Source organism: Balaenoptera musculus, chromosome 5 (assembly GCF_009873245.2).
Source record: "Balaenoptera musculus isolate JJ_BM4_2016_0621 chromosome 5, mBalMus1.pri.v3, whole genome shotgun sequence".
Lineage (NCBI taxonomy): Eukaryota > Metazoa > Chordata > Mammalia > Artiodactyla > Balaenopteridae > Balaenoptera > Balaenoptera musculus.
The window spans coordinates 53,259,959-53,320,906 of record NC_045789.1 but is presented as its reverse complement, the minus strand read 5'-3'; the positions used below and the strand labels follow the sequence as shown (position 1 = coordinate 53,320,906).

The following is a 60,948-nucleotide window of genomic DNA, read 5'->3' as shown; positions in this document are numbered from 1 at the left end:
AGTGCTCTGCATTGATGCATGTTTACTACAACGTATCTTTGGTCAAACAGGTCTGCTAACATCTTATATCCTTGGCATAACAATTATTGATGAATTTAAATTTGTAGGCGATAGAGACTGAAAACTAATATAATAATCGTATCTTTCAGGTATACCTTTCAGGTAAATATTTGTTTTTGACAGAAAACTACACCTTTGATTATAAATAGCAATTGTAGATTATGAGCATACTGATTTTTAAATATAATGACTTGACATTTAACTTTAAGATTATCAATTGTACTGTAAATTAAAATTTTCATTAAATTATTTTAAAATTTTCCTATACTTCTTGTTATTTTTTTCTAAAAATTATCTGTTCCCCCTTAACATATTGCTTACATTCTCTGTCCCTGAGAAAAAAATCAATGATTCAATCGATCTCTTGTTTGAAGTCAGTGCTCAGTCTCTTGCACTAAAGGGCACACAAGAATACTTGCTGACTAAAGGCAGGAATGTGGGTATGATTATCTATGTGTTTAATGGAAATTTGTAGACCTTTCATGGTGTGATGTGCCGTCACAATTATTATCAATTCGTGCTCTGACCCCAGTAACACTGGGCAAGCAGAAAGACTTATTTTTATGACAAATGAAATCATTACTCTTATGATATACTAGTCTCCTGTGATGGTTTCCTAATTTGTATGTTCTAGAGGAACTTGTGAATTTTTTTCTCTGTGGTCCCTGCATGTATCAACTTTGGCTTACATTTTGTGTGTTCCCCAGGATTCAGCATATTGTCAGTCAGCATATCACTTAAGGTTAAAAATAAAGAAAAAATTGATATTATTAATAGAATAAACATAAAATTATTAGTGAACCTTTGTCAGGAATGTTTGAGGAAGAGGGTAAAGCCACCTGGGAAAAGACAGAAGAAGAATGGGACATGCCCACCAGTTAATGCTATTGTTGAATTCTAGACTTTATCTCTAGCTTAAGGTAGAGAGGAATGGGAATTTTGAAAACAGGATGAAGATGTTATGTTTTCATTAAGGCCATTGTGGCTAGAATGAACAGAATTGCCCATACAAGCCTTTACCAAACTTAGAAAGATCTATTCTCTCTTTTTCTTCTTTCCTGTTTTAACAAATTTTAGACAAGAAAACAAACAACATTTTGTGACCAAGAATACAGCAGTTGCCACACAGGCCAGCAAGAACCCAATCACATCCAAAGAGTGGTACTGGAACCAGGTGAGGTCGTGGGCAGCTGGCCGCAGGTGCTTGGCTCCTTTGTGGCGCATGACAAACTCGATCCAGAAGACTGCTCGGTCCAGGGGCTTTACAGGCTGATCATGGTGAATCCTTGATAACCTCATAGCATTCTCTTTATAACTGGTAGGCAAAAACAAACAAAAACATAGAAATTATAGAGCTTTTGTTTTCATTAAAAGTAAGTATACGATACATGATATGCGCTATGCAAGCCAAAAGCCATAGGTGTGTTCAGAAAAACATTTTAATTCTTGGCTGTGACATGAACTTTGCTGGTCGCATAGCATGTTAAGAGTTGTGAAAGAGGGGTGTGGAAGAAATATATTCTTAACGGAATGTGGTAAAATGCAAACATATAAAAAAGATGGAATAAGTCAATTGTAAATGTATAGCCTCATTTTTCCAAGAAGGAATTTTGGTATTGTGTGAATTATAGTTTCCAGGACTGTTCAAGACCAAGACTCTGAATAACCCTATTTTGAGAGAAAATACCATTAGAGAGTCCATAAGCATGGCCTCTAATGTCAGACTAACTAATGATGACAGACACAGAAACTGATAGTCAACAGTAGTGAGATATTTTTGCAATGTCTGAGATCTTGACACTGTGATAATTCCTCCATTGCACACACCTGTGCCTTTGTGTTGAAAAAGACAGTGTCTATATATTGGCAGTGTCAATATGGATGAAGATACTAAGGTAATTTTAGAAATGGCAAGGACACGGGTTTTGAGTTTTTAAGGTAAATAGAAATATCTCACTAGCATAAAGCCCATAATCAATGTGGCATCACAAGAGCAATAGTTAACAACTCTAATAGTCTCTCAAACAACAATGGTTATAGGTATGTCTTCAAAAGACATGTTCTGTCTTCACTGGAGATTTCTTGGTGGCTGAGCCAGAATTAGTATGTTTACCTTTGGTTTTGTGTTAGAGATAAAAGTTCCAACCTGGAGACATGAAGATGACAGAAGGTAGAGATGTGAAGAGATGTCCTGGTGCAAGTTGGACATTGTTGGGATCAGAGAAGAAGAAATGTAATCATCATTCACCAGTGAACATGGTACACAACATCCAGCAGCAAGAGGTAATTTACTTGTGTTCTATTTTTGCGCACAGTGAGAAAGAATAGTCATACTCTCTCTTTTTGTTTTTTTTTTTGTTTGTTTTGTTTTTTGTTGTTGTTTTCATACTCTCTTTCAACTGGATTGAAATATAGGTAGGACTAAAAGAGTAGTTATATAAGTTTCTTCCTAATACATTTTAGGCAAACTACAGTGATGATAAGAGACTATCTGTCCAAATCATATTTTTATTCAAGGTTTTCTCCATTTATAGATAGAGATTTAAAATTTGAAATATGCATATACTTGACAGATACACTTGTACATGTGAATACAAATAAAAATACAGTAAGCTTTCCTACAAATGAGATAAGATAAAATATGACTATGCCCATTAAGATGATTACTTAATATTTGTTGTACACTGTTTTATGACTGTTATGTTAAAATATTATGAAATTGCTATGGTTTATGTATTTAAATGTAATCTTCGTGTTCCTTAATTCCTTTAAGGAATAAGAAAATGGAATATAAATACATTATATATATATACTCTACACTAAACACTTTTGTTCCCAGATAATTTCAGACTTAGAATTAAGTTTAGGGTTAAAGTTAAGGTATTTTTAAAATAAGTAATTTCAGGTATTTTCCTGGGAAATTCTAAGAGTATAATTTTTTCACATCAATAGTTTTCAAATCAACAAGAAAATTTAGTAAGCCTTCTATAAAACGAAGTAGAATTTTTAAAAATTACAGAATTTACCTACTCTGATATTTAGTAAAATGAACTAAATTATCAGCAATTAACAACTTGGTAATAGCCTAATAGATTAGACATAAGATCATCATTTATGAGAAACAAAAGATCATAGTAAGCCTCGCTGAAACTCCTAACCTCCCTTTCCAGATCCTGAGGATATCTATAATATTCTGAAATTTATGATTTGAATATGTATCTTAACAAAAATCTTTTGACTGCAATGTGAGTGGGAGGGGAAAATGGACCACCAGGGCTGACTTTTTAGGATGAGTTCAAGGCAGATATTGAGTGTCTTCCCTTTTGGAAATGAATACATTGACCACTTTGTCTAGAAAACCTTGCTGCTAGGGTTTTAACAGATGGTTTTTCACAGACTAGTTCCACTAAAAAAAGCTGCAAAAAATTCCATTTAAGTTTACCTTCTCTCCTACCTCCTAAATTGCAGGTTTCAGTAATGTGAATGGAATATTACAACTATCCTTCAAGTTTTGCCTCTGAATAAAAATAATTGAGTCTGAGATAAACTGGAAACAAATTTTAAAATAAGGTATCTATACAAATGTGGAGCAAATAGTGAAAGCAATATGAAAAACATGACAGCAACTTACACAGTATTGGGGAAAAGAACATAAAAATGACGGACTTAGAATGTAATTAGGCATAATATATAATTCAAAAGAAGAGGAAAGTTTGATTAGAGTAAGAATGTGAGAGTTATGAATAAGAGCTCGAGGATCAGATTATGAAACAAGAGGAGGTAACAAAAGACAAGGTGAGCTATTGAAATTAGTTGTTAAAAATAGCACTTTAAAGGATTAATAAGAAAATTACAAACAGCAAGCAATGTTCATGAAAAAGTGAATTTACTAATTTATGGACTATTTGACGGAATCTCAGTAAATTAAGAAAAGCAAAAAATGATTAGAACAGTTAGAAAATAATAGAGAAAGAAAACAAACTCAAATATTTTAACATAGGGAATATTAAAATCTGATGTCCCTGAAATAAAGTTTAAAAATGGAACTAAAAGACATTTTAATAAACAAAAAAAATTAATTTCTGAAAAGAAAAATTGAATAATTTTCATCCTAGATTAACAGTGCTAAAAGAACACACTATAATCCCAGGAAAATGTAGAAAACAAATGGTAAGGATATACCATGTTTAAGTTTCTGAATTTAAAAAATACTATTTCCAGGCTGAACAAGAAACTCTAAAAAAGTAATACTGATCAGAAAGTCCTCAAAACCCTACAGCAGCATTTAAAGCCAGAAGATCATAAGTAACCCTGCACAGTTCAAAAGGAAAGAAAGTGAGATCTAAGTATGTTATATTCAGATAGGTGTCATTCTCCCATCAAGGCAATGAGCAAATATTGTTAACTGTTATTTCAGGGAGTCCACAACTCTTTGATGAAAGAAAATTCCATATGAAGCATTCAGTTAAGAATGAATTCAAAATATTTTGAAGAATCTCTGATTCAATGGTGAAAATTGAGTCTCTTAAAATATGTGAAAAGATTGAATTACTGTGAGGAAAATAAGTGCCATAAATATTGACAAATTAAAAATTTAAGTAATATATATTAGAGATGAGATAACTTCCAATTTCAACTATTAGTGGCTAAAATTAAAACACATTGTTAAAAATAAACACTATGTATATATATATTAATTCTCAACCTTGGTGAGATCTTTCAGAGAAAAATATTAAGATATAATGATCTGTATCTAAAGTTCATATAGTTTATAAATGTAGCTTACAAATTTATTTTATCTTTAGCTGAATCAGATAAAATTTAAAATTTTGTTTAAAAATACATATATAGTATCAATCAATATTTATAAAATTATTAACTACTCAAACTACCCCTCCCTGTATATATGCATATACTGATTAATGATATACACAGAGTGTCAACAATGATTATTTTTGAATGATCAATATTGGGTGAATTATCACTTCCATTTTTGTACTTACTGAATGGTTATAATATTTAAATAAACATATATATTTATTTATAAAATAAACAGATTATCCAGAAAAATATCTAAGAATTTATGTAATCACCAACATTATTTATTTTGATAAAACATTAATAGAATATTTGAAATCTTAGTTTGTTTTTTCATCTCAGACAATCACTTCAGCAATTTGGGAAATGAAATAATAAAATGGTTTTTAAATGGTCATGTTACAGTTGTTATTTGAAAATACACTAGTTAGAAATGCATGAAACATTGGACATTTTTGAGTATGATGGGTAGCATAATTAATGACAAGCCTTTAAAAGTAGTAGTACTTACGAAGGTTCATTAATGACTGTTCTCAAGGCGTTGAGCAAATCTGCACTTGTCATTGTGTTTATGTTCACCTCCACAGCCGCTCCTTTGGCCTTCATGTGAGCAATGTTGTCAGGCTGATCAGCAAACATGGGAACTCCCACCATAGGCACCCCATGATAGATAGCTTCATAGATCCCATTGGTTCCACCGTGAGTGATAAAACCTTTTGTTTTGGGATGACCTAGTTTGGGGATTGGATGAGAAGCGAGTGAGGATTTCATGATACATAATACATTAACAGAATTTCAGAGAGAGATGGGGAAAAATCTATCGGATAACTCAATGAAGAAGGCAGTGTTTTCTACAAAAGCCAAGAACATGGGGAATTGCTATCTCAGAAAATCGTGATCCCTGAAAAAGGTGGAATTAACTTCCTCTGCGTTGTCTAGAAAGACTTACTGAGGAGGTCATATCAGAACCGAAATTGAAACTTGAAGAGTATTGAGAGTCTTAACTGAAGATTCTCTTTTATGAACCAGAGTAAGCATCAATCTATGAAATTAAGGGCCAATTCTTTAATTATATCTGCTTTAAAACTGCAAGTAAAATGTGGAAATTTAAATATTTAAAATGTTTATTGAATTTACTTGCTGTTAAACAGTTACTTGCCCATCATCCAACTGTACAGCTTTTTTTCTTGGTCTTACCAAGAAGATCATTCTGTGGTATCCAATCATAGAGCCGAGTATTGGCTCCTAACGTGGCCGGTTTCTTTCCTTTGTATCTCCATAAAACCTGTGGAAGACAATGCTTTAATTTTTCAAGTAAAAACACAAAATTAAGGCATTTTAAGGCCATAGAGTTATTTAGAAATCATATAGTCCATCTTAGTTTTTTTTTTTTTTTGACTATTTGAAAGCCTGAGTTGAGGTATTACATGAAGTATACAGAAGTTCATAAAAAGTTCAAACAGATGATGTTCATGTATATCTGTTACAGCAGTTAACTTTAAGTCATAAACAAAAGAATACTGTGAAGAAAGTTTTTCAAGAAAAAGTATACTAAAATCTGAAAACAGCAAATACCACTTGATGTTCTGAAAGGATAAAAATTATAATTTGTAAGTTTTATTAATTTAAGAAACATAGATTGCGTTCTAAATAATTTGTTGGATATGCAAGATATAATATATCATATTTAAATCTATAACCATTATTTTGTTTTCAGATATTTTATAGCTGGTATGAGTGCAGATTACTTTTCTTGCATAAAAATATAATTGAATAGAGAGGGTCATGAGCATAATGTCCTTCCTTATTTCTTTGTATTTTGAGAGGAATTGATAAATGAGAGAAAAGTGCAGTTTGCTTCCCTCCCTGACAAGCTCCAAGGCATGACAGTTGTATTCCCCATGCTTCAGATGGCTCCTGCTTTCTTGGAATCAACTCTGGACCTCAATTCCCAAATGGAGACAAATCCAAACATTTTTCACTTTCATCTTCTGTTTCAGTTATTTGTGAAACTGATCCAGGTTGCATAGTAGTTTATCAAGGAAGATTTTATTCTAAGCAGAGCTGCAGTTCTTTGTGCCTAACAGGCTGAAGATCCAGTGGAGAATCTGATGGTGGAAACCGGCAGCTCTTTTCTAGGGACAGGATAGAGGGGTTTTTTTTCAGGTAGCCTAAAAGGCTGACTCTCTTGTTCCCCAGGCTATGGCTCCAAGGACTCAGGCGCGTCCCAGGCAGGAAACCAGGCATGACTGGAGCAGAGCATCACCACTGTCATCAGTAAAGAGTCTGGGACATTGACATATTGAATGACTTAACATCCCAGCCAGGCGGGTGTGAGGGGTGCACATGTCCTCCAAATTCTGAGTTCTAAGCATCCTGTTCTGCCCTCAATGGCCGGCAGGTGGTGCACAAACCCGCCCTTTCTTAGCCCATCCTCCTTTATGTGATAATTGAGAGGAACATACAAAAGAGGTAGTTTGCAAACATTGAGAGATAAGGTAAAACTGTTTGCCTTTACTTTTTTTGAAAGGGCTTGTACTAATAGTCTATTAAATATAGTATTATTGCTTAAAAGCTTTTGGAAGTGAGATTGTGTGTGAAGAAACAAAATAAATAGGACTAGTTTAGGCAGAATATGAGGGTTAAAAAGCATTAAAACGAACATGAATACTACGTAACTTTACTTGTCATGAGGCCATCCTAGTTCTTAAGTTTCAAATGTAATGTTTTCCAAAAATATAATTAGCTTTAAATTTTTTTTGGCTGCTTTTCGGATGATTTGTTGTCTTTCTGCCCTCCCTCCCTTCCTTCCTCCTTTTTTCTTTCTTTCTTTCTTCCTTCCTTCCTGCCTTCCTTCCTTTCTCTCTCTCTTTTTCTCTCTTTCTCCCTTTTTTGTTTTTGAGGGGGAATGAAATAGAGGATTTGTTTATACTCTATTATTTAATGAAGTATCTTGTTAGGATGCTAACATTTTGTTACATAATTTTTTTTCTTTCTTCTTTTTTCTTTTCTGTATGACGATTTTCAGATTAAATACTAATAGGTGGCAAACTTTAACAGCAAAGTTTAAAAATAAAAATCCAGAGTTTTAACAGGCCTAAATAGTACACTTACAATTATAGAGTTTTATGTACTTTAATATAAAAATATAAAGAGACAGGGTATTTTGTGAATGGAAGTATATAAAGAGTAGAAATCTAGAATTAACAAACCTAAAGTTAATTGAATGTCATAAATTAGAAAATATATACTGTTTGACAATAACATTAGGATCTTTAACTGTTTTAACTGTAGAAAATTTATTTTAGAAAGATTAGGCTTCTATTTCTAAACCAACTATACTTTAATTGAATCCTAATAAAGCCTAGAAATATAAAGTATATTCTTGAACATGATTCTACTCTACTGTATGTGTAATCTCTCTTTTCCTGAACTTTGAAGCTAACACACTTTAGAACTTTTGGGAAAAGTCAGTGCAAGTCATAAGGTTTCAAAGAGTAAAACGTTATTAGAATCTTAACATTTTCATCTCTATTTCATTGAAAATAAGTGACTTCATAAAAAGATGTATTTTCATAGTAATGCGAAGGCTCAGCAGGCAAATGGTAAAATGTGCCCAAAATACATTTTAATGTTTTGAGACATTTTTACTTAAAGGTGGTGCCAGTTCTGCTCGGTGTATGATGAGTTACAACTTCCATCTAGAAAGAGTACTATTAGCCACACACTCTCTCCAGTTGGCAGAGCGGCTGCCCACCATGACTGGAGTTCGTACTAACCTTCTGTGGAATCTGGGCAAGGGCTGAGGCAATGAGATTGGCTTTTTCTTCTGTGAGGTTTTTGACCATTGACCCCAGAGAAAACACCACAATACCATCTTCGCCTGAACTTTGGACAAATTCTTCCATTTCCTGCAGAGATAAAATTCTCTCTCTTACACAAGTGCAGGATCACAGGGGGAAAAAGGCTCTCCTACATTTCTAAATAGGCAGACTCAAGAGAAGTGTCAGGGACATTGTTAGACTGATTCTGTCTTCTGCCACATAGAACCATCTAGTCTCTTTAAGAGGAAATGTATTTCTGAAAACTATGGCTTAAATATATAATGAGTGATTACATATAAAGACATGGAACCAAACCATTATAGAAAATGAATAGGCGATAAGAGGCAGATGTTCTCATGGTATATGGAACTATTACTCCCAAGGCTTAATTTTATGAACCAACAGAGCTGTTTGCAAACTTGTAAAAATATTCCTTGGGAGGAAGCCCAAAGAAGGGTTCTGAATGAGGCTTTAAAAATTTTTAGCATGCCAGTTTACATCCAATAAATTATGAATAACTTGATCTAACTTCCTGTTAGGCGTTCAGAATATTTTTCTCATGTTTATTATTTCCCTGATTAATAGGGTTAAAAAAGATTTTTTAAGAAATGGTATATATAGTAATATATTTGAAAAGATGATAATGCAGTTAAATTCCTGCTACAATCATGATAACACTTATGAGACAGTGTTTTTCTGCCTTCCCACAAGAGTGTTACACTAACTGCATGCCCAAAATTTGAGCCTTAGCACAGATTCTCTGCAAATAAAATTCTCTTGATCATCACTTACAGTTGTGCAAACTAGGCATAGCAAAGTCTGGGATTGGGGTCTTTCACATAATCTATGTAAATGTCACCCTCTAGAGATATGTCATCTCTTTGTAACTATTCATGGTCACCCTGCAATCACTATGTTTCTCAGTTTAAGGCTAGTAAAATTACAAGGGGAAGAACAATGCCATAAATGAAAGTAGACTGCTATTTTTACTTAGTTAATGTTAAGAGAATACCTGATGTCCCAGGAATTGGTATTTTACCATTTTGATTCAACTCCCTAAACAGATAGTGATTGAATAAAAAAACATTACACACACACACACACACACACATATGCAGGCACATATACACACAGGTATATTAAGACTTACACACTTACCTGTTTGATTTGGATTCTTGATTTAACTCTCATTTCTTTTCTATTCTGTGTATCCAGTGACTGGCATAATTCTTTCATCAGAGATATAAGCCAAGATTAGTATTGCCCAAATATCTATATTAATAATTGGGTTTGGGATGGAATAATTTTCCCATCTTGTGAAACACGTCTGAGTCATTTTTGTGAAATTGTCTGCATGTGAAAAGTGGGGTTGGAAGGATAAACATAATAATGTGGCAAGGTATTACCTAATGAGCCATGGGATATGTCCTATCTCTTTCTGTACCTTTATTTATTTTAGATATTGGTTTACTATCTCCAGTGATAACACTCAATAGAGCTTGTCTTCAGCTATACCTTAGTTGGTATGAAAAGCATATTCAGAATCCTGAAGTAAAGTTTTAAACTTCAATATCCATCTTACTCTAAACAGAAATCAAGAACTCTCCTGGGAACACCATTTAACCTGCTATCTTCTACAGAGATTATGTTTGTTTACCCACAACCCAAGCAAATGAATATCTGTCTCTCCACTGCCTATTGATAAAGATAAATACAATATTCTTACTGTATTTACCTATTATTCTCCTTTGTTTCTCAATATTGTTTTCTTCCAATATTTCTGGCAGTCCATATTTATTCTTTGATAACATTGGAATATGGGTATATGATCTTCTTTTTTACTCCAAAAAACCCCCTGATATCATGGTCATAAAGAACCAATTCAGCGTTTGGGTTTCTCAGTTTTATGATTTCTACTTTATGTTGATGACTCCCAATTTATTTCTAATGCTTTCTGCTGGGACTGAAACCTTGTATTAACAGATGATTTCTAGAAATCCCCACCTGAAAACTCTTTAGACTTCTTAAAGTGAATTTGAAATTTAACTCATCATTGCCATCTCAAAAAAGCTTTTTCAACTAACTGTTTCCTGGCTCAGTAAATCTCATTGCTCTCCAAGAGGCCCTGTCTGATTCCATGTCTTCCATCAACACTTCTTCTTACTGACCAAAGCCTGTCAGTAAGAGTCTGCCAAGACTCACGAAAGCATCTTTATCACTCAAATGATCGTAGTAAATGTCCCTATTCATAACTCTATCATGCTTGTTAGGAAGACTACAGCAGTCTTCTTAGTGATTTCCAAGGCTCTAGCTTCCTGTTCTTCAATCCAATATCTATACTATGGACACAATGATATTTTTAACATGTCAGTTGGCAGACTTCATTCTCTGCTTAAATATCAAAGTAAAGTAAAAACAAAGTAATATCATTCATAAAAGACCCCTATGATTTTGAAAATAGATTTGGTGTAGCAAACTGAAGACATCCAGCAGCATAGCTCTCTTATTGACACTGTAAGCTTTAAGGGAAAATCAGGATTTTATCATAAGGTACAAAAAAGCCCTCCACTGTAATAGACCTACCTTAGGTAATGGTTTGGCAGGTTTACAATGCAATCCTCCTACAAACTCAAAATTAGGTAAGTATGGACGAGGAAATTCAAAATCCCAATATGTCCTGATTAGCCAAATTTCCGCTTTCCCCATAGTCTCACATAACGTAGTGGGTCTTCCTGGAGAAAATGAAGAAAGTTGGCTAGAAGTTATTAGCATAAATATTTGCTGGGGAAAAATTGCACCACTAATTTTCTGATGTGCTATTAAGGAAAAAAATAAATCTAGTTTCTCTAGATTACTTATCACGTCTAGATGTTAAAAGGAAAGGGAATTTAAAGTAATAAGGAAGGAGGCAGAAAGGGAGGGAAGGAAGAAAGGAAAGAGGATAGGAAGGAAGAGAGGAAGGTGGGAGGTGGGAAGGAGGGAGAAAGAATGTTTGAGTAGTGAAAGAACAATAATATGTAAAATAAAAATAAAATCAATAAAATCAAATAAAAATAAAATTCTTTTACAAAAATAAGTTCTTTCAGGAAATAAATTCAATCAAAAATTTTAGCCACAACTCCAAGTACTGATGGATTTAATACTCACTGTTTTTCTCCAATTAAAGGACAGATGACAGATTAGCCCCAACATATTAACACCAAATCAATTCTCAGTGGTTTTCTAATTTCCAGTCTGGACTGTATTTCTACCTTTCAGCTTGTTACAATTCCTGGTTCACTCGTATTGTTGAAGAATCCCACCAATATCAGTTTACCTTATCTTGCTGAGTCAAATCTCATCACTAGTGGCAAATAATGATTTGCCATTATTTTCTCAGTGGGAAATCCCTGAGTAATTTATACCTAATACAACCCCCTTTGGAATGTAGAGTACACATGCATGCATTATTAATATCACACACTTATTGTAGTGTTACCTTTAAATGATGTTTTTTGAAAGGAACAGATTCTAAGTATTCATTTTAGGAGATTTGTGGAGAAGAACGAGTATTTGCAAATTACCAAGTCAATCATTCGTATACACAGAAAACGTGTTTTGCATCTAAGTAAAGAAAAATTCAGATGAGAATGTTCCTTTCTTAAGGATTCTATTCAGAATTGGTGATCATGTATACCCCAGGTTGGATAGCTTCTTTTTAGAATCATTACTACTTTGTAGTGCTTGGATATATGTCTGAAGTTATATAGGCAATGATTTAATTTGATAATAAGGAAGCAATTTCCAAGGACACTGAGCTTGAAATTGCCAGAGACTGGATGAGAACAGTGCCTCACAGTTTCCCACCAATATGTTATTGTTCTTTAGATGTCTTGTTCCATGCGTGTGACATCCTGCCTTGATTACTAAGTCCTTAGGTGAAATTATTGTGTAAACCTGTAGACCACATTTTAAGAAAGACCTAGCTTAAAGTAGTCACTAAAGTTCTATATTTGAAACAGTTATGCGCAGTATGAAATACAAAGCCAATCAAATGTGAGGAGAACAAAACCGAGCAAAAGTATGCAAAAGTTGTTAAATACTTTCATAAAACATTCTAAATGTTATGCTGAGGACTTGTAAAACAAAAATATGGAATTAAACTTTACCACCAATCTTTTTCCTATAGTTATATTATTACACAAAATGAGTTATGAACACAGTGGAAAATTATATAAATAATTGATAAATGGCCATTAAATTTGATTTACCATGTAAATATTGTTATTGTTTGCATCTATTACTTTAATCCTACATGGTGAGTCTACTGAGATGCCTTTCAATTTCAAAGAATTCTTAGAGGTAGCCTGAATGTATGGTAAAAGGCTTAATGTAGGTGAGTTGGATGGAGGGAATTCAGCAGAGGGCAGTTACCAATCTCTCGGTGGTAAGTCATGCAAGCCACAGATATCAATCTAGAAATAACTTTTCTAGGCTCCTTAGCTTATTCATTTCTTTCAAAGGCATGTGAGAAAACTAATATGCATAATTTCTGTATCACTTTTTAAAAATTAATACTTTACTTTTTTAGAGCAATTTTTGGATCACAGCAAAACTGAGGGGAAAGTGGAGATACCTCCCACGTACCCTTGTCTTCACACATGCATAGACTCCCTCAGTATCAACATCCCCCAACAGAATCGTACGTTTGTTGCAATTGATGAACCCACACTGAAACATTATAATCATCCAAAGTCTGTGGTTTACATTATAATTAACTCCTAGTATTATAAATTCTGTGGTTTTGGACAAATAATAAAGACATGATCAATCATTATGGTATCATACAGAGTATTTTCACTACCCCAAAATTCTTTTGTGCTCTGCCTATAAATCCCCCACCCCCATCTAACCCCCTAGCAACCATTGATTTTTTTTTTTATGGTCTCCACAGTTTTGCCTTTCCCAGAATGTCAGAGTTTGAATCGTACAGTAGGTAGACTTTTCAGATTGGATTTTTTCCTTAATAATAGGGACTTAAGGTTCTTCCATTGTTCCATGTCTCTTTGTGGCTCAATAACTCATTTTTTAGAGCTGAATAATATTCCTTTGTTTGGATCTGCAACTTAATTGCTTCCAAGTTTATCCATTCACCTACTGAAGGGCAACGTGATTGCTTCCAAGTTTTGCCAATTACGAATAAAACTTCTATAAATATCCACGTGCACATCTTCGTGTAAACATGTTTTTAACTCTTTTAGTTAAATACCAAGGAGTGTGGTAGTATGGTAAGAGTATGTTTACTTTTATAAGAAACCACCAAAGTGTTTCCCAAGTGGCTGTACCATTTTACATTCCCACTAGCAATAAGGAGAGTTCCTGTTCTACAACTTTCCAGCTTATGGTGTTGTCAGTGTTTTGCATTTTGGCCATTCTAATAGCTGTGTAGTGGTATCTCATTATTATTTTAATTTGCATTTCCCTCAAAACAAATGACATGGAGCATCTTTTTATATACTTATTTGCCAACTATATATCTCCTTTGTGCAGTATCTGTTACTGTCTTTGGTCTACTTTTTAATCAGGTTTCATGATGTCTTCTTGTGGAGTTTTAAGTGTTTTTAAAAAACATTTTGGATAACAGTTCTTTATCAGACCTGTCTTTTGCAAATATTCTCTCCCAGTCTGTGCCTTGTCTTTTCATTCTCTTGACATTGTCTTTCACAGAGCAGAATTTTCTAACATTTTGTTGAGGACTTCTGCCTCTATGTTTATGAGAAATATTGATCTGTAGCTTTCTTCCCTTGTAATGTCTTTGTCTGGCTTTGACATTTAGGTAATGCTATCCTCATAAAATGAGTTAGAACTTATTCCCTCAGCTTTTATCCTCTAAAAATGACTATAAAGAGTTAGTATAATTTCAACTTTGAATTCATTTTTGTTACATTTTTTTATCTCTCCTTTTTTGGTTTTTCTTAGGATTTGCATCTCTCTGCTTATACAGTTCATCTGTTTTTACATGCTGTCCACTTTATCGATTTAGAGCCTTTAGCATATTAATCAGAGTTGTTTTAGGTCCTTGTTTTGATAATTACAACATTCTTGCCATCTCTGGTTCTGATGATTGTTCTGACTACTCAAAATGTGTTTTTGCCTTTTGGTATGCCTTGTAATTTTTTCTTCATAGCCAGTCATGATGTACTGGGTAAAAGAAACTATTGTAAATAGGCCTTTTAAATGTGCTGGTAAATTGTGGGGAGAGAAGCAGTCTATAGCCCTAAGATTGGTCTCAGTATTTTACTGAGTCTATGCCTCTGGACTCATCACAACTCTTTCTCAATTTTTTCTCCCACTTTATTTGGGGCAGGATGGTCTAGAGTTGGGTATATCCCTTTTCCATGTGGTAGGCTAGAGGGGCCTGACGTTGGGTATTTTTCTTCCGTAGGTCAGTTAGGCTCTGATAATACCCCCAACACACTGTGCACTGGTTAACTAGTTTACCCTGAGGACAGACCTTTTTAGGAAGAACAGAGTGCTCTAGCTTCTTTCAGAATGATTCCTCTTCCCCTCCCCTAACTGGAAGTAAGGGATTTTTCTTTGATATCTACTACGGAAAATTGGTTGAGCTCCTGGAAGTAAATCTCACAATATTGTGGGGACTCCCCTATGACTAAGTCCCACTGGATTTTTTAACTCTCAGATTTGTCCACACTGAACCTCCAGTAATTCACCAATTATAGTTCAGGTGTTCCTACCCAGGCACTGGTTCCTGTGGTGATTTCCAGTCCTGAGTCTCTGCTCTTGAGTGTTCAGATAAGCTGAAACTCTCTGTATATTCCAGAAGAATATACAGATATGTTATTAGAATAAATATGAGTCTGATAATTTCAGTGGATACAAAATATTCTGAAATGGAAACTGCAATTTGTGTGTATGAATAAAAGAAAATATAACTAAAATATATACTTTAACTTCTAATTTTTGAATAATTGTATAAGAGTTGTGTAAACTATGTCTGATTAGAATTATAAAGTCTTATTGAAACCCATTTTAGAAAAATAAATAGAGCTATCATGTTCATTGATAGGAAAATCAAAATTCATAAAGATGTCCATTCTCTCCAAATCAGTCTACAGATTCCTTGTAATTCTTATTAAAAGCTCAAAATCCCAAGGTTCATGAAACTTGATAATTTTTGTAGAATTTTACATTTAATTTTTAAAATCTATAATAGAAGAGCAAAGAGCTAAGGATAACCAAGGTGCTCTAGAAGAGATACAAGGGGAGAGGGTATTACCCTTCCAGATATTTTGAGCAGGATGATCAAATAAGATGTCTCTCATGTATCCCCCCACCCCTCAACAACAATGACTTGGCATTTATCCACAGACAAATGTGCCTTTGTTGGAGATTCAGGATACAGATAGGAGATTGTGAAATCCAGGTGCAGTACTAGACAGACAAAGACCTTTTGAGAAGGCAAGTTTGCAATCAGGTGACAGACCCACAGAGTGTGATCCTGGTTGCAGACATGGAAAAAAGCTCTGTACCCCTGAGAACTCAGCTACAGCCTGTTTCTCTTTGGTTCTGTCACCAACACCATATGCCAAGGAACCCAAGAAGAGTCATGCCCACCTGCATGTCGAGTAAGAAACACACAAACCTCAGTCCCAGCTGTGGGCCCTGAAGTGGCCCATGAACTGGCTCGAGCGCCTATGGGATCCCCGGAGGCAAGTTTGCTAAACTTGGTCAGACTGTAGATTCTGAAAGGGCCCTGTAACTGGGCTGCAGCCCCTCCCAGCCACAGTCCTCAAGTAGCCTTGCTGGCACAGCAGCCAGGCAGGAGGCACTCCTCTCTGCACCCCAGGAGATCCTGAAAGGCTCCTATACTTGACTCCAGCCTGCTCACAGCCGCAGTCTGCCTGCCGTCCTGAGGGTTCGGGGTCCCAGAGGGAGACACTTTGAGCTACAACCTGGAGATTCTGAAAGCGCCCTAAATTGGCTCTAGCCCCTTCTAGCCATAGTCTGTGAAAAATCCCGCTAACTTGCAGACTTAGCAAAATACACTCAAGCCTGTGTCCCCAGAGATCCCAAAGAGTTCCCTACTTAGCTGCAACCCCATCACAGCTACAGTCCATTAGCAGATCTGCCACACAGGGACCCAGTAAGAGACACTCCTGTCTGTGCTCTCAGAGACACTGAAAGGGCCACACACTTAGTTCCAGCCCCTCCCAGCCACAGTCCATAAGTCTAATTTTTGATGGGTGGGTAAAGAGGATGTGGTATATATATAGATACACACACACACACACACACACATACATATACATAATGGAATATTATTCAGCCATGAAAAAGAAGAAAATCTTGACATTTGTGACAAAATGAATGAAACATTCTAAGTGAAATAAGTCAGACAGAGAAAAACAAATACTGTACGATCTCACTGAAATGTGGAATCTTAAAAAAAAAAAAGGCCAAACTCAAAGAAATGGGGACTAGATTGGTGATTGTCAGGGATGGGAGGGGGAGACTTAGGGAGATGTTGGTCAAAGGGTACAAGCTTTCAGTTATAAGGTGAATAAGTTCTGGGGATCCAATATTCAGTATGATGACTATGGTTAACAATACTGTACTATACACTTGAAAGCTGCTAAGAGAGTAGACATTAAATGTTCTCACCACAAAAAAAGTAAAATAGGTGGGGTGATGGGTGTGCTAACTAACATTACTGTAGTAAACATTTCGCTATACTTCTGTGTGTATCAAGTCATCATGTTGTGCACTTTAAACTTACACAATGTTATATGTCAATTATGTCTTAATAAAGCTAGAAAAAAGAACAAGTACAAGAAAGAAAGCTAATGAATAGAAGAAAAACCACTTAAGTAGTGAAATTTCTGAATGATAAAGCAAGCATTGTAGTTAACTAGGGAAAAGAAGAAGCCTTGAATAAATAGTAATGGTACAACTCTTTATCCCTGGGCAAGGGTAAGAAGAAAGAAAGGAGAGGAGAGAAGAAGAGAGGGAAGGAGGCAGGAAAGAAGGAAGAAGGAGGAACAGCAAAGGAAGGAAGGTGAAAAGAAAAGAAATTGAGCGCAACCTACAAAATACACAAAAATAAATTAGTAAGTAGATTAAAATCTTCAAAAGCAAAGCAAGACCATAGCTTCTTTGGAGACAATATAAAAGGAAATCTTTATGCTTTCAGAGTAAGAAAGGGTTTCCTCAAGTGCATAAAGAAAATGGTTAATTAATTTGACTCCATTAAGTTTAAAACCTGAAGGTCTTCATATGATATTTAGGAGAATGAGAAGCACATCATAAACTGCCAAGAAGATGTTTGCAATACAGGAAACTAACAAAGGCTTATATAGAGTATACAAGGAATTTATTGAATCAATAATGAAAGCACAAGCAAACCCATTAGAAAAAATGGGCAAAAGACATGAGAAGGATATTCACTGAAAAAGAAATAAAAATGGCCCCAAATATATGAAAAGTTACTTAATCTTAGTAATAGAAATCTAAGTAAAACCTAAGATGCAATTTCAGACCTACCACATTGACCAAACTTAAAAAAAATCATTATTTTGAGGGGTTATAAAATTAGAACATGGCAACAGTTGCTGATGACTGTTAATAAAAGTCATTCAATCATATGCTAAGTAAGGATGTGGTACTGTGAGGACTAAAATGCTGTGTTGGTTAAGGTAAAATTTTGTATAGTCTTGGTTGGAGTATAATTTTTTGAGAAAAGTCTGAAATTACCTAGTAGGGGAAAAAATATATATATATACAATTTACATCCTATTGATACTATTGCTCTGTTATTACAACAGAGGATATATACAAGAATGTTCATAATAGCAGCATTATATTAAAAAAATTGTAAATAGATAGTTGTCCATCCACAGAATGTCATGATGTAGTCACACAATAGAACACTATCTATAGAGCTTAAAAAAAACCCCATGATTTCATCTTTAAGAGTATTGAGCATAAGCAGCACATCTATGCTTGTATTTGTATAATATTTAAATAAACTAAACAATAGAGTGTTGAGGAAATCACATATAATGGTAGACATCAAATTTCCAAGAAAATGTTCACCAAAGTCAGACTTGTGGTTTTTACTGGAAGAAGCATGTTTCTAAGAAACTGATGACTATCTATTTCTTCACTTGCTTGTAGGGCACACAGAAGTTTATTATTTACATCAACTGTATACTTACATTTTTTCACTTTTTATTGGTATGATATTTTCTAAAATCTGAAACTTCATGTGTTAATATTTTAAAATATATAAAAATATTTTTATGTTGATGTAAGTTAGTTTAAAATTCCTAAGTCAACTGATGGGCTTAAAAAGATGTTTGTAATGCATATCATAGAAAAAAAGGCTTTAGAGTCCCTAAAATTCCAGACCAGTTAGAGATCAATAGAATAAACAGCCCATAAGAAAATGGAATAATTGCTGACCACCTAAGAAAAGGTCTGAAGATAAAGGTTAAATGTTTCAAAAATTTTAGAGGGCATTGTGGCAGAGATATAAGTACCAATGTTTAGGACAATATATATATATATTTTTTTTTTTTTTGTAACACCAGAGCTGGAACAATCAAAATATAGCTTTCACACTAGACCAGTTCAATGATTTGTTATATCCATTCATATGAATATTACTAAATCAATATAAAGGATAATGTAGATTTTAACATGTTGTGTGGAAAGATGTCAAATCTATATTAAGTGAAAAAATACGTAAACATGAATATTTAGTCATCGTTCCTACTGGTAAAAGAAAGAAAAAAATGTATATTTATGTTTAATAATACATAGACAATATCTTGATGTAAAAACAAGAAAAGTTAATAGTGCTTATGTAGGAGAAACATGAAGCTAATTATCATTTATTATATATACTTTTGTTCCATTTGAATTTTTTAGCAATTTATATTAGTTATTTTTATCATGACATCAGAAATGAAATTATACTCATAGTGCATTCAGAATTGCTTAATAAAGAACATTAGAGTACAGCAATGAAAATCAATGACAGTACTTACAGTAAAAGAAAAACCTATTAAAGATGTTAGAGTTAAAAATTTGCCATTGATCCTAAGGACTATATTTGTTTCATAATACGTATACATACAGAATCCTATACCTTTCCGCTATTTATGTATAATATGACAAATGTCCTAGAAAGTTATCGATTAGAACTAGGGCAGCATTTCTAACAATCAGAGTATATTTCTAATTCTGTGTTTTGTGTTTATTTGTGAGGGAAGAATTGAGGCCAAGGCCCTGGTCTTATTTACCTTAAATCCACACACTGCCTATACCCAGGAAGTTCTTATCAGCTGTTAAATTATTTACTGTGAAATCAATTCAGTGTAAATTCAAAATCATGTGTAAATCTAAGGATTTTTAAAGTGGGTTCTTTTGAGTATTAGTTCTGTGAAACAATGTGTCTATTAAAAATCAGTGTTATGGACTGAACTATGTTCCTCTAACATTAATATATTGAAGTCTGACTGTATTTGAAGATAGGTCCTTTAAAGAGATAACTAAAATTAAATGAGGTTATAAGAGTGGGGCCCTAATCCAACATGACAGATCATCTTATAAGAAGAGGAAGAGACACTATGAATGTACATATACAGAGGAAAGACCGTGAGAGGACATAGCAAGAAGGTGACCATCTACAAGCTGGAGAGATAAGCCTCAAGGGAAACCAGCCTTGACAACACCTTGGTCTTGGACTTCTAGCTTCCAGAACTGTGAGAAAATAAACTTCTGTTTTTTTATGCCATCTAGTCTTTTAGATTTAGTTATAGCATCCCTAGCAAACTACTACATTAAGGAAGTTAAATTAGTTAATTTTTCTAATACCTAGTATGATCTTTTGTTTGTTAGTTCATGTTTCTTCATGACTCTCAAAAATATTTGGAGTGATAACAAATGCTGGAGAGGGTGTGGAGAAAAGGGAACCCTCCTACATTGTTGGTGGCAATGTAAGTTGGTGCAGCCACTATGGAAAACAGTATGAAGGTTCCTCAAAAAATGAAAATTAGAACCATATGGTCCAGCAATCCCACTCCTGGGCATATATCCAGAGAAAACCATAATTCGAAAAGATACATGCACCCCAATGTTCATAGCAGCACTATTCACAATAGCCAAGACATGGAAACAACCTAAATGTCCACTGACAGATGAATGGATAAAGAAGATGTAGTACATATATACAATGGAAGACTACTCAGCAATAAAAAAGAATGAAATAATGCCATTTGCAGCAACATGGCTGGAACCAGACATTATCATCCTAAGTAAGTCAGAAAGAGAAAGACAAATACCATATGATATCACTTATATGTGGAATCTAAAATATGACACATATGAACCTATCTATGAAACAGAAACAGATTCACAGATATAGAGAACAGACTTGTGGTTGCCAAGGGGGAGGGAGGTGGGGAAGGGATAGAGTGGGAATTCTGGGTTAACAGATGCCTTATTATATGTAGAATGGATAAACAACAAGGTCCTACTGTATAGCACAGAGAACTATATTCAATATCCTGAGATAAACCATAATGGAAAAAGAATATAAAAAAGAATGTATACATATATATATAACTGAATCACTTTGCTATACAGCAGAAATTAACACAGCATTGTAAATCAACTATAGTTCAGTAAAAAAAAAATATTTGAAGTGAAAGCCAGCCTCAGCCGATGGGATCAGGTAAGAGCTAGATATGTGAAAATTGTAAAGCAAAACTATTCTTTATTAGAAAAGGCAAGCAATTAAAAGTAGAACATATGTAACTAGAGAAGTGAAAAATATGCTGTTTTTAACACCTCAAGCTGTAAACTCTTTTAAGTTTTTCTATTTAATTTTCCAGGTTTCTGTATTATACTCCCCCAAGAAACATAAAACATACTAGGAAACTTTTCAGTATGACCAGGTATGATGAAGCAGTTCACATAGGACTTACTGAAGTTTCATCCCAAATTTGTGAAAGAGATAGGAATAGAAGGTACTCTGGTCCAACAGGAGAATGGTATAAATTTTAAATTTAATAATCTATGATTTTCAAAATTTGTAGAGCAAAATTCAAAGTAAGTTAAAAAGCAAATTTAATCCCATTGTTAGTATAGCTTAGGTTTCAGTTTATTACTGGAACCAGGCAAGAAGATTATCTCCCTCTTTCAACAAACATTACACTCTCTTTACCGACAAGAAGTCAAATGTCCTCCTTTATGAAAACTTCGTGTACTAGACTTATTTGTGATATCCTGCATCTGACAAAAATACATCTTCCACTGGATTGACATTTAATGGCATGTTTTATATTTCATTTTGTTTTGGTAACAATCTTTTAAGTATTGAAGTATCCTACAAAATAGATGACTGTAAAGAAAGAGTAACCGTAGCAAGATATTTCTTGCCTCCCCTTCCCAATTATTTATTGAATAACAGTTCATTGCTATCACTTGTGGAATTTTATGTGGAGGTGAAAGTTTTAAAAATATATTCCTTTCATCTTCCTAGACTTTTCTTAAACCTCCTTAGCTTCTTCTGACAACTACTGTAGAATGAAAAGCAGAGTCTCTTACATAATACTTTACTGTAAAACTGGTCCCAAAGCTGAGTGTCATATTGTTGGAGCCAGAAGTCAAAGAAAATGGAAAGTATTAAATTTTTTACCCTTTCTGGAAATGTCATTTTGTCTGTTAGTCCTACCATGGCAACAGGCACATAAGAAGGCGGAGCTGGAAGTTTCCCACAGTATTCCTCCATTGTGCTACCCAAGGAGAGCCTTAGCGTGTACACAAAAGGGACTCCCAGAAACTCAGCAATCAGCTCTCCACAGGGCATCACAGGGTCTATAATCATAACATTATAGTTGGTTTCCTGGAGTTTCTTCATGATTGACTGGTTGTAGACAACACTCTCACACAGAAGTGTTAAATGTCTACTTATTTGAAGAAAAAATTCTTGCAGTTGTTTTGCTGATTGTTAGGGTGACAATGATGTCATGACGTTAACAGACAGGTCTGAAAAGTCATTTAGTGTATTTTCAGCGTCTCTCTGTCCTGTGGCACAGGGACCACCTCAAAGTTCAGTGTGGAAGGCTTGTTGTGATCAATGATGAGATTTTGTGGACACACCAACACAGTTACTTCGTAGCCCCTTTTTGTGAGTTTCTCCAAAATAACCTTTAGACTGAGCCAATGACTCATGTCACAGGGCCACACCAGGACCTTCTCACAGAATCCACAGCCAGTGTAGCTGAGCTGCAGCAGTAGAATTGCTGAAACCCATTTCTCAGACACCATGACAGCAGCTCCCTCACTCACTGTTCTACAAGCGTTGAATATTTGCTGGGCACAGAAATGAAGTGGCAATTTAGACATAGATCAAGTTAAAAATTAATTTCTAGAGTTAGGAAATGGCACTTACATGCAGAGAACTTTGCCAGTGTTTTTAATTGTGCACAGTACTATATGAAATTTGTTCAGGAAGAGATATGAAATATTTATATATTTTGGAGGAAATGATTGCCATATTCTAGGAGTTTGTTTTAAATACGTTAAAATAGAAAAGATATTTTTAAATGACAATTTTAAAATGTGATAGAAGAAGCCATTTAAGTAAGTCTAGTAAATAATATGGTGTATCTTTTGGAACATGATGATTAATAATTTGGGGAAACATAAAATGTAGGTCTTGTCATAAGGTTGGTCACATGTTAGTATGTGGATAAAACACATACATCACATAATATAGAAGGAATATACTAAATACTGTTCAAAGGTACAGAGTTTCAGGGCCTCAGAAAATGCTGTCACTCTAATGCGAAGAAAATCAGACAAAGCTTCAAGATGGAGGGGACATTTCAGCTGAGCCCAGAAGCAAAGATTACAGGAGAAGGGTTCTGAAGGTGAAGAGAAGAACAGGAGAAAAAGATGAATATGTAAGTCATGGTCATTTAAGTATACAGTTATTAGTTCAGTATGTATGGAGCAGAGGCTATCACAAAAGAACTGTGCAGAAAAGGAAAATATTAGTTAAAATAAGACACTTTGGAGAGCCTTGAATGCTATACTCTGGGTTCAGTTTTAATCTCCATAAAAATATGTCTACTCAAATTTTCAAATCAGGTTCAGAAAATGATCATATATATCCTTTAATAAAACTATTCTGGCCTCTAAATAGGATTTGAGTTGTAGAGAAAAAAGAATATGTAAGTGGTTAAAAATTAAATATTAGGAAAGCAACATTTGATGGGAGTATCAGAGAGAATATAATATTGATTTGTGAATGGAGAGCATAGAATGAAAGTCTTAATGACTGATGGGAAGTGAAAGGTGACCAGTAGTTAACAAGGAAGTGCTTGGTTTATACTTTGAGCAACCAGAGTGTGATAATGACACTAGCAAAATCATGAAACACTAAAGGAAGAGTAGCTATCAGAAGAATTTTTGACCTGCAGTGTGTAAGTTAAAGACTGGACATGTCTGTGAATCCAAGAGAGGGGTAAAATTTAGAAGTACAGATTTTGTGTCCAATCATCCATCCATATTTCAATCCAATTCCAATTCTTCTCCAAATTCTTGATATTTCATACCTTCAACAAGCAATTTTTAACACTTATTATAGACCAGATTCTATATTATTTGCAGGGCATAAAGAGACAAGTAAGATACAGTTCTAATTCAAAATGATCTCACAGATTATTGCAGAAAATAAGTTAGCCAGTTAACTAATACTTATTCTACAAGTATAAGGGAGATGGATCATATAAGGTAGAGATGAATTGAGGAAGGGCAAAGCCCACGAAGGAGGTTGCTTAGTGGAGGAAGGGAATGATGGAATTATGAGTTAACTAAGTCTTTAAGAGTCTATTTAGCAGGTTGAAAAGTATCACTTAGAAGTAAAAGATAATATTAATGTATCTGTGTTCTAAGAAGTGTGGCATAGTTATACCAAGGGTTATATTCAGTTACAAAATTATACTGATTTCAATAATTTGAAAGAGATATATTGAAATTTCAAATGCCTTGAGAGCTTATCCGTTTTGCTAAAATGAAAACACAGAGTAGGTTTGCTTAGAAGATGCCAAGATAAATCCAGGACCAAGGATTGAGGGTTGTGCTGTGTTGCATAGTTAGGCTAAGTTCTGGTAGTAATTGGTAAAAAGCAGAATCCAAAAGAGAGTCAGAAAACAAGAAGATAGGACAGAACCATAAATCCATGAAAAGAAAAACTGAGATAACATTATAATCTTAAAGGAGGAAGGTCCTTTTATATACAGGATAAGTAACCCAGAAGTGATTCAAAAAAAAAAGACTGATAAATTTATCTACTCACTATGACAAAATTCATATGTTGTAAACAGCTTAAACAAAGTCAAAGAGAGAGCAGAGATATATAATACAGTTCAGAAATTGACCACAACATACATGTGTAATTTGGTAGAGAAATATTTCTAAGTTCTTTTATTATATGAGAAAACTAAGGTAGAACTCAGATTTTGAAGAAGGATTTATTTGCATAAATTTAAAAGTATAGGCATTTTTTCACTTATGTAAAACTGAAACATTTAAAATTCTAGATAAAATATAAAATTGCCCCATTAAAATTCATTTTTGATTTGGCAAGAAAGTAAAAAGGCAGCAGGATCAAAGCAGGAATTCTGATGTTCAAGCTTGTCATTTCTTTGAAGAATACACAGTATAGGGCAGGAGTAGGGAGAAGGAAAGTCTGAAGGTTTGCCTAAGAGCCCACACGCTGCGTATGTTCATGTAATGTTAGATTCTCAAGATATGGCCTCACTTTTATGAATAATTCCTTTACACAGAAGTTTACAGCAAGGAAAATTGCTATTTTTGACTTGGCATTGTATGGATGAAAAAATCTTCCTTTAGAATTAACACAGTCAGCTTTTGTATGGATTTCCAGCTCAAACTAGAAAAGGCTCTTTGAAGAAACTTTGACCCCAGCTTCAAAGGTTCCCACAGATAAAATTTCAAGGGAAATAAACAGCTCCTTTTCACAAGGAAACAAGGCTTCAGGACTGAGAACCAGAAAAAGTAACAGAGACCAGAAATATTAGCACAATGATTTGAAATATTATTATTGTTTGAAATGAAAAATAAAATTATTTTGTACAATATATTTAAGGCTATGAAAGTGAAGTCCGAAAATATGGGCAAGGAACAAGAGATTAAAAAGAATAATTGTGAAAATTTGCTAAAGAAATAAAGTGAATTTCTGGAAATTAAGAATTCAACAAATAAAATTTAAAAGTCAATTTTGATTGAAGAGCAGATTAAATGCAACTGTACAAATGAACAGTGACCCAAAAGAGAAATCAGAAGATGTTATGTAGAATTAAGTTCTGAATTAAAAAATGAAATAGGAAATATGATAGAATGGTGAAGAGGCATGGAGAATAGACTTAAGACTTGAATCTAGTTAGTGGTTTTGCCTACTTGGTGCCTCCTCTCTCAAGTCTTTTTTCACTCTTTAAAGCTTGTGCATTTTTCATGCAACCAGTCTGCACAGCTAAGCCCTACATTTATGTTCCTTTAACCAAATCTTCCAATTACTTTAAATTTTTAAACAAATAATCATTTTAGACATAAAAAGTTTCAAATTAAGTATAGAGATTTCTGTATACCCTGCAGTAGTTATTACTATTAGTTTGCCTAATAGTGATTTTCTATTTCCATTACTCCTTCTGTAACTATTAATTGGAAATTTACTGTAAAGGTTTGTAAAAATATGTGCAAACATATGAATAGCATGATTTGCATAGTCTCACAGTATCTCCCTTCAAGATACTTATTAATTACAAAGGGTGAAATAGGGAGAATCCTGGCAGACACCATCTTAACTAAGTGATCAAAATATGGTCACTAGTAATAACCTATCTCTATGATGTGCCTCTGCTATGTCACACTGTGAAGCACACAAGATCGCTTTGGTAGTATTCTTACCCCAAATGCATCATCTCACCCTAATCACAAGAGAATACCAGAAAAAAAAATTGAGGGATATTCTGAAAAATAACTAGCCAGTACTCTTCATAAAGGAAAAAACAAAGAAAGACTGTGGGAACTGTCACAAATTGAAGAGTAGGGAGACTGGACAAGTAAACACAAGGGGGAAACCTGGATTGTATATTGGAAAGAAAAAAGGGTATCATCAGGATAATTGACAATGTTTTAATAAGAATTCCTAGTTTTGATAATTTTATTATGGTTGTGTAAATGTAATGTTAAAAACCCAGTCAATTAAAAAATTCAATTGTTCCTTCTATATTTATTAATTAGAATTTAAAGAATTTCCTACTTATTCAATTATTTATTTACTTATATTGCTATAACTCAAAAATTTATTTTTATAGATTCTATTTAATTTATTATCATTATTTATTTTATTGCTCAAATTGTCACAGATTTTGGAAACTTTTTCATATATTAGTTCCTATGTCCTTTTGATATGGCCCCATCATTTTCAAGCACTCTTTACTTTCTGATACCACAAAATGTTTCAGGATCTTCTACTATTTTCACAGCCCCAACCTTAAAATCAACCATTTCTTCAATGAATGCTGGTTCATTTTATTAGAGAATGGCACTTAAAAATCAAGATGAACATGTTAGGTGTGTTCAGTGCTACTGGGGTTTTAGTCTTATTCAGAAGACAAAGCTAGTAAATATACTTGCACATACTAATACTCACATAACAACATGGGGAATATAGCCAATATTTTGTAATAACTGTAAATGGGAAGTCACTTTTAAAAATTGTATTTAAAAAAGGATGCACTAGGGGGAAAATAAAAGAAAATAAAACTGCCATAACTTTCAAATGCTATAGTTGTCTATATTGAAATTCAAAGAAACATATAGCCACTGCTAAGTTACAGCTCTGCACCTAGAGAGACAAACTTTCAACTTATACATATATATATATATATTTAATATTATATATAATGTATAGAGAGATGTTCTGCATATGTAATGTTTTACAAACTTGAACATATCCATAGTATAATATTGCATACACAAACATATATAATACATATGTAATGCTTTTAAGTTGATATGTCTAGCTTGGTTCCTGCAGAATGAATGGCCCTTCTGCTTCCTCAGAGCTGTTGTCTGCTTGGATCTTGTGCGTCAGCTCTTAATTGGGTGGGGAGGTGACATATTTAACCTATTTTGTACTTAGTGTCTTTAGTGTTATATTTTACTGACGGTAATAAATGTCATCTTATGAAAAAGAAAAAAAGAATTAGCTGAACTTTAACTCTGATTCCCTATGCAAAGAATTACCAATCTCCTGGTACTTTCAGGTATAACATTTAGCTTTAACAGGGCCAAAAAAAACTGGCCCACTTATTGTGTAAATATGAGAGGTTCCTACATTGAATGGGAAGATTGAGTTCATCATTTGATAAGCCAAATTCCATATTAATGTTCATTCAGGAGTCAGTGCAGAATGTTAAACATAAAATTCTTTTTAGGGAGAGGGAAGGGAGGAGAGGCAAGATAGGGGTAGGGGATTAAGAGATACAATCTACTATGTATAAAATAAGTAAGCTACAAGGATATATTGTACAGCACAGAAAATATAGCTAATATTTTGTAATAACTATAAATTGAGTATAAGCTTTAAAAATTGTGAATTACTATGTTGTACACCTGAAACCTATAAAATATTGTAAATCAACTATACCTCAATAAATTTTTTAAAAAGTAAAAAAAAAATTTAATAAAAATGCTTTGATAAACTGAAAAAAAGTTGATATGTCTATATAATATGCACTATATATAATATTATATAATATATAATACCACTTTATATGGATAGATGCATATGTTCAACTTTAAACAATATCTACAACATCAATATCAATATAGACACACACACATATATATAATACTGATAATTTTGGAATTAAAAAACAGTAAGAATACAAAATAAAACATTATAGATATTCAATAAAACAGTGTAATTCAATATTGCAATGTAAATTTCTGTGTAAAATGTTTTTCCTGTACCCATTTATTGAAGAGAGCATCATCCTTTCTCCATTGTATAGTCTTTGCTCCTTTGTTGTAAATTAATTCTCCATATATGTGTGGGTTTATTTCTGGCCTCTCAATTCTGTTCCATTGATTTATGTATCTGTTTTTCAGTCAATTCCATGTGTCTTGATTATTATAACTTTGTAATATAGCTTAAAATCAGGGAGTGTGGAACCTCCAGTGTATTAAGTTCTTCAGCTCCAGAATTTCTGTTTGATTCTTTTGAGAGTTTAAATCTCCTTGGTAAATTATTCTTTCTGTTAATTAATTCATTAATTTTATTCCTGAGCTCATTGAATTGACTTTCGGAGTTCTCTTGTAGCTTGTTGGGGTTTCTTCATGATAGCTATTTTGAATTCTCTATCAGATTGTGATATTCAGTGATTTTAAGATTGGTTTCTGGACAACTGTCATTTTCTTTTTGTGGTACAATGTTACTGTGGATCTTCATGGAGCTTGATGAGTTGTTCCTCTGCTGGCACATTCAAAGTAGTGAATGTCTTTCTATTGTTTTCCAGTACGTGGCACCATAGCAAAGGTTTTTCGTTTCTCTTACCTGCGCTGACTGGTTATATTTGAGAGTAGGCACTTTCCACCCTCTGCTAACTCTGTCATGGGTGTTGCCTAGTGCTGGCATTGTCACTGCTTTGGAGTCCCTGGTGCCTTGCTGCTGCTGATGTCACTGGCATTGCTGCCTGAGGCTCCAGGATAGTGGGTGCTTCTGCTCTGTCTGCCATCTCCTGAGTCACGCACGGGCTTGTTCTCCACAGGGGGTGGGGGAAGATGGAGGGAAGTGGGGGTCACAGGTTCCTCTGCTGTGTTCGGGGTTATTGGGTTCACAGGCACTACCACTGGAGGCAGGGGCGAGGGCCTGGAGTTGTGGGTGTCTCCATGGTTAGAGGAACAGAGTCATAGACACTGCTCCCACTGCTGCCTGGTTACCTGTGGCTGCAAGCACCATTGCAGCCAGGAGGCCTGAGTCGTGTGCACTGCCTTCCCTGCTGTAACCATGTTCTCTGGGGCTGAGTTGCTGGGATTACAAGCATCACCTCTCCTTTTCCCTTGGTTACACCTTCTCTAGGTATTCTAGTCCACTCACATTTAGATGTACACTTGGTACATCTAGGAAGGGCATTAGCTGCCAAATCACTGAATAGAAAACTAGACCAGAGATGCTTGATGTATCACAAATTGAACATGAATGACAATGTAATGATGTTACTTTTACAGTTAAAATGATTATAGGGTGTATTAAAAAGCTCAAGAAAGAAAAATGGAAGTCCAAAGAAAACAAAAACACTAATTCAAAAAGATATATGCACCCCAATGTTCATAGCAGCATTATTTACAATAGTCAAGTTATGGAAGTAATCTAAGTGTTCACCAACAGAAGAATGGATAAAGAAGATGTGAGGTTTTTATATATACACATACATAGACACAATGGAATATTACTCAGCCATAAAAAAGAGTGAAATCTGCCATTTGCAACAATGTGGATGGACCTAGAGGATATTATGCTTAGTAAAATAAGTTGGACAGAGAAAGACAAGTGCTCTAAGTTATCACTTATATTTGGAATCTAAAAAATAAAACAAACAAATGTACATAACAAAACAGACTCACAGATATAGAGAACAAACCAGTGGTTACCAGTGGGGAGGGGGAAGTGGGATTAAGAGATACAAACTACTATATGTAAAATAAATAAGCAGTAAGGATATACTGTACAGCACAGAGAATATAGCCAGTGTTTTACAACTTTAAATGGGGTATCATCTATAAAAATATTGAATCACTATGTCATACACCTTAAACAAATATATTATAATATTGTAAATCAATTATAGTTCAATAAAAAAAGAAAAATGGAAGTAAATAAGAAAACTGAACTAAATGGTAGGAGTTATTCAGTCTGATAAGTGTCTAAAAAGTACTGGAGAGCTGCCATGTTAAAAAGGGATCTTAGAGATTGATTGACGTGTTGGTTACAAAGGTATATACATCTGATAAAACAAAGCACTGTATGCTTTATGTACTTTTTAAAAAGAAACATGCAAATTAACCTTTAATAAAAATAATAATGAGCACATCAACAATATGGTTACAATTAAAATAAAAGAAAAAAGAAAATGCCCAGTGAGATGAAAATGGAGAACAATTGGAATCCTAGTAAATGGCTGATGAGATTATCAATCAGCACAAGTGCTTGGGAAACTAGACTTTAGCAGTATCTTCTAAAGCTAAACAGATGCATAACCTATGACTTAGCAATTCCACTCTTATGTGTATACCCCATACTATGACATACATGTATTCACCAAAAGACATGCACAAGAATGTTCATAGCAGTGTTTATCATACATAGCCAAAACCAAGATAGCCTACATGACCATCAACAGTAGAATAGATAAGTAAAATGTATATTAATTCAATAGACAGATTTGAGAATGAACATACTATACCTACATGCAACGACTTGGACAAATAAAAAAAAAATGATGTTAAATAAAAGGAGCAAAATACAAAAGAGCCATAATGTGTGGTTCAGTTATACAGTTTAAAATCAGGCAAATTTAATCTGTGGTGTTAGAGGTCAAGAAAGTCGTTACCCTTAGATAGGAGTTGTAGGGACTGGTGTGAGGAGGGATAAGACGTTATGGGTGTAATGTTTTGCGTATTGGCTTGGGTGCTTGTTGCATGGGTGGCTTTATATTGCAAAACTGCAATGAGCTGTACAATTTATGATTTATGTTTTACCTCCAAAGAAAGGTTACAGAGAATTTTAAAAATCTCACAGCACTGGCCACAGGAAGACCGTATGTGAGAAGGAATTAAAAGCCTATGTGAGAGCAGATTAACAGAGAGATCCACGTTTTCCAGGAAAAGGATGAGATATTGGCAATGAGGATTAGAATGGGAGTGAGTTACAGAAAAACAAACAAATAAAAAAGTATTGGGCCCAGAAAGGGAGCCAGAAATCAAATGTAAAAAACGTAGTGAGTAACCTAGCCCAGTTTCAGTCAAGTGGGGTAGATGGGAAATGTTATGAGGCTTATTTAATTAATTAATTAATTAATTTTAATGGTCTGGGAAAAGGTAGGGATAGTTCTAGGGAATCCATGTAAAGTTTAGCAGCAGGGAAAGAGGGACCAACATGGAACCCACATGGTACTTAGAGGTAAAAGCAGGCTACACTGGTTGAGTGTTACATAGATTAGTACTGGGCTTTCCTCTCTGCTGTCTGCAGTGTGCTGGGAAAAATGGAGACAGATCAGGAAACCAAAAGACACAGGCAAAATGGGACTATTCAGTTTCTTTACCGGTTTAACTATTTTCATTACAACATTCAAGTCCTTGGCCTTCCTATAGCTGTAGCAAAGGCTAGTCTCAAATCCTTCCCACATGAGAACTACCTATGTGCTATATGTACAGCAAATCTCTCTGAGGTTGGGGGAGAGATCAGACTCAGTGCAATTTGAAGATGCCTTGCAGAACAATTAGCCAGGGCAAGATTTATTAATAGATTCACTCCTTAATATGAATAACAATATCGGCATATTCACAGATATGCCTGTTCCATTAGATGTTAGAAGCATATTTAAAATTGAATTGATGATCATTTTAATTTACTTCATTCATAAAAGATTTCTTCACTGATAAATAAAACAGAATTTTTAACCAGTGAAGTTAGATATTTCCTTGTTACTTACTTCTATTTCTTTCAAAATAGATTTTTGAGGGTTTTTGTTTGTTTTTTAACCACATTTAAGCATGCTATTTTTCTAGTCTATTTTTCTCACAGAACTGAAGAACAGTCATTGAAATGGAAACTTCCCAGAAATTTGACGTTATGAAATCTCTTGTGTTCAAAGATAATAATATCAAATATAAGGTACCTGCCCTATTTCAGTATCAATTTACATTTAACAGGTGTCTCTAATACTTTAAGAATGTAATTGAAAACAAAAGACAGATTGGATTTTACCAGTTCTTCTTGGAAATATAGCTTGATTTGAAATAAAATATTCAATGTAGTTATTTGTTGTTCAACTACATTTAGTAACATGAGGAGCGTAAAGGATTTAAGTAAATAAAATATTTAATTTCTTAATATGTGGGATTTCTGAAGCTAGATTAGTATACTGTGCAAATAAGAAGTTGGGAACATTCTGTTTCACAAAGGCTTTTTCACACGTTATATAATTTGTCATGGTTTCCTTTGAGAAGGGAGATTTAGTATATCCCAGAGGCCGTTTATTTTCTACAAATATTTACTGACTACTTTCTATGTACATAGTCCCATGATAGTATAATTAGGGCATTGTCATTACAGAGCTCTTGTGTAGTTTGGTGTAAATAATATTCAGCATAAGTATAATCCTTCATAATTGACATAACATTTCCATCCATAAGGTGTCATATGATCATCTTAAAGAGTACTGTGAAATAATCTCCCCATTTTAAGGAGAAGGATATGCTGTGACTTGAGTTTACCTGCCTGACATCACACATTTAGCAAATGGAACTTGAACCCAGAATCTCCTGTGCTTTGCAAGGCCCTTCACTATTTTACTTTTTACATCTCCCTATTTATAGACAGTTACCTTATTCAAAACCCACAGTAGTTGGTGTGTGATACATATATGCGCAGTGATAACTATTATAGCACACATTTCAAATGTCTTGGGAAATAATCATGTGAATAACACCTAAATTTAAAGCGAAATATGTTTTTGAAGCATATGAAATTTGGAACCCAGAAAAAAAGAAAATATAGTTATGTTACATTATAAAAGATATAAAAACACAGAATTTGGGCTTCCCTGGTGGCGCAGTGGTTGAGAATCTGCCTGCCAATGCAGGGGACACGGGTTCGAGCCCTGGTCTGGGAAGATCCCACATGCCGCGGAGCAACTGGGCCCGTGAGCCACAACTACTGAGCCTGCGCGTCTGGAGCCTGTGCTCCGCAACAAGAGAGGCCACGATAGTGAGAGGCCCGCGCACCGCGATGAAGAGTGGCCCCCCCCGCTTGCCACAACTAGAGGAAGCCCTCGCACAGAAACGAAGACCCAACACAGCCATAAATAAATAAATAAATTAAATAAACCCCCCCCAAAAAAAAAGTAAAAAAAAAAAAAAAAAAAAAAACACAGAATTTGACTTTCAAAATTCTACCATATCCACAAAAGTATGTGCAAAATTTAATTACCTTGCATATGTTTTATTTATATGTGTGTGATATGTTCAATATCTTTCCTCTAGACTAATTCCACAAAGAAGTTTAAAAGTGATGGAAAACAGGATAAAGGGTATTCCAAGATCAAGGAAAGAGAAAAATTTTACAGATTCTACTTGTGAAAGGTAAGATTTAAGGTCAAGTTATATTAAATCTTTATTGTAAATCCTTATAAGTCCTGCATCTATGGCCTGCCATGGGTTTTTGCACTTGTTTTTACCTATGCCTGAAATGATTTTCCTCCAGGTATCCTACTGGTTCTCACCCTCACTGCTCTCAGGTCTTTGTCTGAATGTCATCTTTTCATTTCAGACCTTCCTTTGCCACCCTACTTATAAGTATAACACTACTTGCAAAACTGTCTAGTCTTCGTGTTTTACTACATAGCATATATCACAGTCTAACACCCTGTATATTTTATAGATTCATTTTATTTGTTGACTGCCTCCTTTTACTAGTGTGAGCTCCATAAGGGTAGAGTAGAGATTTTGATCTGTTTTGCTAACTGTTGTATTCCCAGTACATAGAAAAGAGGTAGGTACTGGGCTGGTATTTGGTAACTTTTCTACACAAAGAAAGCGAGATGGATGGAAGGAAGGAAGGAAGGAGAGAGGGAAAGAGGAAGGAAGGAAGGAAGAGGGAAGGAAGAAAGTAAAAGAAATGAAGGAAGATAGGGAGAGAGGGAAGAAGGAAGAAAAGAAATAAAGGGAGGGACAGAGGAAGGCCAAAATGTGAGTAAAAGAATAGTATTTTGCATATTACCTTTGTAAGAAAGTACCATTGGTAGCATCAACTATTAATTTTTGCTGTTAATTAGTATCCCTGCTACTACTAATAGATCTAGAGAAAAAAGCATTAATTAGAAAAGAAAACAGAAAAATAAAGAAAGGAAGACTCATGAAGATGAGAAAAAGAAATAATATATACAATGAACCAGAACTGGCCTTGAGAGTTTGTTTTATTTTGTTTGATGCCCATAACGGGATCTGTGACAAGGAACCTTGAGGTTTGCCAAAGGTCCCTGACCAATTAAGTTGGAGGCAGTGCTGGCACAAGCACCCAGGGGAACCTAAGGATGGAGAGATAGTGAGAGGCAGAGAAGAGTATAAATTCAAGTTTCCAATGCCTAAACCTAGGCTTTTTAAAGCTTCCTCAGACAAAGAAAAAGTGAAGAATGAAGAAGGGAAAGTAAATCAGGTATCACTTCAAAATGTGTGTCAAGGTATTTTTTAGCAGTGTCATAATTTACCCTAGTAAAAGTATTTTCATTTATATTTGAAGATTGATTTACACATTGAAAAGCTATTACCTACATAAGCACAACATTATTTGCTTTGAGACAACAACATACGTATTAATACCACCACTCCCTTTTCTAGGAATTTATCCAGAAATAATGTTCAAGGATGTGTACAAAGATATAATAAGTGTATTTACTTCAGCTTGGCATGGGCAGTGGTATGGAAACCTTCTGCTGTATTAACAATAAGAATAAATAAGATGTCTGGAATCAATAGTAAGAGAATATTTTAGAGACTTACCTAGGATTTTGCTGTAGTATGAATTCCATTCTCCCCAGTAGGACTGAAATATATAGTCTTGCAGAGGATAAGATGTGGTATTTTTAGCCCTTTTACCAAAGGTCATCTGGTCAGTGAGCTCTGAAAGTGCTGCAGGTACATAGGAGGCAGGTGCTGGGATTTTTCCACAGTGTCTCTCCACTGCTGAGGCTGGAGAGAACCTCGACGTGTACATAAATGGAATTCCTGATTTCAGAGCAACAGCTCTCCACAGATTGTTACTGGGTCGTCTAGCAGCACATCAAAGCCTCCTTTCTGAAGTCTTGCCATTAACTTGGGGTTCTTTAATACTCCATCACAGATTTGTATATTAATTCAAAAAAAAGTATGTAGGAGTTTTCCTAGTTCTTTGTGGACAGTCCAGAGTGTGAGAGGAGTTGGTCTGTGATCTATCCACAGCATTATCAGATGTTCAGTTAAGGAGTCGATGTTGCTTTTCTTGTAGGAAACAGATATCACCTCAAAATTCACAAGAGAATCATCAATGGAGTTGACGAATAGAGTCGCTGATGAAGCCTGTACAGTCACATTGTGATTTCTTTGATTCAACTCTTCTAAAATGATCTTAATGTTTAACCAATGGCTATCATCTATTGGCTAAATTAGCACATTCCCACTTAGAACAATTTCAATCAGAGTCAAATTAAAAATCAGAAGATGGGAAAATTTCTTTGGTGTGATATCCATTATGGAAACCATCCTACTACAGATCTTTTAAGACAAAAGAAACTTTCAAAGTATATTTAGGTAGATTATTTTTTCAAACAAAATAATATCTAATGCGATCGCTACACTCATTCATAAGCCAATTGATCTATAGATTAAAAGGAAAACAATATAACTCAAATTCTTGAATATATTAATATGATTAGTCCAACAAAAGAAATGAAATCTGGCCCTATTTTAAAGAAAAAGAAGCAGGCAGGTTATAAGCCTGATATCTGTGTTCTCTGTGAAAATAACCATAATTTATAAAATGTGCCTTCAATTTAGTATATCTTTCCCCAAATTAGGTTAAATGAAAAATAATACTTCTCACTGCTAAAGTCACTTTGCCAACACTTGCAGAACTTTCAAGCTGGCTATCTTTATTATAAGGCATTTCTACATGCATTGTCTAACTCAATCCTTTTCATAATCTTGCTTAGCAGACGTGATTTACTCCATTTCATGGATAATGAAACTAATGTTGAATTGCAGAAGCAATTCAGAATATCCAGAAGCATATTTGACAGAGTAGTACAATTGGGACGATAATCATAACACTATTTCACTCATTTCTGGCTTTTTACAATGTCATGTCTCATCTTTGTTAAGTTTCAGGAACTTTGGCAATGCCCAGTGACCAGCATTATTATCATTTCCCCATGGCTCATATTTAGGAAAATATTAAAAACAAGCTTCCCTTAGAGGAGGTTTGCTCAAACACTTCAAGAACTTTTAGATTAATTGGGTAATAGAGTAAATTACTACACATTTGATAGAGGACAGTTTTCTTCTCTGTTAAAGCAAATTGATCACTGTCTCCTTGTTGCAGGGAAATTTTTATTTTCTTCCCTATGATATCTTTATACACAATCAAGGAGATAGCGACCAGCACCCTAAGAAACCATACGCTTTTTACTCAGATCTGTTTAGTAGCTTAAATTAGGTGAACTCTAGAGTTCAACAGCCCCGGATTCAAAAACTGACCCTTAACAAGATTTGTGACCCTGATGAATTATCTAGACCCTCTCAGCCTTAGTTTTCTCATGTGTAAATGAGAGATGATGCTAATTTGTTATATTACATTGTAAATTAGCAATAATATCTGCAAAGCTGCTTTGCAGACTGCTTGGTTCAGAGCAAGAGTTTAGTAATGTTAGCAGTTTAATAAATTTGTCTAAAGATTGACCAGTAAATCAGTGGGTTAGCTACAGAATTACTGGCTAGACATGGATGTAATGATATCTGTTAGTTGAGGTTCTTAGTGAATGCCAAACTGAACAAGGGCAACTGTATACTGGTGCTATTTTAAAAGTTAAAATCTTTAAAGGCTGCCATTAAAAAGAGAAAATAAGAACAAATAAAGTGATTAAAAGGATAGAAACCAGGAACTGAGATTGGAAATTAAGTGCTGGGTTTTCTCTTTATGATCTTTTGCCCTTGAATTGTGTCATTGTGTCACCTTAAGGAACAAAAGGACCAGGAAGGCAGAGAAAGGGAAAGAGGGGAGAGAGAAGTGATGTTTTTAGAATGATTGTATTTGTGTCCTTTCAAGAGCTAGCCTCAATTTGGTTATAGGGGCAGTAATTTTAAAATTAATTAGATTTTGAAACAAAACAGCAGGAGAAGAGTATGACTAATCTTGATGGCCATTAAAATGGCCTAGTGAAGAGAATTTAAAATAGCTTCATAAAGAAATCTGTTGCTGTCATGACCTTCTTATAAAAAGGAGACAAAAAACAACAACCTGTAAAGGATAACTGAAAGTTTATTTATAAAATACTGAGATTTATTCAATTATTGAAGTCCTTGTAAGTATAATATAATAATTAATTAGACATTACTCACTAGCAACTGCTATGATAACATTTAAAAGCTTATCAAAATATACTCAAGAATCAAATGCAGGTAGGCAGCCCTAAATTACCCTGAATTTAAACAAAAATTCAAGAGTTCAAGGAGTTAACTTTCCACTGTTAAGTGGTCTCTTCAGGACAATAACAAAATTATATAATTTAATAAAGACAATAGGAGATAATAGAATTAATTAGTAGCTGATATATATATATTATTTTTGTTTTCAAATTATTCTTGGATGTTAAAGTGTTTAATCTTATTGCCATCAGTGTAGGTGTCTGTTCCGTTTATTCTCTGGTTTCCTGTATACCTGAAATGCTTCATAATTTACAAATTCAAAAATGATGAAGAGATTAAAAAATAAATTATGTTTGGGGACATATGCAGTATAAGCTTAGATTTAAATTTCCATCAGTGAAAAAATAATATGCTAAATATGCATAATTTCATGAAAAAATGAAGTTCTGTAATTTAAAACGACCACATATTTGTTTGCTTTATGAGTTCACTATAGCTCTTCTGGATACGGTTTCAGTAATAGCATGTGGGATTGTCATTCTATAGCCAACATAAGTCCAGTTTGCCCATCTCCATCATTTTGTATGTAAGAAAATAGGTCAACAGAGGTTTAAATAATCTGAAAGTCACAATGCTGGAAATGCATTAGTATTCTGGTTCCCAGTCCAATGTTCCTTCTTCTGTAATCTACTTTTTAAATTGAATAGTTGAGATATATTTTATAACAGTAAAAATTAGAAAACATTACATTTCACAATGGTGAATATTTGATAATGACATCTTAAACATAACTAAAGAGCTCAGAAAATAATTTAAAAGACATATGCCTGTGAAACAATACATAAGTACCATGAGTGAAAAATAGTCATAGAAAATTTGCACCAATTACGATATTGTTCTTGTACTTTGAATTGTTGGAGAGGAAAAAAACTTTCCCTCTACTTTTTCTAGGTTCTTTTGGCTCATCTAAAAATTAAATCGAGGTGACACAGATGAACAGGAGAAAAACTAAATTTAGTGACATGCGGGGTCTCCTCAAGACTATGAGGCCCAAGAACAAGTTAGGCAACTGAGGCCTATATGCCACCTGAGGGAAGGAGAAGGGGGTAAGGGTTTGGGGCTTTAGAGTGGAGGAAGGCAATTCACACATAGATGGAAAAACAAATATTTGGTAAACAAATGTTTGCTGTGCCATAGAGACAATGGGATGCAGATTGGACTTTGCTCTCCAGGCCCTGCTGAGTTTTCCTACCACAGTAGCCATTGTTCTCTGTAGATTTCTCTGGTGAGAGGGCACTTCCTGGACAGGGCCTCTTATCTAAATTCTTTTAAGCAGTTAAAGGGAAGGTAAAAAGAAAGACTTCCTGAGTCTTTGTCTCTTAAAAGCAATCAGCTCCAGATAATCCTCAAGCCAAAGAGACACATTTTGGGGTGGAAGATTTTGTTCCCCTTCAGAATCAATTGCTCCTTTTCATTCTCTATTTTGAAAGAGAGGACTCCAAAGGGGAATAAAACAGACATACATTTCTCAGAATAAGATTTAATGAGGTTTTGTATATAACACTTGTTGGAGAATGTTAGTCATCTGTATAAAACTAAATTAGACTTAAAGTATCTTAAAATGTATAATGCTATTAGTTTGAATTGAGAATGTTTAAAACAACACTTTTGTACAGGAGTTTATCTTACAAATTTTTTCCCCAAACACATGCCTTGGCTTGAAGCTTTCCTCTTTCTGTGCATTGCCCTGGATGCTAGGATTTAATTGTGCTGATCATTTCTGATTGTCACTCAGATTTGGAGGTGGCTCCAGAGGCCACAAAAGCCTACAAACCAGTCTTCACACTGTTTTAGGAACCTGAGTAATCAACTCTTTAGTAACTTTAAAGTTTTAGCCTTACATTAGTACTTCAATTTTGTTTGAGTTCCTTGATCGTCATTTAGTTAATTCATTTGAAATTTTATTTATTTTTATTTTTTATTTTCTTCATTTATACATTTTTAATATGATGGATTGTCTCTTTTTTGTTAACATCTTTATTGGAGCATAATTGCTTTACAATGGTGTGTTAGTTTCTGCTGTATAACAAAGTGAATCAGCTATACATATACATATATCCCCATATCTCATCCCTCTTGTGTCTCCCTCCCACCCTCCCTATCCCACCCCTCTAGGTGGACACAAAGCACCAAACTGATCTCCCTGTGCTATGCAGCTGCTTCCCACTAGCTATCTATTTTACATTTGGTAGTGTATATATGTCCATGCCACTCTCTCACTTTGTCCCAGCTTACCCTTCCCCCTCCCTGTGTTCTCAAGTCCATTCTCTATGTCTGTTCTTTATTCCTGTCTTTCCCCTAGGTTCTTCAGACCATTTTTAATTTTTTTTTGATTCCATATATATGTGTTAGCATACAGTATTTGTTTTTATCTTTCTGACTTCCTTCACTCTGTATGACAGACTCTATGTCCATCCATCTCACTAGAAATAACACAGTTTTGTTTCTTTTTATGGCTGAGTAATAGTCCATTGTATATATGTGCCACATCTTCTTTATCCATTCATCTGTCGATGGACACTTAGATTGCTTCCATGTCCTGGCTATTGTAAATAGAGCTTCAATGAACATTGTGGTACATGACTCTTTTTGAATTATGGTTTTCTCAGGGTATAGGCCCAGTAGTGGGATTGATGGGTCATATGGTAGTTCTATTTTTAGTTTTTTAAGGAACCTCCATACTGTTCTCCATAGTGGCTGTATCAATTCACATTCCCACCAACAGTGCAAGAGGGTTCCCTTTTCCCCACACCCTTTCCAGAATTTATTGTTTGTAGATTTTTTGATGATGGCCATGACCAGTGTGAGGTGATACCTCATTGTAGTTTGGATTTGAATTTCTCTAATGATTAGTGATGTTGAGCATCCTTTCATGTGTTTGCTGGCAATCTGTATATCTTCTTTGGAGAAATGTCTATTCAGGCCTTCTGCCCATTTTTGGATTGGGCTCTTTGTTTTTTTGATATTGAGCTGCATGAGCTGCTTGTAAATTTTGAGATTAACCCTTTGTCAGTTGGTTCGTTTGCAAATATTTTCTCCCATTCTGAGGGTTGTCTTTTCGTCTTGTTTATGGTTTCCTTTGCTGTGCAAAAGCTTTGAAGTTTCATTAGGTCCCATTTGTTTATTTTTGTTTTTATTTCCATTTCTCTAGGAGGTGGGTCAAAAAGGATCTTTCTGTGATTTATGTCATAGAGTGTTCTGCCTATGTTTTCCTCTAAGAGTTTTATAGTGTCTGGCCTTACGTTTAGGTCTTTAATCCGTTTTGAGTTTATTTTTGTGTATGGTGTTAGGGAGTGCTCTAATTTCATTCTTTTGCATGTAGCTATCCAGTTTTCCCAGCACCACTTATTGAAGAGGCTGTCTTTTTTCCACTGTATATTCTTGCCTCTTTTATCAAAGATAAGGTGAGCATATGTGCATGGGTTTATCTCTGGGCTTTCTATCCTGTTCCATTGATTTATATTTCTGTTTTTTGGCCAGTACCATACTGTCTTGATTACTGTAGCTTTGTAGTATAGTCTGAAGTCAGGGAGCCTGATTCCTCCTGCTCTGTTTTTCTTTCTCAATATTGCTTTGGCTATTCGAGGTCTTTTGTGTTTCCATACAAATTGTGAAATTTTTGGTTCTAGTTCTAGTGAAAAGTGCCATTGGTAGTTTGATAGAGACTGTATTGAATCTGTAGATTGCTTTGAGTACTATAGTCATTTTCACAATGTTGATTCTTCCAATCCAAGAACATGGTATATCTCTCCATCTGTTTGCATCATCTTTAATTTCTTTCATCAGTGTCTTACAATTTTCTGCATACAGGTGTTTTGTCTCCTTAGGTAGGTTTATTCCTAGGTATTTTGTTCTTTTTGTTGCAATGGTAAATGGGAGTGTTTCCTTAATTTCTCTTTCATATTTTGCATCATTAGTGTATAGGAATGCAAGAGATTTCTGTGCATTAATTCTACCAGAAAACTACTAGAGCTAATCAATGAATTTGGTAAAGTAGCCAGATACAAAATTAATGCACAGAAATCTAATTTTAAATTTTAAATTTAGGTGAGCTTTCTTTTTTCCCCTTTGTTTTACCCTGTATAAACTGAGTATTGTCTAAAGCCTTCTTTTTAGCCCTTGGTCTGGCATTAAATCCTTCACCACTTCCTTGATTGTAACCCCAGACAAGTTACTCAGCACCATTACAAAATAGGGGAGAATGACAGTGCATATTTTCTGTAGTTATGAGGACTGAATGAAGCAATGCATGTAAATTATTCAGAATAACATTTGTACTCAATAAATGTTAGCTATATTTGATATTGTAGGGAGAGAATCTGACTTTAAAATGATCAGTTTAACCAGATCAGATCACCTAGATCTCATCACTTAGACCCACCTCCTCTCTTCCACTCCTCAGACAATAGCCCCCTGGGACACCTGAGCTTTAGTGCAGATGTTCCCAAACACTTGCAATTTCCTCCACAAGTGTCAGTCATGCTCAGACTCCAGGCACATCACAAATGATCTATCACTAACAATATATTCAGTTGCAAAGTTCAAAAATGATTTAAGAAATACACAGATATAAAGCTCAAGATTATACCTATAAAGATTATAACCTTCATTCCCTTTCATTGAGTGGGAGCAAAAAAGAGTGAAAGCTCTTCCTGGGAATTGTGCATGTCCCACAGCAAGTTCCTTCTTGGTTGTCATGCCGCCTATGGCTATCATCCAGCTGATGGGTGATTGTGTAAAAGGGAATGCTACCAGTGGTGATTTGAAAAATTCTAACCAATCAAGATTAACTTAAATTTTGAAATAGAAGAAGAAAGGAAGGAAGGAGAGAGGGAAGCAAAGGAAAAACAGGAAGAGAATAAAAGAAAGAAAAAGAACGTTCCAAACCAAACTGTATTACTCTTCAGGGAAAAGAAGAGTGTATTCCAATATATTTTTTTCTCCTTTAAAATGACAACTGGAAATCAAGCACTGTGCAGATACAAACACTCAAATATGTCTCATTTCTAGCACTTTATTTTACATTAATTACCTGTGCTTAGTGAGTAACTCGTTCATGTAAAGATCTGAATACTACGGTCAAGATTTTTTCTTTTATGAAGGTCTGCTGTTTTTCCTATTGAACTTAATATATTTGCATGATTGTCTATTGTTATTATAGATGGCATTCGTTTTTAGAGATTATTCATATGTAAAAATACATTGTATATTTATATAAATCTAATATGTAAATGTTACTCACAAAAAAACTCTTTGTTTTTATAGTAGCCACAGGGTAAAACTCTTGGTAGCAAGAGGTAATATTTATGGATTATAAATATTTTTACTGGCATTAAAATGCTACATTATCATTTCCCTAAATGTTTCCCCAATTTTGGTGGCAGCTTTTTTGCTGTTAATATAAACAAAAATAAAATTTACCTGGATCAACTTTAGACAAATATATTTGAAATCTGCAGAAGCCATTTCTAACTTTCAGTTAAAGTGAAGCTCTCTTAAGACCAGAAAGCTATCCTCAGGCAAATTACCCCAGGCAACAGAATTGCTATGCCTAAAGGAATAACAAGGTGCCTAGTGATAACAAGGCCCAATTAAACTCAATTCGGCAAATTAAATAGAAAGCTATCCTCAGGCAAATTACCCCAGGCAACAGAATTGCTATGCCTAAAGGAATAACAAGGTGCCTAGTGATAACAAGGCCCAATTAAACTCAATTCGGCAAATTAAATAGGTGAGAAATAAAATAGTAGACTGTAAAAACTGAATACCTAGAAAGGAAGAAGAAAAGTACCCAAGAAAGTTTAAACCTAAAATATTCTGAATAATTGATGAATTTGTACCTGAAGATTTTAAAGGAGAGAAAAATTGTTCTCGATGCTTTGGTGTCAGAAAGACTTGTTTGAAAATTCTCTCAACCTAGTAGCTATATGATTTGATTTTAACATGTTCACTATTTCTAAGCCTCAATATTCTCATTTGTGATAGTAGATTTTTCTTCACAAGTTCATGGCAAGGATTAAGGTATATATTACATGTGAAGCACTTATCAACAAATATTGCCTGCTCTTACTATAATGATATCCATGAGTTTCAACCAAATACCTGTTACCTGAAATAAAAGAAGTAATTTTCACATGATAATATCCAATTCATAGCAATTAACAGAGATAGACTCACTCTGAGGTTCTTATAGCATACCACTGCAGAAAAATAATCTTATAGAAAGAAAGTTGTCCTCTATTTATTTACTCAGGTGTGACAATTTGAGAACTGAGTAGATATGGATTTGTTGAAATGACTTTGATTAGAGCAGTCAAGCTAAATTAAAAGGTAAATTCAAATTACAAATTGGAAATAAGTTATTTTTACAAGTCAGTTCCATTCATCATCCTCATTTATCAATCCACATGTACAAAGTCTTGCAAAAAAATTAATTACTCTGTCATGTCAGTACTTTTATTTTTTACCTGACCTTTTGAATATGAGTGCTCAAGTCCCTGGACATCAATAAGAATATTGTGTTTTAGTAAAACAAAGTTTAAGTAGCCATTCTAAGTCAGAAGAGTGTAATTTGATTAGAAACATGAGATTATCAAAATCAGAGGGTAAGAACCTTTCTAGAAATCTTCATTACCTTCCCATTGTTAAGAAAGATTATTCTAATATCTTAAGACGGGAAAATAGTGTGGTTTTATTACCAGCATTAACTTACAAGCAAAATACAATAAAACATGTGATTTTGAGATTGCCAGCATGGAGAAGGTTTATCTAGGGATAATTTCACCAACATAAATAAAGAACATCGTAATCCTGATAATTATTATCTCAAGCTTGAGAACAAGTATTTGATAAAAACGTAAGTGATGAGATGAAAATGTAGACACATACTGTGACCAAGGAACTCTCCATGTACATTCCTCTAGTTCATTAACTGAGATTCTGCACATGTTCAGATGTCACTGTTAGTTTACTACATGCATGAGGAGATTAAAGAGTTTTCAAAATCTTGACAGCTTTGCTGCCTTATAAAATTGCCATTTCTTTGTCCTCTTTCTTAATTTTTAAGGTCCAGTTTTAGCCCTATGATGTTGACCATTCACTTTTATCTTCATAAGGTAGTTCATGATTGTCATATTAGCTGAGTTTATTCTCTCTAAGAATCAGAACAGGTAGACTTTTGTTTGGATTCCAGGAGATAAATATCTGTTTTTGAGTTTGGGGGTAACTATTTAATATATCCAGAGAATATGATGAGCCAATTGTAACTTACATCCCTCTTAATACTCCTCACCCATAAACCCACTCATATATGGTCAATTAATTTATAACAAAGGAGCCAAGAATATACAGTGGAGAAGACAGGCTCTTCAATAAATCATGTTGGAAAACCTGCACAACCACATGTGAAAGAATGAAACTGGACCCCTATCTTACATCATGTACAAAAATTAACTTGAAATGGTTTAAAGACTTTTATGGTTTGGACTGAAACCACAAAACTCCTAGAAGAAAATATAGGCGCTAAGCTCCTTGACATAGGTCTTGATGATGTTTTTTGGATTTACTACCAAAAGCAAAAGCAACAAAAGCAAAAATAAACAAGTAGGACTACATCAAAGTAAAAAGCTTCTGCACAAAAAAGGAAACTATCAACAAAATAAAAAGGCAACCTATCATATGGGAGAAAATATTTGCAAATCATATATCTGATAAGGGGCTAATATCCAAAATATATGAAAACTTATACAATTTAGTAGCAAAAATACAAACAATATGACTGAAAATGGGCAGAGGATCTGAAATGACATTTTTCCAAAGACATACAGATGGCCAACAGATACATGAAAAGGTGCTCAACAACACTAATCATCAACGAAATGCAAATCAAAACCACACTGAGCGATTACCTCACACCTCTTGACTGTTACCAAAAAAATAAAAGATAAATGTTGGTGAGGATGTGGAGAAAAGGGAACCCTTGTGTAATGTTAGTAGGAATGTAAATTGGTACAGCCACTATGGAAAACAGTATGGAGGTTCCTCAAAAAATAAGAAATAGAACTACCATATGATCCAACAATTCCACTTCTGAATATTTATAGAAGGAAATGAAAACTAACTTGAAAAGATATCTATACCCGCATGTTCATTTCAGCATTATTTACAATAGCTACATGTGGCATCACATTTTCTTTATTTATCCACCAATGTTGTTTTCATGTCTTGGCTACACACACACACACACACACACACACACAGACACAAATAATGGAATATTAGCCATAACAAAGGAGGAAATCCTGCCATTTGGGACAACATGGATGGACCTTGAGGACATTATGCTAGGTGAAATAAGACAGAAAAAGACAAATACCATACAATCTCACTTATATGTGTAACCTAAAACAAAACAAAAAAACCCCTTAACTCATAGATACAGTAGAACATATTAGTGGTTGCCAGAGGTGAGGGGTAGAGGGTGGGTGAAATGGGTGAAGGGGGTCAAAGGGTACAAACTTCCAGTTATAAAATAAATAAGTCCTGGGAATATAATGTACAGCATGGTGACTATAGTTAATGATAATAAGCTGTATTGTATATTTGAAAGTTGCTAAAAGAGTATATTTTTAAATTATTATCGCAAGAAAAAAAATTGTAACTATGCGTGGTGGCAGATGTTAACCAGACTTACTGTGGTGATCATTTAGCAAATATATACAAATATCGAATCATTATGTTGTACATCTGAAACTAATTAATGTTATATGTCAATTATATCACAAGAATAAACCATTTTAATCTCTTCCTCATCCCTCTTAATACTCCACACCAATCAATTATCAGCTCTTATTAATTTTACCTGATAAAGAGCTAACACTAATTTGAATGGTTACTAGTTCCTAGACACTATCTTAAAATCCTTTTATATGTTAACTCATTTAGTTCTTTCAGTAACCCTGTTAGAAATGGGATAAATAAGTGCAGGTACAAGAGGCTTAATTACCCCTCCGTGATCACACACTCTTAATTGGAAACTGGTTATCAAGAGCCTGCTCTCCTAACTGCCTTACTTTATAGTCTCATCTGCATTATTTTTCTCCACCTATAAGTTACTTCACTAGTGCATGCTCTTATGGCATCTTTCCAGGAGGGATGCAATAAACTACTGTCTAACAACCCTCCCACTCTAGGTCCGCATCTATCCAAGTATTTTACATAAAACGCAATCCAGTCATAATGCATCTCTTTCCCATAATGCAACTTTCCCCAGTTGCTTTTTAGCTAAACACTAAAATGCTTAGCATGACATACTAGAGGCTTTGTAAATACGTATTGAATAAATTCATTCTTGCAATCCTGACATCTCCAAAATTCTTCCCCATGTTTCCTGACTTTATACTTTGACCTTCATAAATACTAAATCATCAGTAATACCCAGCACACACATGCTATTTTAAGACTCCACAATATTGGGCACACTGTTTCCTTCCCCACACTTAGTTTGCAGGAAAATTTATATTCACTGTTTAAAGATTTCTTTTTGAGGTGCAACACCTCAACTCTGAAGTTTTTCAGAATACCACTCTCTCTCGTCACATACTGCCTGTCTCCTTTATACTATCTCTGTCCTTTATACATATTTCCATTACTCACATCATTCATACCGTAAGTATTCCTTTTCCTGTCTGACGTCTCTTCTGCTTGACTGTGAAATCCTTGAATCCAAGAACTTGATCTCAGTCTTTGTTGTAACCTCTCTATCTAAGGGAGAGCCTAGTAAACAGTAGGAAATCTATGTGCAATAATCAAACGTTTTCCATAAACATGTATGTTTTTAAATACACACCCACAAATGTTTATAATAATGGGTTTGTAGAAAGCTTAATTTCTTCCAGCTTTTCCCATACCCCACTGAAGTTTCTAGGCAATTTCTATTTTCAATGCAATATCTAAATGAGAATTTAGTTCTATTTTTAAACTTAGGTATTTGTCACCAGATGTTATCCATAAAAGAACTTATTTGGTACCTTCAAGTCCATAAAATTAGAAAACAACACACTGTAGTTCCAAAGCATAGTGTCTTTTATGTTCTTTCCTGCTGTCAAATGATAGTAATAGACAGTAATCAATATGTAGGATTGAAGAAGAATAGCCATAGGGAAATAGAGAAGAAGTGATACAAAGCTCTGTTTGTTCAAACTTAAATAATAAAAAATGTAACATACCCAAAGCTTTACTATAGTAGGAATCCCATGATTTCCAAAGCGTATTAAACATGTAGTCCTGTAGATGGTAGGAAATGAAATTTCTTATTCTGTCAGTGAAAGACATCTGGTCAGTAAGTTCTGATAAAATAGCAGGAACATAGGAAGGAGGGTATGGTACCTTCCCACAGTGTTTTTCCACTGTTGAGGCTGGAGAAAACCTCAAGGAGTATATAAATGGAATTCCCAGTTTTAAAGCTATTATATCACCACAAGGAAATACTGGATCTGATACCAAGACCTCAAATTTGCTTTTCTTCAGCTTTTCCATTAGATTTTGGTTTTTGAGAACACCATCACAGACTTCTCTAGCCACCATATGGAAGTCCTTGATGACTTTGGCCATCTCCTGATAGAATCTCCAAATGGTTAAAGGAGATGGTCTATTTTCCATCCATGTCAAAACAAAGTCCTTGATCAATCCTTCTATTCTTTCTTTGCCAAAGGGCACCTTATATATTTCAAATATCAGAGATGTGTTAGAGGTCGGTGTGATGAAAAGTGCACCAGAAGAAACTAGGACAGTCACATTATGCTCTTTTTTAATTAGCTCATCTATAATTATCTTAACATTTAGCCAGTGACTACCTTCCATTGGCCAAACCAAAACATTCCCACCAAGAGTGGTTCCTAGGAGACTTATCTGAAGAGCCAACAGCAGAATGTTCTTGTTCAACATGATGTTGCTTGATGTAGAAGATTCAATGAGGCGTGGAGCAAATGAATTTCTCTGCTTTTTAAGCAAAAAAGGAGAGACAAATTATTTCTAAGTTTTGATTCAAACCACTGATACTCTTAAGAGCCTTCTCTCTACAAAATGATATTAGTCATGGTAGCTCTATAATCATAATTTTGTGATAATTGGAGATTTAGGGGTTTCATGTGTCTTGTCTCTCAACGTGTTGCTTTAGCTTTGGTGATGATTCTTGCTCTTTGATCCTTTTCCTGAAGTTGATCCTTCAACCCTTTCTTTGCATCTTATAATTGTTAAATTATTACTACTAAGCTGCTTAAAGCCACCGTGTGTCTCAACTCTACACTCAGGCCTAGGAACCAAAACCTCAGACAGGGCTAGAACTTACTCAGAAATGTAGAGTTGCTAATGCTATAGATTTTCCAAAATTTAATACATTTTATATAATGTCATTAGTAACATTAAACTTTTTAAGTAGTTCTTAGTTGTTAATAGATAGGATTATTGCAAAGAGAATACTTATAAAATGCAAAGAACAAAGAAATATAGTGAGTGCAATATTTAGTACTACTTTAATAATATGTTTAGGAAAATATTTTATGTTAATGAATTACTGAGAAAAAATTACAAGTAAATAAATAAACTATGTGCAAGTAATATATACAAGAGCTGATGGGTAATGTTACATGTGAATAGGAGCTATTTGAAGAGAATTGCTAATTCAAACATCCTTCTATTGAAAGTGCTGCCCCAAAGCTAGCTAAGCCTATGTGAATAAACTATTTTACATCTAGACTCAGATTTTTAAAATTGTTACTAGCACTTAAGTGTTCACTATGTGTCAGACATTGTGCAAAGTGTTTTACATGTATTAATCTCATTTACTTCTCACTAAAGAAAAGATCCAGTGAAGCAGTTACTATAATTATTCCCACATAAAGAAAGAACCATTGCTCAGAGAAGCTGAGTAACTTGACAAGTTCATACAGCAAAATAAAGAAGGAACTGGTATTAACAGCTTTAAGGCTCCTTACCTCCCATAGCCTACTGTGTTAAACACTAGGATAGATTAGCCCATGAGAGTATATCATGTCCCCTTATCAACTATAAGACACCTATGTATATGAACCATAAACTACCCCAAACATGCTGAGACAATATAAACGGCACAATATAAATTTGTGTAAGTCACACTGAATAATGTAGGATCAAGTCATCCCAGTAACATAATCTCTATGAAAACTGTGTATGTGCATGCATATGTCTATGAGTAAGCAGAGATGAATCTTTTTGTTTTAATGTCTGTTGAAATCAGAAATCTTATTTTTTTTTTAGTGGTGTCTCTTCTGAGCTCCCCATCACCAAAGATAATCTGTAGTGAAACATTAACTGCTTCATTAAAACAGTTACTACCTTTTACAAAGTATTATTCAAAGCTTAGCAGAGTAATCAGACAGTTCATGGGGTGGATTTCAATTCAAGCCTCTGTGCAGTAGGATTTTATGGTATGCACAAAATTTCTGTCTGCTGGTGTCACCCTGGTCCACAGTTACTTGCCAGGAGACTTTCAAATAGTTGATCCACTAGGATGAAAAACTGGTCACAGTGTACTACTATTTTATTCATTTTATTTACTAGTGGGGAATCAGATCCAGTTTAAACAACTAAAATATAGTCTTTATTCAGGTTATATGTGTTGATTGGGTACTTACTAGGCACAGAACTCCCTACTAGGCAAAAGATGAATCAAAGAGATACTAATATTCATCTTACAGTCTATCAGAGGAAGATAAGAAAATTGCATACATAAATGTAACAAAAGTCGGCATAGTATATTAAAGTCAGCATGATATTATAAAAAGAATTTAGTTTTTAGAATCAGGCGAAGAAGTCCTAGCTTAACATTATGCTGCTTAATATTTATGAAACTTAGTTTTTTCATCTGGAAAATGAAAATTAAAAACAACTTAGGATGCTTCTGTGAGTATAAAATAATACAACAAAATAGATAATAAAATATCTATTAATATATAATAAATGAATAACTTACAATAAATACTATAAATTATGTAATTATATATACAATATATAAGATAAATATATATTTAAATAAATAAAATAATATTGATTAAGCAACAAGTATAGTTCCTGGAGTAAAGGACATGTTTAAAATCTATTATCTTTCTCTTTTAATTCCTTCTCCTTCTCTTAATTAGAGAAAATGCTAAGTGCCATCAGATGAAATAACACAGGTAAAAAAAATGTTTCAAAGCTCTACAGAGTAGAGATTGCTTTCAGGTTTCTTTTTGTGGGGCATAAGGATAGGAGAGTCTTCATGAGAGATGTGGTATATGACACTTATCTTGGAGTCTAAAGTATCTGGACATTAGTGATGAGTAATGTGCACAAAAGAAACCAGTGTTATGTCATAAACTTTTTGATTTAAAAAAATATCTTAGTAATATGACAAGTATTAAGAAATTTGTCAAACTATTGAGGTTAAATTTTAGATTTGTTTGTGTTCTTAAGTTTAATAGAAAACCAAATGAAGAAATTATATTGACCATAGACATTTAAAGAGGTTGTAAAAAAAGGTTTTTTTGAAATGTGAGGGTCTGAAAATGTGATTTTAATTATTCTGACCTTAAGAGCACTGAAAAGCTAATATAATCTTTCCAGAAAATTTTTGAGAGACTACAGCTAAAAATACGATTAATATATTTGTGAAATCAATTGAATTCTAAGAAAAAGCTAGCATATTTGAAAAGAAGCTAGCATATATGAATATTTTTATCATAGATGATGATAATAAAAAATGTGCTTTACCTAATTGCACAAAGGAAGCAAACACAGTATTTACAATACCAAAATTGGTTGCACAACAGGATTTTGTTTAGAGAACCTTTAAATTTTCTGTTTTTAATAAATAAAATTGACTTTGCATAAACTTATTTGAGATTTATTTGAGATATATGTATATTTAAAATATGTAGATATAAAAAATCCACTGCACAATATTAAGAAAATAAAATACCCATCGAAGGATGTCATCTTGATCTTTATACATGTTCTGTCTTAAAGACCATAGTGGTCACTTGTGAGAATCATCTTTGCCTTCATCATACATTGGTATAAATCTTACTTGTTACTTTATGTGTTGGCTAATGCAGGAAGAAATAAGTTTTCCACTGGTTGGAACTGAGGTAAGTGAAGTTTTAAAGAGGCCCTTGGGCTCACATTTAGATAAAACTCTCAATTTACTGCTCTATAATACAATTCCCTCAATATCTATAAAATTATTGTGAACTGTATAATTGGAGTTGGGGAGGGACCCTCAAGTTATTTCCAGAAAACTGAAAACATTTTCAAAGGGAAGCAATGGAACAAACCAGAAGTTAACCATCAAACTTGTAATGATTGATATTTCTTTTAGAATAAAATATAAAGTCTACATGTACATTACGCACTGCTTATGTATTGCTTGTCATGAGATTTAAAAATTTCTTACCTGAAGTTTCCAGCCAGAACTTTAATAGTGCTCATTTGCCACCAGGAAGAAGGTGAACTTAGATAAATGCTAGTTGAGGAAGCATAAATGATGAGAAATACGATCTTAAGTGGAGAAAAGATTATACAGATCATTTTACTCTTTGCATTCCCCCCCATTATGTTATAAAGCAGATTAACATTTTGTTAAAGGTGTATCCTTCTACTGGTTCCCTGGAAACTATTTGAATTGAATATTGCCTTTGCTATCATGGTCTCTGCGGCCTCCCACCTCCACATCAACCAAGTATGTCTGGATGTATCTGAAATAATTACTGGTAATGCTTAATAATCGGGTTATTATAAGAAGTAGGTAAAATTAATATCTCTCAAGTTCATGCAACATAAAATTATTATTACTATTATTATTAATTATAAAGAGAATAATTTTTAAAATTTGAAGTGTCTTTCTTCTTTTCTGCTGAGTCCTGTAATGGTGATAATAGTTTATGTTAATTCAAATACAGGAACCACGGCAGAGCTGAATTGCTCTGTAGAATGAAGAAACATCTCTGGAAAATCTTGGTGGTTTTACTGATCTTTGCATTTATATATTTAATAAAGGTACTAATTTAGACCATGAAATAAGTGTTTTAAAGCTGCACACTTTCATTATGCAATATCCTTGAGAATGAAAATTACAATTACATTTCTTTGTGCGACCATTTTGAAGGGGAAAAAATAATAATTGAGTATGTCTTTTAGCAGTGTCCCAAATATGTCATTTAGTAAATAAGTACTGGAATAGAACATGACCATTTATTGTTGGACCATTTATTGTTGTAATTGATAAACAGATGTGGCAATAAATTTCAAACGGATTGTAAATAGGGATTAGTCTCACAGAGATGCATTTTATGTGATGGCAATGGAGGGGAAACAAGGAGAGCAGTGGAGGTGCCACACAGCATTTCAAGTTTAATTCCCTTAGATTGCATACACGTGACTACCGCTATTCTTTCTCAATTTGTGGAGTTAAAGTTCAATCTAGATAAAAGAAAATCATTACTGTACATGTTTTATAGAATACTTCTCCATCTTCGAATCGCTAATATAATTTACCTATCAACTAAATAGAATAAGTCTAAGTAAATATTTCAAGATAAGTCTATAGGTAAAAACTTTCCTGAATCTTTCCACATCTAGTAATATATTTTTCACCTTCACATCTGGATGACAGCATGGGTGATAACTGATTTCTTTGACCCTGACATTTTTCACTAAATATCTAGTAGATCATATTGTATTGTCCTTTTCCAACTCTTGCTACAAAAGACAACAATGAAGTCAACAACTTTTTCTGCCAAAATGCCAATGTGTGTGCAGTTGTTGGCGTGTGTGTGTTTGAGTTACATTATTCCTATAAATTATTTTGTCATAATTTGTCTAGGTAATGTCGATGGAAACAATCAATAAAAAATCCATAATAGGAATAGAAAAGAGTTTTATTTGAGGCAAACTGAGTACTATCGCTCAGGATACACAGATTCAAGAAGGACTTGAATTGTGTCCTGCCAGCCTACAAAATGGAGAAGTCTTATAAAAGCAAAAAGTGTAAAATTATGTAAGTTGTTTGTCAAGGATTATAACCAGACCTGGCAAGAAGAGTGCTTGTTAAGCAAAGATTGGTTGTGGTCTGAAATTATTTCATAGGTACAAGGGGAGACCTTGAGACTAGAAGGTTGCAGTTGGCAACTTCTGGCAGATATTATTTTGAGAATGACTCGTGATATCCTTGAGCCTAATACAGTTCAGATAATTCAAGTAAGTTCTCAGTGACACAGGTACATTGTCTGAACCCATGTCCACAATGGCCATGCAGCTCCATTTTGAATTCCTGAACCATATTTACAACATTTTGATTTTTTAAATGTATTCTTCTCTTTAATGGTTAAAGCAGATGTACAATGCATGTTTAATTGGGCACAAACAGGTTGTTTATTGGTTTTGTTTTTTGGGTTTTTTTTGAAGTATAGTTGCTGTACAATATTAAGTAAGCTACAGGTGTATAATATAGCGATTCACAATTTTTAGAGTTATGCTTCATTTATAGTTATTATAAAATATTGGCTATATTCCCTGTGTCATACAATATATCCTTGTAGCTTATTTTATACTTAATAGTCTGTATCTCTTACTCCCCCAGCCCTATAATTCCCCTCCCCGCTTCCTTCTTCCCACTGGTAGCCACTATTTTGTTCTCTGTATTTGTGAGTCTACTTTTTGTTATATTCACAAGTTTGTAGTATTTTTTAGATTCCACATATAAATGATATTATACAGTACTTGTTTTTTTCTGACTTATTTCACTTAGCATAATGCCTTCCAAGTCCATCTATGTTGCTGCAAATGGCAAAACTTCATTATTTTTTATGGCTGAATAGTATTCCATTGTCTATATATACCACATCTTCGTTATCTATTCATCTGTTGATGGACACTTAGGTTGCTTCCATATCTTGGCCATTGCAAGTAATGCTGCTTGAACTTTGGGGTGCATGTATCTTTTCAAATCAGTGTTTTTGTTTTTTTAGGCTGTATATCATGGAGTGGAATTGCTGGGTTATACGGTAGTTCTATTTTTAGTTTTTTTTTTTTTTTTTTTCGGTTGAAACATGTTTAAAATAGGGTTGATTACAACAGTCAAAACTGGCAGAAATGGGAGAAGAGGGAAACGTGACCCTGCCAGCTCCCCATTATTTTTAGTTTTTTGAGAAACTTCCATACTGTTTTCCCCAGTTGCTGCACCAATTTACATCCCCACCAACAGTGTATAAGAGTTCCCTTTTCTCCACATCCTCGCCAACATTTGTTATTTGTGTTCTTTTTGATGATAGCCATTCTGACAGGTGTAAGGCGATATCTCTTTGTTGTTTTGATTTGCATTTCTCTGACGATTAGTGATGTTGAGCATATTTTCATGTGCCTGTTGGCCATCTGCATTTCCTCTTTGGAAAAATATCTATTCAGTTTTTCTGTCCATTTTTAATCAGGTTACAAACAGGCTGTTTTGATTAACCTAAAGTTTAAGTTAAATCATGTGTAAGCCAGAGTGACTTCTCCATACTTTAATATGTAAAAAGTTCTTCCATCAGTAATGAACTCATTCAATATATGTGTATTCTTTTTAACTCAAAAATTTTTCTTTGATAACTTTGATTTTAAAAAAAAGTGCTTTCTTATTCCGATTGGATCTCAGTATTGTAAAACTTGTATTGAACATTTTCTTACCTGAGTTATTGTTTTCCTATGTGTATCACTTATGTATTGCTGTGAAAAACATTACTCCAAAATTTAGTAAATGACAATCATTTTATTTTCTACCAATTTTTTGGGTCAGCAATTTGTGCTGGGCAGTTCTGCTGACCTCACTAGATATCCCTCCTTCTGTTGAAGTCATCTAGTGACTCTATGTGATGGCTAATTTTGTGTGTCAACTTGACTAGGCCACAGTGCCCACATATTTGATCAAATATTATTCTGTTTGTTTCTGTAAAGGGGTATTTTGGATGAGATCAACATTTAAATTGGTGGACTTTAAGTAAAGCAGATTATCCTCCATAATACGTGTGGGCCTCATCCAATCAGTTGAAAACCTTATTAGAACAGACTGATCTTGCCTAAGTAAGAAGGAATTCTGCCAACAGACTGCCTTTGGACTTGAACTACAACTCTACCTGGGTCTCCAGCCTTCTGTTCTACCCTAAAGATTTTGTACCTACCAAGCTACCACAATTGCATGAGCCAAGTCCTTAAAGTAAATCTTTCTCTCTACATATACCTCTATATCTATCTATCTATTATCTATCTATCTATCTATCTATCTATCTACACTTCCTGATAGTTCTGTTTCTCTGGAGAACCCCAATATACTCCACTTTAGCTAGATTATGTAAGATAGCCTCACTTGTATGTCCAGTGGTTGGTGCTGGTTGTTGACTGTTTGGTTCCAGGATCCAGCCAGATAGAACATCCTGGAATGACAATTTCAGAGTACTGTTCCAAGAGAGTGAAGGCAATACCTGCAGTGCTTCTCAAGGCCTATGCTATAAAGTCATGTTTTACTTCTGCAGAGTTCTGAAGGTCAAACAAGTTATCTGGCCAAACCTAGAGCCAGAAAGAGAGGGGAATCATGGTGTCCATATTGCGAACAGTCTACCACAGGGTACATCCTTGAAGAGATTCTCAAATTTAACATCCTCGTGAATGAGTCTCTTTTCATGTGATCAATTTTACACTTTAGTAATTTCTATATGAGTTTTTATCCCTTATTGCATTTTCAATTTTCTGTAAGTTAACATTTATTGAGCATTTCCAATATGTCATGTGCTATTCTAAGTACTTCACGTACCTTAACTCATTTAATTCTTACAACTCTTTGAGGAAGGTAATGTTATTATCTCTATTTTCAGATGAAAAATCCAAGGCATAGAAAAGTATGTAACTTGCTCATGTCATTCAGAGATTTAATGACACAGCCACAATTTGAATGTAGGCTATCTGACTACAGAGACTGACCGAGTGCTTAACCATAATACGATTAAAGGGAGCTTTTTAAAAAGCATAGTCTTTTTGTCCTTTTTATGCCCTGTGAATTGTGAGTGCAGCAATAAATATTGTTCTTATTGACAGAATTAGATGACATCTAACTATCTGTTGCTGATAAATAACAGAAGTGTAAACTGCTTATAAATATATCTCAAGTAAAATGTTAGAAATACATTCCAAAAACATTGTAAAAAAAATACATCACACTTAAGTGGGGTTTGTTGCAGAAATGATTCACTAAAACGAAATCCATTGGGGCTTCCCTGGTGGTGCAGTGGTTGAGAATCTGCCTGCTAATGCAGGGGACATGGGTTCGAGCCCTGGTCTGGGAAGATCCCACATGCCGCGGAGCAGCTAGGCCCGTGAGCCACAACTCCTGAGCCTGCGCGTCTGGAGCCTGTGCTCCACAACAAGAGAGGCCGCGACAGTGAGAGGCCCGCACACCGCGATGAAGAGTGGCCCCCGCTTGCCACAACTAGAGAAAGCCCTCGCACAGAAACGAAGACCCAACACAGCCAAAAATAAATATAAGAATAAATTAATTAATTAAAAAAAGGAAATCCATTAATATAATTTATATATTAATAGAACTAAGGAGAAATTTATGTAATTTCCTCTCTATGAAAAAAAGCAGTTGATGAAATATGACACTCAATTCTAACTTACAAAGAATGTATATAATAAAAGAGAAATCAATTAATATTTTCTTTTAAAACATCTTTATTGGAGTATAATTGCTTTACAATGGTGTGTTAGTTTCTGCTGTATAACAAAGTGAATCAGCTATGCATATACATATATCCCCATATCTCCTCCCTCTTGCATCTCCCTCCCACCCTCCCTATCCCACCCCTCTAGGTGGTCACAAAGCACCAAGCTGATCTCCCTGTGCTATGCGGCTGCTTCCCACTAGCTATCTATTTTACATTTGGTAGTATATGGTAGTCCATGCCACTCTCTCACTTCATCCCAGCTTACCCGTCCCCCTCCCCGTGTCCTCAAGTCCATTCTCTACATCTGCATCATTATTCCTGTCCTGCCCCTAGGTTCTTCATAACCTTTTTTTTTTTTTTAGATTCCATATATATGTGTTAGCATACAGTATTTGTTTTTCTCTTTCTGACTTACTTCACTTTGTATGACAGACTCTAGGTCCATCCACCTCACTACAAATAACTCAATTTCTTTTCTTTTTATGACTGAGTAATATTCCATTGTATATATGTGCCACATCTTCTTTATCCATTCATCTGTTGATGGACACTTAAGTTGCTTCCATGTCTTGGATGTTGTAAATAGAGCTGCAGTGAACATTGTGGTACTCCACTATATTTAAAAAGAAAATATGAAGACCATATCTCCACTGCTATGAAACATGTGTTTGTAGCTGCAGACAATAAAATTAAACAAGAGAAGATAACCAGTTACAAAAAATTGGAAAGGAAGAGATAATCTATTTTTAGTTGCAGTTTATATAAATATATATTTGGAAAACTAGTACAACATACAAGAGAGTATAGGATAATAGCAAGATATATAATTTAAATTGAAACATGAGTAGAATTTTATATATGCAAAAGTAGCCAGTAGAATAAACATGAAATGTTTAATGAACGTTTGAAGTGAGTGAAACAATGAAATGAATAAGCTGTTCATAATTCTAACAAAAACATAAAATTAGTAACCATAAATTTAACAAGAAATACACAGAACCTGTATGAGGAGCAATTGTAAACACTCCAGAAGTACACAAAAATGGTCACATTTCATTAAATTAAATAGGTGCTTTTGCTTCCCATTATCTTTAAATTCTTAAAATTCTTTTTTTCCTCCATTCTCACTAGTTTTCTTCTAACAGCTTTATTGAGGTAAAATTGATATGCAGTGAATTGCAAATATGTAATGCGTACAATCTGATGAATTTGGCATATACAAACACCAGTGATATTATCACCACAATCAAGGTAATAGATATATCTAACACCTCCCAAAGTTTCCTTTGTCCCTTTGTGTGTACATGTGTGTGTGTGTGTGTGTGTGTGTGTGTGTGTGTGTGTAGAGAACAATTAACATAAGATCTAACGTCCTAACACATTTTGAAGTGCACAGTACCACTTGGTTAACTATAAGCACTATGTTGTACAGCACATTTCTAGAATTTATCATCTAGCATAACAAACTTTATAACCATTGAACAACTCTCCATATTAATAAGATTATATTGTAAGATCCCAGTAACTTGCACCTGAATCAGCTTCAGTTTAAAACATAAATATTCTGCTAGAATAATTTAACAATTGCTAAAAATATAACAAGACCCATACTTATCTCTGTAGTAGGATAGTAGTACAAGTACAGAACCATGATATCAATTTAAAGGTAATTAATGAACAATGGAAACAAACTCAAGGAAACATTACTAAAAGATGAAAATATAAAATGAAACATATGTAGAATAAAGAGAGAAAAAATCATAGCATTAGAATATTGAAATAGGATTTAATCAATAGCTACTAAAATTTGGTGCATACATGTGAAGACATATTTTATAACTCAAATAATACCACATTTAATGTGTAATAAAAATATGTCTGAATCTACTCTTCCTATAATCATAGATGTGACAGTCTCTTAATCTTAGGGAAAAACAAAACAAAATAAAACTGAACAACATTATTTCTCTTAATGGCCTACAACAGGAGGATCACCTGGCATCTCTTTTCCTGGGTACTTGTAAGAGCGTAGAGGTGGCTGCTTGATATAAAGGGGAAGGAATCACAGGGTAATCTTTTACTTTCTTATTAGTTTAAAGTTGAGAGAGAAAGAGAGAGAGAGAGGGATTTAGTTTGCAAAACTTAAGAAAGATACTAAAGCTATGACAATTATATACTATGTAATAATATAAAATGTTGTTTCAAAACTCTTTATCTTCTTTCCATAGGAACATTTGACCAAATAAAAAATAATTAAACTTTAAATAAAAACAAGTCTATAAAAATAGTTTCAAGGAAGAACAATATAATTTGATAGGGCGTTCAATTAACTTCATTTTTTTTCTGAGAAATATGTCATATTGCTTCTGAAAAAGCCTCTTAAAATTAAAAGTAATAATAACAATCAGAGTTCCCCTCAAGTCTTTGTATGAATATTAGCCTGCACATGCATGTGAGGATGCCACTGAGACTGGAGAAGGAACCATCAGAAAGAGTGGGTGGTTTAAGGATGGATTATATTTTCCTCCACCACAGTAGAAAGATCCTCGAACACTCTAGAGTCCTTAAATCTGTATTGCTTCAGTGGTGGGATGAAATTTATCTGAAAATAAAATATGATCTGAGTATGATTTAATTAACTTAATAGCAAGTTTCTAATGTATCAAATTCAAAATTTATCTCTACTAGAACAAAAATCCCAAATATTTAAGAGTACAAAAAAATCCAGCACTCAACAAGGTAAACTCACAATAAAAAGCTATGAGACATTAAAAAAAAACTGTAAATATATGACTTTTAACATATGATATATATCTCTTTCACTAGACAAAATCACAGTAATGACACAGAGGATAAAATTAGTTGATAAGAACTTTAAAACAGCTATTATAAATACATTATGGTCAAAAAAGATAGAGGTA

General features: G+C 34.1%; 1 protein-coding gene across 2 annotated transcripts; it reads right to left on the bottom strand.

Annotated features, from left to right (window-relative positions):
* Positions 1–1,095: 1,095 nt before the first annotated feature.
* Positions 1,096–49,205, bottom strand: LOC118895705 (UDP-glucuronosyltransferase 2A1). 2 transcript variants are annotated; one of them, XM_036853164.1, is made up of 6 exons: positions 48,488–49,205; positions 11,286–11,434; positions 8,658–8,789; positions 6,076–6,163; positions 5,390–5,609; positions 1,096–1,375 (listed from the first exon to the last, which is right to left on the bottom strand). In XM_036853164.1, the coding sequence occupies exons 1-6, from the start codon at positions 49,203–49,205 to the stop codon at positions 1,096–1,098; spliced, it is 1,587 nt and encodes a 528-aa protein (XP_036709059.1). The 2 variants fall into 2 exon arrangements, with proteins under 2 accessions (XP_036709059.1, XP_036709060.1); XM_036853165.1 differs by lacking the exon at positions 8,658–8,789.
* Positions 49,206–60,948: the final 11,743 nt, after the last annotated feature.

Excerpts from the sequence above, each read along its gene's own strand:
- LOC118895705 (XM_036853164.1), bottom strand. The coding sequence starts at position 49,205 with ATGTTGAACAAGAACATTCTGCTGTTGGCTCTTCAGATAAGTCTCCTA. Across the intron at positions 11,435-48,487 it reads CTACTATAGTAAAGCTTTGG|GAAGACCCACTACGTTATGT; the intron begins GTATGTTACATT and ends CATTTTCTCCAG. Across the intron at positions 8,790-11,285 it reads CTGCCAAACCATTACCTAAG|GAAATGGAAGAATTTGTCCA; the intron begins GTAGGTCTATTA and ends TTATCTCTGCAG.